This window comes from Aethalodelphis obliquidens, unplaced genomic scaffold (genome assembly GCF_003676395.1).
Source record: "Aethalodelphis obliquidens isolate GAN/ISIS:26980383/991018 unplaced genomic scaffold, ASM367639v1 scaffold83, whole genome shotgun sequence".
NCBI classification, from domain to species: domain Eukaryota; kingdom Metazoa; phylum Chordata; class Mammalia; order Artiodactyla; family Delphinidae; genus Aethalodelphis; species Aethalodelphis obliquidens.
Genome location: NW_020838027.1, coordinates 4,033,507 through 4,105,595, shown reverse-complemented (window position 1 = coordinate 4,105,595; position 72,089 = coordinate 4,033,507).

Sequence of the window (72,089 nt, the reverse complement as noted above, 5' to 3'; positions counted from 1 at the left end):
GCAGTCAGACCTGGTGCCTGGTGGTGACCTCGAGCCAGAAGAAGCCTCTCGCCAGGATCACCAAGAAGGAGGCATTTGTTTCTCCGTGCTGGCTAAGCTAGGAAAGCCTGGCTTTGAGAGGTTATTTGTAACAAGAATTGAAACCTAAAGGATTTTTTTTCAAATTATCCTTCAGGGGCTTCCCTGGTGGCGCAGTGGCTGGGAGTCCGCCTGCCGATGCAGGGGACACGGGTTCGTGCCCCGGTCCGGGAGGATCCCACATGCCGCGGAGCGGCTGGGCCCGTGAGCCACGGCCGCTGAGCCTGCGCGTCCGGAGCCTGTGCTTCGCAACGAGAGAGGCCACAGCAGTGAGAGGCCCGCGTATTGCAAAAAAAAAAAAAAAAATTATCCTTCAGCTGCCAGAAATGGAGTTTGGAAGAACTTCTCCAAACTCCGTGGGCTTTGGCCAATGGACCTTTTACTGTAACAAGTACATCAGAAGCCAATAAATTGGGGAAGAAGGTACACACTTTACCAAAAGATTTCTTGCTGAGCGAGACACTCTCCCACCGTGCATCTTTAAACAGAGCAATTCGGACACATTTTAAATGGCTTCATTCACTTGAAAGTGAGAGCTGTCTGTTGCATTCAGAAAATGTGGCGAAGTGTACTTGATTTTGAAATCCTCAAAAATCATATCACGTTCAAGCTAAAAAGGGCACTTGGGTCTTATCTCCTCCGCTTAAAGGAGATGCCACAGCGACCTGGAGAAATTAAGTGACGTGGTGGCGCCTCAAGGCTTTGTCTGCGGCAGGCCATCCGGTTTCCAGCTTTCTCCCGTGACTGGACGCCTTCTTTGCATCCCAGCTACCCGACCGTCCCTGGTTAGGACTCTCTACCTGGTCCTCAGCTGCTGTCATGGATGCGTAATCATCGATCCCCTTCTGGGTATTTTTGGTATTGCTTTTTCCTGTTTTCATGGAAAATTTTCAAACATAAAGGTAGAGAATATAATATAAATAACTCCCATGTGCTCTCACCCAGCTTCTACAATTATTAACATGCGGCCAATCTTCTTTTATGCATACCTCGCCCCAGACTCCCCTGCTGCACAGATGATTTTAAAGCAAATCCAAATATCACGCAATTTCATCTGTAAACACTCCAAGTGTACCCACAGAAGAACCCTCTCATACATACGTACATATGTACAATATAGTGATCACAACTAAAAAAAATGAACGATAATTCCTTAATATCCAATTTCCCCGATTGTCTGTCTGTCACTCTTTTGCAACTGATTTGTTAGAATAAGAATCCAGCGGAAGGTTGGGTTGCAGGTATCGGGCAGAATGATCAGCTGCTCATTCAAAGTTCTTGCATGAGGATGTTTGCTGAATGAGAGGGAATAAATTACATAAGAAAAATACTTTATGATAATTATAGATCACAGTTATCTATGCCTTTATACTTCCTAAGCTTCTTTGACCCATGACCTGCATGTCTGGAGATGTTATGGGATCCAATTAGGGGTCCAGCAGAGACCACCTGATTCCTGAAAACAGCAAAGCACCGTGATAACCTCCTGCTCATTAAAATTCTAGCCTCTCCTTTTAAAAGGAGAGGCTCAAGAGATTCTCACCCTCTTCGAGACACTTTTTTTTTAGAGAACCTCCTGTAGCCTTCACAGGAACCCTGTAAAGTAGGTGCCTTCGTTCTCATTCCACTGAGGAATGCCAGGCACAGAGGGGCTGAGACATTTCCTCAAGGTCACCCAGCACTTAAACTCTGTAGTATACTAATATATGACACCACCTGTAATATACTAGTATCGATTACAAGGCAACTGTAATTTTCAGGTTGAAAAGTCACCTTGACTAACTTTATCAGTTTTCCCTTTTAGAATATGGCTTTGATTTATGAAATAAAATGCCGTTTAAGGCAACTTCAACCCTTCAGACATTTCATCAGTGCGGATGTGATTTTTCTTTTGTCCGAATTCATGAAATTTTATACGACTTCCGACTAAATCATTAAGAGCTGAAAATAAATCCTAGACTCTGGACCTGTCCCACCTCCCCCGGCCAATGGCTAAGGTCACAGCGTCCCCGCCTTAGCCTGGTCCTGCTTACTCTGTCTTGGGCTTTCAGGAGCAATCAAAGCCCTTTTTAGAAAATATTTCCTGGTTGTCTGTGGCCTTGGATGGACAGAGTTTTCCACTAGGCTTTTTTTTTTTTTTTTTTTTTCCAGCCACACTGGCCCTTAAGAAGATGTTACTCAAGGCTCCACACCTACTTCAAACATTTTTAGGGGCCCTGGCTGGGTCCTTGGGTGCGACTGCCAGGAACCCTACGGGAGGTGGAGCCCCGACTTGGGACCCAGCCTCTGTCTCGGTGCTGAGAGCCCGGGGGCCCACTGTCGCTGGGGGCGACTTTCTCAAAGGTCCCCCCACAGCGTATCCTTGTCAGGCAGCCGCTGCTCCAGCTGCTTCTCCCATGTTTCTGTCCCTGATGGGATAACCCCCCCTTCTTGTTTTTTAAGGGTTTTCTCCCCAAGTCTGTCTGTCAGGGAACAGCTGTGCTCTGATATTAGATAGAATGTTTTCTGTGCTCACCACGAGCTTAGGAACAAAAGGGTTTTAAGAACCCTGATAAATGAACAGGGTCCTTGGAAAGATGAAATGTTACCAGCATTGCAGACAATCACGGTCCTTGTGCATCTCGAAGGCTTTGGCCTTTGCAAAGCAGAGGGCCGGGCGGGTATTTGGTGGTGGAGCCTTGGAGACTGGAGTTTTTTTCAGCCTCCGTCTGGACCCGACATGGGAAAGTTGGTTGGAAGGTGGCCTTTTCGCTGTCATCAAAGCCCTGAGCTGCTTTCCCACCGCTGCTTGTCCGGGGCCGAGGCCCCGTTGAAGGGGGTGGGTTTTGGGTATTCTGTCTGCATGGAGGCCATGACTGGGGTTTCTGGTTTCTATGATCTTCCAGGTGGAGGTGTTGAGGTTCCATCCTCCCCAAAGCGTGCCCAGCATCCTTGCTTACACGCTGCCCGCCTGCAGGGGCCAGGCTGAGCGCCGGACAGTGGCCTCTTCCATCTGCCAGTGATGTCTTGAGTCCCCACCCCTGACTTTCAAATGAGGAAAATGAACCTTGGGGAAGGTAACGGACTGGCCCAAGGTCCTAGCAAGCAAGGGGTGGAGCCGGCATTTAAACCCGGACTTGGGGGAGCCCAAAGCCTTGGCTTCTTTGGCAAAAGTGGCTTCCCTGGGTGTCTGGCCGGGGGCTCCTAGGCTGTTCTACGGAGGACCTCCTTCTCGCCAGAGCCTCTCTCCTTTCTCTAAACCCTTCTCCTCACCCCACCCTCCTCCATCCACACCCCTGAAGGATGTGCTGTGGTCCTTAATGCACCCTTTCAAGGTCATCCGACCCCAGCTTACTTGCTTTGGTTCACTTACTGCCCAGTCCGCGGCCCAACCCAGACATTCACTCCCCAGCCCAAGCTTCTTCCTGGTACCGCCCCGCATGAGAACAGAAAGGTCAGGGCGTGAAGTAAGATGACAGATGGAGAGAAAAGCCTCTCTCAGCCTGCGAGCTCTGTGAAATCCTTCATTATGGGATTTCCCTTGTCGGGGCTGCAAGGAGAAGCCCGAAGGCTCACAGCAAAAATCTATAACACATAAGGGAACTGTCCACACGGGAGCTGCTCATCACAGTGGAAACATATGACGAGCAGCCCCCAGGGTGAGGGTAGTGGGGGGATGGGCAAGGAGGAGGGGAGTGGAGAGGAAAGAAAAGAGGGAAATGACCAGCCTCATGATTTCATTTCCTGCCTGTTGCCACCCTGCCTGCTCTCTCCTCTGCAGAGATCCGAAGGTCTTTTAAAAATGCAGCAGGAAGGATTTAGGTTAGACTCTAAGTAGCGCCTAGAGACCTGGGAATTGATCAAGGTACCTCCTTCTCTGGAAACTTGTAAGAGCAGGGTTCAGACTCACCACTGGGGGAGTTTAGGGATGGGCTAGACCCACAACTTTGGTTCTGTGGATTCAGGAATGAGCCTCTTGCCTTTGGAGGGTTCTCTTCTCAAGCCAGGCGGGGTCAAGTTAGTAAGTCCACCACACGAGAAACTACCAAGAGGTGGGCACGTAGGGAGCAAAGCCCAGAAACTCCTGTCTGCAGCCACACGCGTGCACATCTCTTCCTCCTCTGCCCTCCTCCTTCCCAAGTTTTCTAATTTCCTTTACTCTCTGAAGCTTACATTACTCCTATGGAAAAACACAGACAAAGCATCTTTCTTTGGGGCTTTTCATGTCGATCAAAAGATTTGCCCAGGATACAGAACTGATCACAAAGCACATGTCTCCAGCAAGTTGGGGAGAAAACGGAGGGTGGGTTCTGGGGCCCAGACGTGGTGAGGCTGCCCAAGAGTGACGTCCTTTCCCACCGCTGCCCCGCAAGAGCTCCCTACACCTCCAGGTTCTTTTATGCAAAAGGGAGGCTGTGAAAAGTGCAAAGACATTTTCACTGTGACCTCTGGGAGTATGTCGTGCCACCTGGAAAGGGTGTGGCAGTGGCAATGTGGCCTGGGGAAGGCTCCACGGCTTCCATGCCAGCGAACCAGCCGTGAGACCTTGGGCAAGTCATTTCACCCTGCTCTGGTCTCTGCTTCTCCTTTGGCCAAAAGGGGTTTATCTGAATTATCCTGCTTACCTCCTGGGGAACTCATGGGGATCAAGTGGAATAAAATTTAGAAAGTCCTTGACGAGGTTGAAAGTGACCCTTAAGTGTGATGGTTGCTATTCTGGGTTTCAGAGAGCGACGGGTGAGGAATAGAAACAAACAACGGGCCACCCACCCTCTCCTGCCAGGATTTGCCAGGGCCCTGTCGTGGCAGTGACCATGCCCTGCCAGAAGCCGTGGGAGGAGTGGGGGTGCTGAAGCCAGCAGCATTTGGAACCGTGGCTGGTGAAAACACCCACCTCCCTGCTTGCCGGGCTGCTCCCAACCCCAGGAAAGGCAGAGCTTCTGTGGAAGCTTAAGCCGTGCCTGCTGGACCGGACTGGGGTGGGAGTTGGCCACACCTGCCAAATGGTGGGCTTGGAGGGGGAGCGACAGCTGGAGGGTAGAGAGCTGGGTGGGGTGGGGTCGGAGCCCTTCCTGTGCCAGGCCTGCCAGGCCTGGGCACTGCCGCCTGCTCCCAGCACGGCCAAATGGTAGCGGGGGGGCGGGGGCGCTCTGAGTGGGGGCAGGGTAGGGCTTGGAGAGCCTGCGTGTGGGATGCTGGAGAGGTCTGGGTACTCTCCAGGTGTGCACTGCCCATCGAGACCAGATGGGGGACTGAGTCCAGCCTGCCTGTCTGGGCTGCGTGTTCCTCCAGTGGAAGATGCTTGTTGCTTGGCTAGAATCTCCTGAAAAGACCACGGACTCACGTGCTGCTCCTGGTGTACAGAGATCCCCCCTAGACCATGCCCTCAATCCTACTTCCCCTTCCTCAACGCGCATCATAAGGTGACTCCTCATGAGACCTGGCCACAAACAAGTCTCAAGACAGACGACCCACGTGGAAATGTCTGAGCGGCTGTTCTCCAAGAAATCTTTTAAAAATCACAGGAATTGAGGAGAGTCTGAGTGCTGTGTGTGTTCGGTATTTTCTCTGCTTTGAAAACAAAACCAGAATCATAAATGAGTGTGGCTGGGAGGGTTCTTGAGACCACTGGCTCTGAGCCCCATCTGCGTGGGTCAGGAAGCCGGAACCCACAGGGTAGGTAGGGCCAGCACTGCAGGACAGCCCGGCTCCTCTTCCTCTTGAAAACTTTGATTCATACGCCCTTTTACGCAGAAACCAAGCCACTCACTGCGCTCCCCTCACCCCATAGCAGCTCAGCTCCACGCTCAGATTTCTGCCCAGTTGCTAGTTTTGTGTACCTGCTGGGTGTGTCCTTTTTGTAGGTGTCACTATGTACGTTTTAATGACTTATTTCCCCTATTAACCTATAAGCTAGAAAAAATTGAGTCCTTTGGGTTTCTTCTTGTAAACTCCACACTAATGCCTCATTACCTGGTGACCTCAGACTAAACGGCCCCCGGCACCCATCTCAGGGGTCCTCCGACCCTCCAACCAGGGTTCAAATCCTGACTCTGCTACTTCCCAGCCATGTGACCTTGGGCACACGGCCGATTCCCTCTAGAAGCGGCACCAAGGGAGGGCGTCAGTCCTCGTCATTGCCATACCCACCCCCAAACACACAATGTGTAAAGTGAAAACAATGCATGGCGAAACCCAGCTTCAGGACGAATCCCCCGGTACCTCCGCAACCATACATTTCCACGATTAAAATCTGACAGGTGCCACCGCTCCCTCACTTTCAATTTCCTCATCTGTAAAAGGGAGAAGATGATATCTTCTAGGGTCATTGGGAAAGTTCAGTAAGACAGTCCATGTAAAGCACTTAGCACTTGGAAAACTGTTCAGTATGTGTGAGCTCACGTACTCCCTGGGGCTAGGGGTCCAATGACAAACAAAACCTGGTCCCCACCCTCAAATGCTCACAGAGGCAGAGAGGAGGCTGACAGGTGGTTCAATGACGGCTGTGTGGGACTTCCCCGGAGGTCCAGTGGTTAGGACTCCACGTTTCCAATGCACGGGACGCGGGTTCGATCCCTGGTCGGGGAACTAAGATCTCCCGTGCCATGTGGAACGGACAAAAATTTTTTTTTAAATTAAAAAAAAGGGGCTTCCCTGGTGGCGCAGTGGTTGAGAGTCCGCCTGCCGATGCAGGGGACACGGGTTCGTGCCCCGGTCCGCGGTCTGGGAGGATCCCACATGCCGCGGAGCGGCTGGGCCCGTGAGCCATGGCGGCTGAGTCTGCGCGTCCGGAGCCTGCGCGTCCGGAGCCTGTGCTCCGTAGTGGGAGAGGCCGCGGCGGTGAGAGGCCCACGTGCCGCAAGGAAAAAAAAAATAAAATAAAGCGTTCTTTAAAAAAAAAAAATAATTAAAAAAAAAAAGATGACTGTGTGATGAAATGGATGGAGTAACAGAGGGATGAAAGGGACAGCATTAACCAGAGGAGGGGATGCTACGTCCGGAAAGAGGTCTGGGGAGATTTCACAGAGGATAACGTGCCTGAGCAAGAACGTGGAGCATAATAGGAGTTTCCTGGGCAGACGTGTGAGTATCGCACTAGCCCGAAGGAACATCCTGTAAGAGATGTTCATGGCGCCTCCAGGGAGTGTAAGTGACTGAGGGGAGTGAGAAGCGGCCAGCAAGGAAGGGGACAGCTTTGGAGCCAGCAAGAGTTGGCTTCCGCTCACGGCTGCACCCCTGACCAGCTGCACGTGCAACGGCCTTTACCTCTCGGAGCCTCAGTTTCCTCATCTGTAAAAAAGGCAGGATAACAGGACAATTACGCGCAATAATAAACGCCGGTGGCGCCTACCTGGCAGCCTGTGCGCAGGGCGTTCTAAGCTTCCCCAAAGGTCCGGGCTCTGTCTGGAAGCTGTGGGATTGCGGGCTGGGCGAACCGCAGCGGAGATGGGAAGTCTTCAGGAAAACGCCAGGAGGGGCTGAACCACTAACGGCAGGGGTGGGGATGCCAGTGTGGATGGGCTCGGGGGCAAAATCGACTGTTTGTGAAACTTAAATGAGGTGAGTGATGGGGAAGAGGCTTGAGGGTGAAGCCCTTTACCAGCTAGAGTTATACAGGCGTGTGTGTGTGTATTAAAGGAAAGAGATGGAGGGTACAGAGCAAGCACACGGTAGACCTAGCATCGTCATTCCTCTCATCATTACTGAGTTTTCCTTCTAGAGGGAAAACTGGCCCATCCTGCTCCTTTCCAGGATGAATAACCTGAGGCCCAGAGAAGCAAAGCCATCCCCCCAGGACCCCGGGGGGGAGTAGGGCTGGGGTGCAATTGGCCAGCTGAGGGACTGAAACAAGTACTGGGGACCCTTGGGCCAGTGACGCCAACGACCTTGGCTCAGTGGCCCCAGGTAGACACTACTGTACATTTTGGTTTTGAAAGCCATGTTATGTGCTATTTAAATCAGTCTTAAAATGTTGTGTCCTGCAGAAGGGACATGGACCTTTTTATGAGAGGCCCGTTGACGTCACAGGCTAGGATCTAACAACTGCTACCCAGTGTCTAGGAGGGTAAAACTGTGTCCGGAGGGCTGACCGTGGAAGCCCAGAGCCCTGAGGGGCACCGGTCACACCTCAGGCAAATGTTTCTGTGACCTCCATCTCATGGCCTGCTTTGTGACACTAGTCACTGGGACACTGGGACACTGGGACACGCTGGGGGGGGGGCGGTCAGATAGAGGTGATAGGGAGAGAGAGAGAGAGGGAGAGAGAGAGAGAGAGAGAGCACAGTTGTGTCCACGGAAAAAACTGGAAAGTCCCCTCCACGGGGTACCCCCCGGATGGTAGAGCTGAGCACCACACATTTTAATATTCAATAGATTCAGGAAAATCAGCTGCAAGGAAAGGATCACCTAGTTCTCCAAAGCCCAGCAGAAGGGGTTTGAGATTCTTCCTGACTTTGTGTTATTGCAGCCAGTTCTTCCTTAGCTTCCATAGGCTAGTGGGGGTGCTCTAGGGCTCCGATCTGACAGATGAGGGGTGATAGCAGGAAAGCTGGTGTCATCCACAGGCAGCGAGCTGGCCCTTCTCAGGGAAGCAGGGAGAGTCCAATCCCAGGCTGTTTCCTTGCTCTTGGTAGAGCCTTGCTTGGTGGGTGGGCGCTGGGTAGCCTGGGTGCTTCACGGAAGCCCGTCCACCCCACCCCCCTTGGAAGGATAAGAGGAAGGTGAATTTGATGATTCTGGTTCCACGTCCAAGGGTCATGGCTGCGTCGGGTGAAGATCACTGGCACTCGGGAGGTGAGGGGAGTAGCAGCTGCTTGCGGAACCCGTGGAGCTGCAAAGAACCTTCCATGTGAGGATCCCAACGGCATGTGTGGTGGGGAGGCACAGAGGAAGTGGGGGAGGGGTGGCATGAAGGATGCTGGGATAAAGCCACTGCTGGGAGCTAGCTGTGCCAATGCTCTGAGCCCCGTGACTTTCTGAGGGCCACGGGGTGCTTCTCTGGAGAGCCTCTGAGGAGGGAAGAGGTAGACGGGGGGTGAGGGGAGGTGGTGCCCCAAACCCTGCCTGACAGACAAGAAGCCTCATGACCTGCTGTGGGGAGACCCTTCCAAAGAGGAAGCAGTTTTAAACATTCATTTGACAAACCACGTGTTTGTGCCGGGTGGACACGTTTACAAAGGATGCTAACTCTCTATGCTTTGTTCCAGGTTAAAAATAAAATTTCGGGTGGGAGATTTGGAGCCCATCTTCACAAGGGTATTGAAGGAGATTCCAGAAAGGGGAGACCCTCTTGCCCAAGGTCTCTTCCTTAGGCTGTCACTCCTGCCCGTCTCTAGTGGCCAAGAGAGCAGAGCCATGGGATAGGAAGAGGGGCCGGGTGGGTTCGCAATGATCTCTGGCCTGGCTTCCGCTTCTCTTCTGGGTCCATTGAGCCTCCTGGGAAACCGTAACTCAGTCCCCCTGCCCATTTGGCAATATGGGTGATCTTTCCCAAGGGTGGGACTGGCCACTTCCTCTAGCCGGGTTCCAAGCAGGCTTCTCCCCCTGGGTCTGATCCTCCGGCCATGGGTCAGGACGATTCACATCATCTCTGCTTGATCTCATGGTCCCCAAGATCCAACATTGCCTCCTGCACACAGTAATGGCCTCTCCTAGCTTAAAGGGGAGATGGCCCGTTTGTGATGGTCTAATTCAGAGTGTGGACAAATAAGGAAGCTCTGCCTTTCCAACACAGAGAGGAGTCTGCTGGCCACTCTCCCCCACCCTCAGCATAGGATATACCAAGAGCATCTCCTGGGTTCGGTGTAAAGATGAGGGTGAAAGAGACAGGAAACCAAGGTCCCACATCCACACTCCCCACAGCTCAGAGTCTCTGGCTGGACGCACATATAAAACTAGCTGTAGCACTGGGGGATGAATGGGGCCCTGGGAACGTAGAGGATGGGGAGACTCCCCATCCCAGCAGGTGTGCAGGGAATCGGGAAAGCTGAGAGGAGGAGGGATTTGATTCAGAATTTGGAGGACAGTGGGATTTTGGTAGGGAGAGACGGGGGTGGCACTCCCAGACACAGCAGGATTTGAGCCACGGTCCGGGGACAAGAAACGCTGAGTGTGAGGAATGGCAAATATTAAATGACCGAGCCGTGGACGTTTGGGGAGGCGGGTGAGTAGAGTGAGGATTAGAGTGAGAGTGTGGGAGTCGGTATGGGAGAGACGGGGGCTCCATAAAAACTATGGAGGACACTAATTCTACCCTAAAGATTTTGGCTTTTATCCTCCGGGCACTATAGCCCCACTGAGTGTCAAGGGCTTAAGCAACACTGTCTGTCCCCATGTGCACCTTCCTTTCTCTAAGAAGGCCGCTAGAGCCAGGGGTTCAGCCTGGTTGAAGCTAACCAGCTGGCTGTGCAACGGCCCTGTGGCCACGGCGCTCTCTGTGAGCTCTGTAAGCACATCGGCCCGGGTGAAACACCAGAGGAGCAGGTGTGGTTGTACTTGGGGTGCAGGAGCACAGTGGCTGGCAGAACCAAAACGCAGCCAGACCAAGGTCCAGGAACAATTCGGTAACTTGGTGCGGTGAAAAGAATAATAGGACCCAAAGCTCAGGCTACCCAAGCCCCTGCTGGTTCTGCTGTGACCAAGATTAGTGTGTTTGCACGGACAACTCATTCAGCACACGCATTGCACACCGGACCCTGAGCTGGACGTGGAAATGCAGAAGGAAGGGACCCAGTCCCATCCTCAGGGCTGCGCACAGGCTAGAAAGAAGTCGTTTCAGTACCATATCGTGTGTCCTACGCTCCTTCCACCTGTGACTATCTGTGACCTTGTTCTGTGCCTGTTTCTATAACCCAGGCCTAGCTGAAGGCCAGGGTGCTGGGCCACCGGGCACAAGTCCATGGGCTCATTTCTCTCCAGATGCAGGGGACCGCAGGATCTCTGCTTCCTGACCTCCCCCAGTCCACAGGCCTCTTCCCTGCACAGTCACAGAAAACCTGGGAATCGGAATTTGAACAGAAGCCATCAGTAAGGGATGTGTGGTGTATGCCGCGGGTACATTCCTTATATATGTGCCAGAAAAGGCCTTGATTCGGCCAGTAGCTCTTCTCTCGTGGCCTGTCCTGAAAAGGGGGGTTTTGCTGTGATTTTTCTCCAAGATTGTGGCCGCCCTCCAGACACATGGACCCCCAAGGGTCAAGGAAAACCCCACTGTCTCAGTGGGGAACCAGGACACACAGAGTCCAGCAGGACAGACGGAGCCTTGGGTTCAAAACAATACAGACAGGCTCTTTTTTTTTTTCTTTATTGGAGTATAATTGCTTTACAATGGTATGTTAGTTTCAGCTTCACAACAAAATGAATCAGTTATATATATACATATATTCCCATATCTCTTCCCTCTTGCGTCTCCCTCCCTCCCACCCTCCCTATCCCACCCCTCCAGGCGGTCACAAAGCACCGAGCTGATCTCCCTGTGCTATGCGGCTGCTTCCCACTAGCCATCTACCTTACGTTTGGTAGTGTATATATGTCCACGCCTCTTTATCGCTTTGTCACCGTTTACCCTTCCCCCTCCCCATAGCCTCAAGTCCATTCTCTAGTAAGTCTGTGTCTTTATTCCTGTTTCACCCCTAGGTTTTTCATGACATTTTTTTTTTTCTTAAATTCCACATATATGTGTTAGCATACGGTATTTGTCTTTCTCTTTCTGACTTACTTCACTCTGTATGACAGACTCTAGGTCTATCCACCTCATTACAAATAGCTCAATTTCGTCTCTTTTTATGGCTGAGTAATATTCCATTGTATATATGTGCCACATCTTCTTTATCCATTCATCCGATGATGGACACTTAGGTTGTTTCCATCTCCGGGCTATTGTAAATAGAGCTGCAATGAACATTTTGGTACATGACTCTTTTTGAATTATGGTTTTCTCAGGGTATATGCTCAGTAGTGGGATTGCTGGCTCATATGGTAGTTCTATTTGTAGCTTTTTAAGGAATCTCCATACTGTTCTCCACAGTGGCTGTATCAATTTACATTCCCACCAACAGCGTAAGAGGGTTCCCTTTTCTCCACACCCTCTCCAGCATTTATTGTTTCTAGATTTTTTGATGATGGCCATTCTGACTGGTGAGAGATGATATCTCATTCAGACAGGCTCTTGGAGAAGGAAAGTACCCGAGACCCAGGGCAGGAGTCCATCACCCACCTCCCTGACTCAGCCCAGCTCTGCACTGCTGCCCAGGCCACGTTCCTTACGCAAACCAGATTCTACCTCACTACCACCCCCTCTGCCTCTGCTCCTGCCACCCCTGGGGTCAGTCTGCACTTGGGCTGGTCTCTGCTTTGGAAATGCCAGACCCTTCTCTCCATCAGTCCCTGTCACCCCCCGCCAAACCCAACTTCCAAGACGCTTTCTGGACTGATCCTTCGTGCCACTGATCGCTCCATGTTTCAGCAAGTGCTAGTTCTCACACTCTTGGCCTCCCTCCACCTGGTGTCCCCTCTCAGGGTCTTATTCCTGAGCTGTGTGACTAGTGAGGGGACTCAGAGGGGATGGCCTAAACAATGGTCCCCCTCCTGGGGCACCCAGACACAGGGGGTGTGCCAGATGTGTGGGTTAGGAAGAAAATGGTAAACTTCTATTTATTTTAAAAAATACTATTGTGGGACTTCCCTGGCGGTCCAGTGGTTAGGACTCCACACTTCCACTGCAGGTGGAGCGGGTTCAATCCCTGGTCGGGGAACTAAGATTCCGCATGCTACACGGTGTAACCAATAACAACAACAAAAAATACCATTGTAAAGCAAGGGCTTTAAAGTAATCGTGTATCAGTATTTGTTCATAAATCCCATTACTATGGAAGGTCTTAGTACTAGGAGAAGCTAACTAATAGGGGTATATGGGAACTCTGTGAAGTGTCTTTACAAATTTTCTGTAAGTCTAAACTTTTTCTAAAATAGAAAGTTCGGGACTTTCCTGGTGGCGCAGTGGTTAAGAATCCACCTGCCAATGCAGGAGACTCGGGTTCAAGCCCTGGTCCGGGAAGATGCCACATGCACCGTGTGCCACAACTTCTGAGCCTGTGCTCTAGGACCCGTGAGCCACAACTACTGAGCCCGCATGCCACAACTACTGAAGCCCGCGCGCCTAGAGCCTGTGCTCTGCAACAAGAGAAGCCACTGCAATGAGAAGCCCACGCACAGCAACGAGAAGCCCACGCACAGCAACGAGAAGCCCACGCACAGCAGCGAAGACCCAAAGCAGCCAATAATAATAATAATAAATAAAAATAAAAGTTAGTCAAAATTATCATCCTTCTCATAGTGTATATTTGTGTACGTAAAATGATGTACACAACGTTATTATAAAAGGACAACATAGTAGGTTCAGGTGCATGACAGCAGGACTCAGGTTAAGTGGAAGTGTCCAGAGGCAGATGGCCCAGGCTGGTAAGAAGAGGTCTGTGCTCCCTCAGGCTGTCCAGAGTTCCAGGCTCCTCCTCTGTTGCCTCGCCTTTGCTAGATCTTCTTCTCCACAAAGTCCAGGATGGCTTGTTACCAAGTCCGTGCTCCGGGGGCAGCCTGTGGGAAGTGGGGGGGAGGGGGGCAGGGTCCCGAATTTAGCCGTCCCCTCCCCTCCAGTTCCATTGGCCAGAACTTCATCCACATGGCTAAGCCTAACTTCTCGGGCATGGAAAGTACAGTCTTCAATGTGGATGGCTATGTGTCCAGCTAAAATTTAGGGGTTTCAATACCGTAGAAGAATGGAAAATGGTTCATGGGAGACCACTAGCGTTCTTTGCCACAATTGACGATTTCGTTTAATGTAGGACTTAGAAGTAGGTAGGTATGCATATATTGAAGGCACTGCTCAATTTAAAAAACTGACCGGGGCGCATAATCAAAGCCATTTAGGCCACCGTTTAAGACGCTAGCGAGGCCACAGTTCGCATGTCCGGCCCCGGCTTCCGGGACTCTGACCAGTGACTTTACTCCAAGGTCCAATCAGGTCTGATGAACACATGTAAGTTTCTGCCAGTTGGTTTCAGACCCCAAAGCCTCATGTCCTTTGGGTCTGTTTCCCAGCTCCTCTGGTGTGCCAGGAGCCGATCTGCTTTCCTTAAAGGATCCTCCTTTCAGTCTGGGAGGCCGAGGGAGTGAGGAAGAGGGGTGAGGAAGGACAAGGCCAGCGTCTGACAGAGGTGGGCAGAGAAAGAAACAATGCCAGATAAAGGAGAAAGAAGAGAAAGAGAAAGAGAGTGGCTAGACGTTGGGCCTGGCGCCCAGCAGAGAAGGCAGCTGAGGATGACAGAGGCCAAGCAGCAGGGAGGGCCACCGAGTGAGATGGCCCCAAAGAAAGTGGACATTTATCTGGGGGCCGGTGAGGTCACTTACCCTATGTAGGTGGGGAAGGCGAGGGGGGCACATCCTGCTTTTTCACGATCATTCTGCCCTGGAGGTCATCTGGGAAGGGAACGGGGAGGGGCGATTCTGTAGGTGGGTGGAGGGGGTGGGTCATTTCTGCACCTGCTGCACCCACCCTCTGCTCACACATGGGACAGACTGTGTGCAGGCCTTGCCTTTATTTGTACAAGTGAATTTCCTTCTGGGTCTGTGTTCTTGTCTCCCAGCAGACCACAGATGTCCCCAAATACTTCCCACCTCGGGCTTGAAAGGATAGAGGTTCAAGCCAAGTGCAATGGGAGCATTTACATGCCAGAGATAACTTCTACCTGGGGGAAAGCGGGAGGGCTTCCTGGAGGAGGCGGCAGTCTTGAAGGACAGGAAGAGACGCTTTAACAAGTAGAGATGGGATGGGGAGGAAGAACACCACGGTAGAGGGACCCCTGTGATCAAAGGCAGCAAGCACAGGAGCCAAGCGGGGAGGGAGGAGGGCACCGGGGAGCTGCCTGCGTGGTAACAAGAAAGCAACAAAGTGACTTCCCTGGAGTTACAGCTGATAGACACAGCTCTGTGTATCGTGTTCCGCCTACAGAAGATAGGTCAGGACCAGGTGGCAGGGCCCCGGTCTGACAATGGATAGCATTCTGTAAAGCCTCTGTCCTGGAGGCCCTGGACATGTGGCTTCCGTATCTGCAGAGGGACGCTTCTTTCTCATCTTGAGGGTCAAAGCTTCCCAAGTCTTGGACACTGGGGTCATCCCGGCCACCATGGGGTAGCTGTCAATCACACAGGTAGATAGTCAACCAACAAAGAGTGATTCCCTCCCACTCTTCCCATCGCCTTCTGCCTTCTTCTACTGTCATTGATTTCTGTATGCATTTCATTCCACGTCTGTGTATTTTTTCTGGAATCTTCCATTCCGTGAACTTGCAAGACACAGGGGCTGTAATTCTCTCCAGCCCCCAACAGTGCCCTTCCTCTGTCTCCTTGCTCTTACTTTCCCTCTCTTACTCCTTAACCATTGGCCTCCCCTTTGCTTTTTTCCTCCCTGCACACTTTGTTGGCTTTATTGTCGCCTTTGTCATGTAGCTATTTCTCTGCATAGATGGTGCATTGGTTGAAATACTTAGCACAGCAAGGAACGGAGACCTTGACTCAAGGGGCTTAAGTAAAGAGGACATATCATCACACAGCGAGGAGCCCTGCGCTTGTTTCTGGAGTTGGATAATTTGATAGTTCAGTATCATCAGAGACCCCCTTTCTTTCCATCATGCTGCTCTGCCACCCTTAGCACGTTGATTTTTGCCCTTAGGCTTTTCCCCTCATGGTCACAAAATGGCTGCAGAGCTTCAGGCCACGGCTCCTCACAGAGCCACATCTAGAGGCAGACGAAGGGAAGATTCTCTTTGCTCTCTTTTTGAAAAAAGAGGTGACTCCTAGAATTTTCCAGAATCATCCTTGCAGACATCCCCTTGCATCTCATTGTCCAGAATCATATTACATTCCCACTCTTAAACACAGATTAGGGGAATGGAATTCCCTAGGATTGTATTGGGCTAATCCAGGTTCACCCACGGCGCTGGGGTCCAGCCTCCTCTGCAAGCATGACCGCTCCACATGTGAAAAAAAGTGGGGTGCAGTTAGCTAAAAGGAAGGGGGACATTGTTGTTGGATAATCAACAGCGTCCGCTGCAGATGGTGACCAGATCTTCGTCTCCAACTCAGATGTTCCTCCTAAATCCAACTGTGTGTCTTCAACTTCCTTCTGATATTTCCATGTAGGTATCTTGAGACGGCTAGGATTTAACATGCCCCCAGCTGAGCACCTGCCTCAGAACAGCTCCCTCCCCTGATCCCTCTGTTCTCACGGTCTCCAAGGCTGGCCTCTTCCAGCTGGTCTTTTCCCTCTGCCCTTTCTTTGTCCTGATACCTGTCACTACTAAGAATACCAATGCCGTTGATTAAAGGGGAGATTTGGTCTTTGGGGTTGCCCAAGTCAACCAGAGATGGGAAATTGTTTTTCCCTTGCATACCTCCTTCAGTTAGGAACGGTTGCCTGGAGCCCTGTGTGAGACAGACTCTCAGGTGAGTCTGGGCTCTGGGAGAGAGTGTCCTGATGGACTAGCAAGTCTGTCTTGGACACTGGAGAATACACTAGTGAGAAACTTGCCATGTATTTGCCATCCCTGTGCTGGGGCTGGTTGAGGGAAGGTAGAAGGATCAACACTGGAGGAAAAATGACAGCCATGTAAGATTAGTCCTTGTTAACACCGACGGAGCACAAACTATATACCAGGTGCTGTGATGAGAACTTCACGTGGATGTCTCATTTGATAATCTCAATAACACTGAGCGGTAAGGACCGTCATTACTCCCCTCGGAATAACGGAGACTTAATTAAGTAACTGGCCAAAATGATGCAGCTAGCAAGTGGAAGAGGCAGGATTCAGTCTGGCCCTTGCTAACTAAGTAACCGGAGTGCTGGACCAACATCTTCTTTTCACCTCATTAAGACACTTCTCTAGAACCTGAAATGTGCACACAGACCACCCATGGCCCTTGTTAAAATGCACGTTCTGACTGAGTATTAATATATCCAGGTTGGGGTCTGAGATTCTTCGTTTCTGTTTTTTTTTTTTTTTTTTTTTTGGAATTAGCATTTAAAAAAATTAAAGTACATTTGATTTGCAATATCCTATTAGTTTCAGGTGTGGAGATTCTGCATTTCTATATTCCCAGGAAATGCTGATGGTCGTGTTCATGGACCACTTTGAGAAGTGTGGCCTTAGTAGGTGAGCCCCATCAGAGCAGGGGCTTTGCCTGCTTCCCGTGGCTCCTGGGAACACGGCTCATCTATTTCCCAGTCTACCTGGTGGTCAGATGTTTGTGCTGAATGCATCAGAGTGACATACACCAGTTACAGACCTGGTCCATAGATGCACCCCATGAATCCTCACTCCATCTTCTCTTCCCCTGTCTGGCAGCTGTGTGTCGAGAGCCAGGCATCCTTGGAAGCCATGTTGAGCCAGCCTGGGTCCCTGAATGATGTTGTGGAGTTGCTGCCCAGCCCCAGTTCCAAGTGGACTTTAAGTGAATGTGAAACTTCTCTTGCCTTAAGGAACTGAGAGTTGGTGCTATAGTAGCTAGCATTATCTTAACTGATACCATTCCCCATTTTTCAGATGAGGAAGCTGAGGTCAAGAACAGTACAGAGGGGGCTTCCCTGGTGGCGCAGTGGCCGCTGGTTCGTGCCCCGGTCCAGGAAGATCCCACATGCTGCGGAGCGGCTGGGCCCGTGAGCCATGGCCGCTGAGCCTGCGCGTCCGGAACCTGTGCTCCGCAGCGGGAGAGGCCACAGCAGTGAGAGGCCCACGTACCGCAAAAAAAAAAAGAGAAAGAACCAGAACCAGAGTTTCCAACTTCTGCCGCTGGCCTTCTCCTGGACCGCAGCGGGGACTCACCTCACATCCTCTGAAGGCTTTCTCACCCTGCCTATTCCCTGCTCTTCCCCTTGGCCTTCTAGCGCTGAGGCTGGAGCAGACAGAGGGTCAGCAGGACAGAGGCAGGCAGAATGGGGAGACCCAGCCGTAAGAAGGAGCAGCCCTGAGAACACTGACGATGGGGGCCAGGCTGCTCCCAGGCAAGGGTTCCTGTGACGGTCTTCTCTGTAGCTGCCAGGACTGGACTCTACGACGGGATTTCTGGCATTCAGATCCATGCTATGTCTTTCTCAGAAACAGGGTTTTTCAGCTCTGTTCTTAGGAGATCCTTGGAGCTCCCTCTCCCTCCTCAGGTTGAAGACCCCACACGAAACTCCTGCTGCCGTAGCCACCACTGCTCAGCGCAGGGGGTGGGGGCGGGGGTGTTTACCATCAACTCTTCATTGCCCTTGGGACAGAAAGGGGAACTCCACCAAAATTTAAAAATTTGAAAGTGAAAAGACAACCCACAGAATGGGAGCGGGTATTTGCCAATCCTACATCTGATAAGGGGTTAATATACAAATATATAAAGAACTCCTGAAACTCAACAACAAAATACCCCAAACAACCCAATTTAAAATTGGGCAAAGGGTTGGAACAGACATCTCTCTAAAGAAGTTATACAAATGGCCAATAAACACATCAAGAGAGGCTCAACATCATTAGTCATTAGGGAAATGTAAATCAAAACCACCATGAGATATTACTTCCTACCCATTAGGGTGGCTATTATAAAAAAAAAAAAAAGAAACTAGCAAATGATGGAGAGGATGTGGAGCTACTGGAACACTTGTGCGCTTCGCTGGCATCACGTGCACGTGTCTAGCTGCTACGGAAAACAATTTAGGGGTCCCTCAAAGAGCTAAACATAAAGTTACCATGAAATCTAGCAATTCCACTCCTAGGGATATATATATATACCCAAAGGAACTGAAAGCAAGGACTCAAACAGATACGGAGAGCAGCCTTATTCACAATAGCCAAAGAGGAAACAATTCAAGTCTACCTCAAGAGAGAATGGCTAAACAACATGTGTTCTATCCATAGGATTGGCTATTATCCAGCCATAAAAAACAGTGTAAATCGACTACACTTCAATAAAAAAAAAAAGAATGACGTTATGACAGCGCTACAACGTGGATGGGTTTTGAACGCATCGTGCTAAAGTAAATTCAGACATACAGAAAAGGGAAAACACTGCATGATTTCACTTATGTGAAGTACCGAGAGCAGTCAGATTCCTAACGACGGAAGGTAGATTAGAGGTAAGCAGGGGGCTAGGAGGGGTGGGCGGAGATTCACTGTCTGTCTGTGAATTTCTTATGGGCATCTGTTGCTTAATGGGGCGAGTTTCCATCTGAAGTAATGAAAAAGCTTCGGAGCTGGATAGTGGTGATGGTTACCCAACATGGTGAATGTAATTAATGCCATTGGACTATACACTTCAAATGGTTAAAATGGGGACTTCCCTGGTGGTCCAGCGGTTCGGACTCTGCAATTCCACTGCAGGGGGCACGGGTTCGATCCCTGGTTGGGGAACTAAGATCCTGCATGCTGCGTGGCACAGCCAAAAAAAAAAATACTTTTTTAATGGTTAAAATGTATATTTTCCACAATAGGAAAACATATGGAGGTGGGGGGAGAGAGAGAGATTGATTCAGTTATCAGTGATGAATGGCTAGAGGATCCCTGCCTCAGTGCTACTTCTTCCTTCATCCAGGCTTGCTTGGACCAGCCTACCCTCAGATGACTGGAGAGAAGTTCTCTGGCCATCACACCTGTGGGCAATAGGGAAGGAGGGAGAAAGAAAGCTCTCAGTCGACATCTGACTCCGGCTGGCCCCTGCTCAGAGCCGGGTCTGTGGTTTGGATATAGGAGCCCCTCGGGGATGGATTTTTGTCTTTCAACTCTGGGAAGTTAATCCTTCAGCTTCTGGGGTTGCCCACTTAGCCGTCTCTGCTCCTTCCACAAAGGAAGTGTGAAATGAGGGGCTCAGACCAGACTTAAAGAAGCCCCATAAGTTTTCAAGACCATCCCATCCCTGGCAGCCCCTCTGTCCGTGCATCACTAAGTGAATCCACATCCTCTGGTCTTTTTGCCTTAATATCCAAATAATACAGATAGAGCATCTATTCCAGGACAATGGGAAGCCCAGAGCCCTCACAGTATTTCCCAGGATTCTGCTTGGGGATTTATATTCTCATGGTCATATTCGCCTTCTAATTCTTGCCCTTATGAAATTCTTGATTCTCACTTACGTTTTGTTCCCCTTCCCCCCCCCCCCCACCCTGTGCTGGGGCAGCTGTTCTTCCTCATTCCTCTCTTGTCTGAAGTTCAGGCTACAGCCCATTCTCCTTCTCCCAAAGCAACATTAAAACAAAGCTATTGTGCTTAACAAACTTTCCCAAGGGTCGGGAATAGCTGGCTGGGTGGAACAGGGTGGGAAAAAGCTATGTATGGAAAGTCAGACACCGCTGTTTCTAGAAACTTCTTGGCCCTTCCCCGAGAAGGAATATTTTTCACTGGCCATGCCCCTACTTAGCTCCATGTTCCATCCAGGTGGCTGGGGATCCCTTCTCTGCATCTATCTCCTCTCTTACTGCGTCCCAATCCTGCATAACTTCAAAATGTCTGTTTATCAGCTCACAAAGCAATTTTGCATTTAACCTCGACATCACAGTGAGCTCTGAGATCTCCTTTGAACATCTGAAAATTCCTTTGAGGAGTTTCCCTAAGTCCCAGATATTCCACTGTTAGGTACCCAAAGAACAAAAAGAAACTCTGAAATTACAGTGTCTTTAATTCAGGCTGGATCAAATGTTAGGTAGCTGGACCCACCCATCCACGAAGCAGAGGCTGCGGAGTTTTCCTCTTGTCATCACACTTGTTTCCCTGGGTTTTAGCAAAGCTGGAGATGGGGGCTCTGCCTAGCTGGGATACCGCGAGGAGTTCCACAGGTGACAGGGGTTTTCGTGGTTGTCTAGACAGAGTTCACTGTAGGGTGAGCCAGACAAGAGTGCCCAGGAGTGATGCCCTGTGAGATCAAGGTCTTGACCTACCAACTCCTTCTGTGTATAGAGCTCTTCTGGTGTGGCGAGTCTTAGACTGTGGCTGAGTAGATTAGGGAGAAAAGGAAATTTGTCTGGACTGGAAGGTTCTAGAGAGAGATGCAGTCTTTGACAACATTAGGGAAAGCAGAGCCAGGAGAGGCCAATCTCACACTGCTTGAGTAATTGACATTGCGGTGGTACCACAAGGGTCGATACATTGACTCATGGGATAGAATAGAGAACATAGACACAGACTCTGCATCTTTGGGACTTTGACTGTGACAGAGGCAGTGTGGCTGATTGAGGGGAAAGGAGGAACTCTTCAGTAAATGAAGATGAAAAAATGTTTATCCATGTGGGAAAAGAGGAAATTTGATCCCTATCTCACACCACATGAAAAGAACAATTCCAGATTGACTTAACTGTCAAAAAGAAAACAAATGTTTTAAAGTTTAAAATTTAAACTTTAAATTTAGTAGAAAATATAGGTGAATATCTGTTAGGCTTTAGAGCAGGGAAAGGTTTCTCAACACACAGAATGTGCTAACCTCAGAGAGATTAAAGCAAAGAGCATCAAAAGATACCTTAAAGAAGCTGAAAATACAAGTTACCATTACTTAGCCATAAGAAGGAATGAAACTGTGCTATTTGCAGAGACGTGGATGGAACTAGAGACTGTCATACAGAGTGAAGTAAGTCAGAAAGAGAAAAACAAATATCGCATATTAACGCACATATGTGGAATCTAGAAAAATGGTACAGATGACCCTATTTGCAAAACAGAAATACAGACACAGACGTAGGGAAAAAACATATGGAAGTATGGGGAAAGGGAAGGGGTGGGGTGAATTGGGAGATTGGGATTGACCTATATACACTACTATATATAAAAGAGATAACTAATGAGAAACTACTGTATAGCAGAGGGAACTCTACTCGGTGCTCTGTGGTGACCTAAATGGGAAGGAAATCCAAAAACGAGGGGAAATATGTATACGTACAGCTGATTCACTTTGCTGTACAGCAGAAACTAACACAACATTGTAAAGCAACTATACTCCAATAAAAAAAAAATTTTTAAAGACAAGTTACCAAAAGATTTGCTTAAAGAATATATCAAGAAGTTCTGCAAGTCAGTAAGCAAAGCATAAACAACCCAGTGGAAAAATGGGCAAGACGCATGAACAGGCATTCAAAGAAGAGGAAGCACATACGGCCTGTAAACGAAGAGATAACCCAACCTCATTAGTGATCAGAGAAATGCAGACATTCAACTGGCAAATGAAAAAGTCTCACCAAATGTTGGTGAGGATGTAGGTCCGCACAGCTCTCATTGCTCACGGGTGTGTCCATTGTTACGACCGCTTTGGAAAACCTTCACGTGCTCTACGACACAGTGATTCCATTTCTAGTTACATAAACTTTTCACACACATCAAAAAACAATTCATGGCAGCATTGCCCATGGTAGCAGAGATAAGAGAATAGATTAAAGCATGAACATTTCACACAATGGGGTATTATACAATGTTCCAAATGAATGAACCTCTGTGACACCCAATGTGGATGGAGCTTAGTGGCATCATTTTTACTGCAAATGTAAATCCCAAAATACACCTACAACAATTATGCCCTTTTATAACAATAAAAATGATTTTAAAAAAAAACCACTTAGAGATACATCCAAATAAAATGAAATTATATAAAAAGGAAAGCTAGGAAATGATACATTCAGAATTTAGTATTTTGTTTGTATTATGTGGGGGAGGCAGGAGGAAGAGCCATATGTTGGGTAGTGTGTTTCTGGGAGTTTGTTACATTATTAAACATAATAATGAAACAAATAGGATTATGCATGAAACAATGTTAAGGATGCTTCGTGAAATAAGTATTATGATTAATACAGTTCAATGCACCTGAAACCCAACTGAGAAAATAAAAGAGAGTGGGACAAATAAGGCATGATTGTACTGGAAAAGTCCAGGGATTTGGAATCAGAAGATCCCTGCCTGTAACTGTGGGAATGTTATTTAATCACGCGGAGGCTCGATTTGCCGCTCTGAACAGTGGGTGAAAGTACAAAGAGCCCCATCAAGCAGGTTTGTTGCGGGGACTGAACAAGAACGTGTGTGTAAAAAGCATTTCGCACACACTGTCCAGCTTTGCATACACTTCCCCCCGCCACTCTAAATTCTTGTGCCCAAGTGACAGCCCTAGTGGTGATGTCCATCAGAAAATACCTTGTTTTATACCTTAGGTTTTAGAGTCAGCTGAGCCTGGTGGAATACAGATGAGCTCTTGGAGCAGATTCTAGGGCTTCCCCGTAGCTGCTCTTCTGTTTCCTGGACACAGAGAAGTCAGGGTGGGCATGCGAGTGACTCACTCATGGAACATTTGATCAGGGGATCTCCAGGCCTCGCTGTAAAGCTCCTGCAAACCTACAGTCCTGTCTTCTTCAGACAGGGGAATAGGGAGTTCGCATGCTGGAGTGTCAGAAACAAGATGGAAAGAGACAGGGCTGCTGAGTTGCCTTAAGGAGGGAGACAACCCTGGAGAAAAACTGAGATCTGCAGCAGCTCTTGCCTGGGTGAGAAATAGACATTTGTTATGTGTATTATACAGTAGGCGCCGACATGGCAGGGTCTGTTTGTTACACAGCAGAGTTTAGCCTAGCCTGACTAATACAGCTTTGTTTCAGATTGTCTTGCGTTCGAACACCGATTCCATCATTTATAGGCTGTAGGACCTGGAACAAGGCTGAACAAATCCCCTATCGAATCTGATGCTTAGTTCTTTGTCTTTAAGATGGTACCAATATTTAATTGCATGATTCTTATCAAGATAAAATAAGCTAATGCACTGTCTGGAACAGAGCAGATACTTGTAACTTGTTTCTGTTCTTATTACTACTACTTGCTAGGCTCTAGGCTAGGCAGGGTAGGAATAGGATAAAGTAGAAGATACCTTCTCCCTTCCTTAATGCAAATAGATTTTATTTCGGAAAATAACCCATGCACTGAGGAGAATGTAACAAAATCTTACAGGACATTGTTGAAAGTGCTGAGCACACAGTTAGTGCTGTTACACCGTGGAGGAGGGAGTGCCCTGAGGAGGCCAGGAAGAGGTAGGGAGCCCGACACACCCTGGGTCCTCTGAGCTGCCAAATCACCAGCTGAAGGTTCTAGCTGGCACAGGATGGTGAGAATCTTAGGCTCTGCCTGGTGGATATGATTCAAGGATTCACAAGGACTGCCCAGATGTGGACCCAAAAAAATGAGTGGCCAGGAACCCTGGGTGTGACTAACCCAGAGGCAGGGGGTGAATCTAAGGACTTACAAAACTCTTCCAGCTCTAAGAGGCTAAACCCTGAACCAGAGCAATAGAGAAGCCAGAGATCTTCGTGGCCCTTTGCTGAGTTGAGAAAACCTTTCCTTCGGAGCCTGGAGGGCATGTGTAGGGTATACTGGGCGAGAAAGGAGCCAGGGTGAGCTGCTAGGTCATTAGGGATCCGGTTCCTGTTTTCATTAAGGGTCTGATGGGTAAAGCTCCGAAGCTTGGACCAGGGCCAGCTGGCAGGGCTGAGCAGGGGTTGCTGGGTTGACGTTCAGAAGTTGAGATGCTGTCAGTGCCTTTACTGGTGATGGTAATTGCACACTTGTTAAGTATGCATTACCGCATGGGAGCAGAAGGGCAGATTTTCCTCACCTCGGGCAAAGGAAACAGAAAGCAGATTCTAGTCACATGGATGTGGCCCGAGGCTCAGCGACAGAGCATTTGCAACTTTGGGGCGTTGAACCTTGGCTTTCAGATCTAGAACAACTCGGTCAGGTGTCATCTGCCCACATCTCAGTCATCAGAATAATTTTCTTTACGGTCACAACTCTTCCAAAACCCAGACGGTTCCCAAGCGATGGTCCTGCGGACGAGCTTCTTAAAGGGGCGGGTCTTGGCTCCGGCAAGTACGTTAACTTCCCCGAGTCTCAGTTTCGTCATCTTTAAACTAGGATGATGTTGCTGCTTTCCCAGGATACTGTGGGGCTCCAGGGAGGTTACCACAGAAGGAAGGCTCCAGCTCAGAGCCTAGAGCATGGCAGTAGGTCTTCAAGACAAAGGGAATCTGAAATCTGAACTCGCAGGAAGGAGGCAGGACTTTGCCTTGTCTTCTAGAAACTCTTTATGTTCAGGGCCATCCCCTGCTAAGCCAAACAGAGAATAAATACAGTGAACTTCTGGGCTTTCCGGAGTTTCCCTCTCTAAAATGGGAATTGCTAGGACTGCCTCCCTCCCAGCCCTCAAGGATGAGAGAGACTTCAGTGAAATCATGGAGCTGAAAGACATTGAGAACCTCATTCCAGAGTTATCGGAGCATCTTTTGCCTCAGGCTCTTGAAACCTCTTAAAAGCACCACCACATTCTCATCACATAAAAATTGTCCAGGAGAGAGCTCCTCATTCCCAGTACTTGATGGGAATCTGGCATTCATCCTCACATTCCCCTGTGATCACAGAGTCTGGTTGGTCCAAAGAGACCACAGAGGGCATCTTTCTGCTGGTGTATCTGCAGAGCAGCCTGCGACACAAGGTGAAAGTACCGGAGTATCTTGCTCGTCTCCTCCCCTCTGCTGGGGCCCGGGCACTGGTTCACAAGTACAGTCCTCAGCACCCCTTTGGCATGCTTGCTCTGTTTGCCAAGCTAACTTTTATTTCATTCTACTTCCTACTGCAGACCCACTAAGAGAATTTTGCCCACTTTTTTTTTTTTTTTTTTTTTGAGGTACGCGGGCCTCTCACTGTTGTGGCCTCTCCCGTTGTGGAGCACAGGCTCCGGACGCATAGGCTCAGCGGCCATGGCTCACGGGCCCAGCCGCTCCGCGGCATGTGGGATCTTCCTGGACCAGGGCACGCACCCGCGTCCCCTGCATCGGCAGGCAGACTCTCAACCACTGCACCACCAGGGAAGCCCTTGCCCACTCTTGATGTCCTTGTGACTTGTATGTTTTGTGGACACAGCATGTCCAAGGGACTATGGGTACAGGGGAGTCAGGAGAAGCCAGTGAAAGCAGGAAGGGACCACTTTTCACGTCCTCATTGACAGGTGAGGCAGACACGATGAGCAGGTACCCAGCCAGGGCAGACGACTGAAGCATCCTGGCTCTGGCTTTTAAGATGTAGTGTGAGGTGGAAAGAACTGGGTTTTAGGGCTAATTGGATCTGGTTCTGTCACTTCCTGTCTGACCCTGGGCAAACAACTTCCTTCTAAGAGCCTTGGTTTTCTCAGCTATAAATTTGAGATCATAATTCCCACTGGATCGTAATAGACACTCACTACATGGTCATTGTTAGAATCATTAAACTTCCTGCTATAAATTCAACGAGTAGCTGTTGAACATGTGCTCTCCATTCCTTCATCTGTTCAAATATCCATTCATTCATAAAATATTTGTGAACTCAGGGTGGTGTCGGGTTCAATGGAAGATCCTGCCAAGAAATAGAAAGCTTGGATCTCTGAGGCCAAGAAACTCGGACTTGAGTTGAAAGCAAAGAACAAGAAGTGTTGAATTATAAAATGGAAACGTCACACCTTCTTGACTGTGTTGCGAGCGTTCAGTGGGGTAAGCCTCCATGCTCAGCCTCTGGTCCAAGGCGGACTCACCAAAGGGTAGCCAGACGGGAGCTGCATCTTACCCGGGTACAGCCTACCAAGAGGCTACGGAGCGTGAGCTTCAGTGCCCGCACTTACGTGGGCTTCTTCCAAGGCTCTGTAATTTTATTTTTCTTTCCTAGAGAGGACTCCCCAGACGACACAAGCTTCAAGGCAGATGAATGTTGGCTTATCCTTCATGAGAGATTGTTTTTTTTTTTTTTAGTTTTGGCCACACCACCTGGCCTGTGGGATCTTAGTTCCCCAACCAGGGATTGAACCCACGCCCCCTGCATTGGAAGTGCGGAGTCTTAATCACTGGACCGCCAGGGAAGTCTGGATTGGATTTTAACATCAGATGATGAAATAGAAATCTACAAGTGCACGCCTCACATCTCGTGCTCTCTGAGTGTCAGGAGCGTGTAGGAGAGGTGAAGAATCAGGATACCACGGATCTGAAAGGAAGGTACTGATCAAGGAAGGCTTAACAGTGGAGCAAGGATTTGAAAATTAGAAGCTGCGAGGACTGAGAGAAAAAATGCACGGGGCAGGTGGTGGTGAGGGATCTGAGGGTGGAGAAGTATGCTTTAAGCAAAATACTCATGCAATTTTCGCTTTGCACAAGAATAATGAATAATGTATAATTGGGGAATGGGTGTTTGGAGCACACCCATCTGGGTTCTTCTACTTACTTGAGTACCATGACTTTGGACAGGTCAAGTAGCATCTCAGAATTTCAGTTTCATTTGTAAATGATAACAGTAACACCTATTGCACAAAATTAGGGAGAGGTTTTTGTGAAAGTGCCGTGTAAAGAGCTCTGCGTATCAATATTGGTTCCAATTCATTTTCCTCATACTGCAGAAAGGATTTTCTCGTTCGCTAGCACGATAATAGTGAAAAGCACCCCACGAGGAAAACGAACAAACCCAGAACTCCTAGTAAAAGCTAGGAGTCTTCAGCAATCCCTTCACTTCTCTAAACCCCAGTTTCTCCACGTAAAGCTTTGCCCTTGGTGCAGTTTTTAAACACCAGTGAACTAACGTTTTGATCACTGATCTTTCAATTCCTTGGGAGGAAATAAATGAAAACGTTCCAATTCCCTCTCCTCATTCTGACCTTGACTACAATATGGAAAGGAGAGTTTCCTCAGACTTTTGAAAAGCAGGGAAGAACACTGAGGGCCACAGCCCCACATGGGCTGGGCTGTAAAGAGGACAGTGACAGAAGATGTCACAGGGGTGGCCCAGAAGTGTAGTTTCCTTTCATGAAGTACAGTGTCCGCTAGCTTTTACCAGAGTTTGCTTCAGTCTTATAATGGACCTGTAGGCTTAGTGTTAAGGTTTACACTCTCCAGATGAGGAAAATGGGGCTCAGAATATTCGAGTAACTTCTCAAGGGTCCCACCTCTAGGAAATGGAGGAGCTGAACTTCAATCCCCGGTCAGTGCTGGAGCCTGCTTTCCTGGGGTCCACAGCTGCTTTTCAGGAGGACTGCATCTAGGATCGACAGGAAGTCGAGAGACCTGGTCCACGTGAGACTGCGCGTGGGGGAGCCCGTCGCAAACTCCAGCACACGGTGAAATTGCTAGTCGTTATCTTTACGCCAGGGAGAACGTTCCCACCCTTGCTGTCACAAGGACGGAGTTGGCTTCAACGTCGCATGGTTTTTGCCACCCTTGCATGTCTAGGTAACAGCATCAAAAATAAGAGGCTCTATCTTCCGTATACGTTGTGGCTGTTTCTGTTAACCCGTCTCTTTAAGGGTCTAATGAATGAGGCCACCATGGCTCCTGCATGTCACAGAATACACCTGGGCTTACATCTCCATGACGCCAAGGACTGGTTTCAAAAGCCGAGACAACAGTCAGTTTTGGAGTCTTTTCCGCCTGTGATGTTCGGCAGCCTCCAGACAGTGACTGAGGAACCGATGGGACCACCTTCTGAGCATCATACTGTCGAGCAATGACACAGATGGGAGGACACTCCCCGGACCCCGACTTGCCGCCCTTAAGGCAGCATCTTCTGCATCCCACGCTCACACTGGTTGGTCCACCATTAGATGAGTAATAAGCCCGCCCTTCCGGCCAATCCCAGAGAAAAAGTAACATGCTCAAACACCCTATTATTACCAATGATAATAAGAGGACTAATGAGCAAGAATGCTTTTTATTAAATAAATCAGGAAAATGCACTTTACAACATGTTCCCAGGGCACGTCAAGAGGCTCTTAAGAGCTGGGACGCTGTTGTAGCTTGCACTGGTCTCCGTCAGGAGGGAGGTCCTCTCCGATTACTTGTCTCTCCACGGCAGGTCAGGACTCATCTTAAATATAAACTAGCATAAATGGACTTTCTGTTTATCAGCTACATTATAGGTGTGCGTCTCCCTCCTATAAACCTGCCTTTTTAATAGGCACATTTTGGGAATGGTACCATAATTGTAGCCATTTAAAGACCAAGATATTTAACCTTCATCTCTGGCTATTTTTCTCAATTTTGGAATTAATAGGGAAATCTTAGTTTCCTCAGCCCTACAACCTTCTCCAGGGTTAAGTGCAGTTCTCTGAACATACCAAAGTCACAATAAAAGTGCCCAATCAATGTTTTTTGAAAGAATGGATCAGGGCAGAGTTCTCATAGGTGATCTCTATCACCCCCTTGCTTCCCAGGGGCTGAAGCGATCCTAAAAGGGTAGCAATAATAATGCAGAAGGACACATAGCTTGAGAGGAAAATATGTCCGCCTTTGAAGTGCAGTATTTGGTTGAACGATACACACTCTGTGGTGTCCTTAGTGTATTTGACTCCTGGAATAGATTGTATTTTGCACACCTCCTCCCTCTATTCCTCAAAATTATTTTCCATAATCATCATGTAATAATCATGATTTTCTTGATTTGTTCCTTAGTTTTAAAATAACAATAAAAAGATAGACAATAATCCTAAAGACATTATCCAAATTTAGTAAAATGCTTCACGCATGAACGAAAATGAACCACTGACAAACAAAACATTACACTTTGCAGTTCACCCACTGTCCCACTGTTTTAGATTCTAAACACAAATAAAGTCCTCACATAAAACGGCAGAATTGAAGGAACCCAAATTCTGTTTCTTTGCCTTTACAATCTCTGTGCTGTGATTGTCCCCAATCCGTGTTTTTCTAACACCACCGAGCAATTCTCTGACTCACTGACCAGGTGTCCCACAAATTTAACTCAGTTCAACACTATCTACAAGGATGCAGCATCAGATCCCATAGATTAAGGGCTCAGCCCCACAAGACCCTCCCCCATCCCAGAATCCAGTGGAACATCCAGGTTGTTACCTGTGCTTCCCACTGACTGGCTATAAATCAGAGGTTCCTATGACCCCCTTCTTGGGATCAATTGATTTGCTAGAGCTACCCACAGAACTTGGGAAACAGTTTACTTACTAAATTCCTGGATTACTACAAAAGATATTAAAGGATACGGATGAACAGCCAGATAAAGAGATGATGTATGTGGGTGAGGTCCCGAACACAGGAACTTCTGTCCCAGTGGAGTTTGGGACGTGCCACCTTCCGGGGACATGGATACATTCTGGTTCTCCACCTTGGAAGCTCTTAGAACCTCCTCCTTTGGGTTTTTATGGAGGCTTCATTCCCTGGGCAGGATTGATTAAACCATAGGCCCTCTCTCCCCCTGGCTTTCCCAAAGTCACCTCATTATCATAAACCTAGTTGTGATGGAAAGGGACTCGCTATGAATAACAAGACACCCATTTCGCTTTCAAGGCTCTGAAGCTATTTCAGGAACTGAGGACAAAGACCAAATATTATAACAAAAGATGCTCCCATTGCTCTTACCGCTCAAGAAATTCCAATGGCTGGGGAGCTGTGAGCCTGGAACCGCGAATGAAGATCAACGTACGTATTTATTATAAGTTACAATATCACACCATTGATTTCAGATCAACTGTTTTAATGCAGGGAGATATGATAGCACAGGAGCTGAAGGTGGGGGCTGTGTCTGGAAGAGAGGACCAGTGATGGGGAACCACCCTGCCGTCAGGAAGGCACTCTGGGGGCAGTGGCCCTTCTCTGAGTCCATCCGGGTAGGGAGGTGGGGGGCTATGGGACTATAGAACCGGTTGGTTCTCCAAATTAACTGCCATATGAAATGCAATTTAGTAAAAATGATGAAACTGTGCTAATTTGAAGCGCGCGTGTGTGTGCGTGCGTGTGTAGTTAAACTCAGTAATCAGGGCAACTATTTAGAACTTAGACCAAATATAAGATTTGTGTTGAAGGGGCAGGGAGCATTTTATCACTGACTTTGTTTAGACCTGAAGCCATAAGAAAAGGGGGACTGACTTCAATTAATCACAAAAATAAATGAATTTTATGAAAAGTATCAGTCTGATAAGTTGTTTGTGTATTATAAATGCAAAAAAAAAGAAAAAGGGGAGAAAAAAAATCTTTAAATGGATCTCCTGTGTTGGGATCAGGGTCAGTGGTTGCTCCATTAATTTAAAAGAATTCTCTGCAGGGCTGGCTTCCCTGGTGGCGCAGTGGTTGAGAGTCCGCCTGCCGATGCAGGGGACACGGGTTCGTGCCCCGGTCCGGGAAGATCCCACATGCCGCGGAGCGGCTGGGCCCGTGAGCCATGGCCGCTGAGCCTGCGCGTCCGGAGCCTGTGCTCCGCAATGGGAGGGGCCACAACAGTGAGAGGCCCGCGTACCGCAAAAAAAAAAAAAAAAGGAAAAAATAGTTCTCTGCAAGAAAGTGCCCCCCCCCCATCATCCCTTGTCTCAGTGGAGCAGTGACCCCTGGGGAATCTCAGGGATGGGCATGCCTCCCCCTGCCCGGGATCTCATACCTGCATCGCGCAGGGCTGACGTGGTGATGAACAGAAAGGGCTGCTGATCAAACCTGCTGAGATTTTAGGGGATGATTCACTTAGTTTGGGGGTCCTTCCTAGCGTGGTGTTACCCCAAAGAAATAGGAGTCAGTTTGCTTCCCCTTCCTGTAGACTGTCACACACCTGAGGGAACTACTGTCCCTGGCAGAGGGTGACAGCATGAGAGCTAATAGCCACAGATGCCAGGGAGGAGCCCACCGCGCAGTGACCCTGCAGGGGCTCCCCAGCAGGAACCGGCTACGTCCCAAATTATTACGTTAAGTAAGTTATCCGTGGTCTTGTCTTCAACGAGAACTTTCCCAGACGTTATCTTGGGTCGGTCTTCCAAAATCCGGAAGGTGGATACCACGCCCGCTCAGCCCTGTTTCATAGCTTAGAAACTCCGATCCAGAGAGAATCATCCAATCTCCCCAGATCATAGAGCAGAGGCTTGAACCCTGTGCTTTTTTTTTTATTGGGGTATAGTTGCTTTACAATGTGTTAGTTTCTGCTGTACGATGAAGTGAATCTGCTATGTGTATACATATATCCCCTCCTTCTTGGACCTCCTTCCACACACAGTCCCACCGCCGCTGAGCTCCCTGTGCTACACAGCAGGTTCCAACTAGCTATCTGTTTTACACACCGTAGTGTACATATGTCAGTCTTAATCTCCCAATTCATCCCCCCATCCCCCTGCCCCTGGTGTCCACGTGCCCATTCTCTACGTCTGTGTCTCTACTCCTGCTCTGCAAATTGGTTCATCTGTATCATTTTTCTAGGTTCCGCATATATGCGTTAATATATGATATTTGTTTTTCTCTTTCTGACTTACTTCAGTCTGTATGACAGACTCTAGGTCCATCCGTGTCTCTACAAACGACCCAATTTCGTTCCTTTTTATGGCTGTGTAATATTCCACTGTATCTATGGACCACAGCTTCTTTACCCATCCCTCTGAAGCTGTCATTTTTCTGAGTGGCTCTCGAGCAGGGCTGGCAAAGGAGAAACCCTGAAACGTGCACTGAATATTCTGATGTCACACAGCTTTTAAAGATGTAACTTCAGATGCTGGGCTGAAAAACAAAGGCCCCCTTTTCTTTTTTAAATTTTAAACAATTGAGCTATTACTTCATGGAGCGAAGGACACAAGTCACAGGTGGACAGCAGGCAACTGCAAGCACTTCACCCCGACCCAGATCCAGACAGACACCCATGGCCAGCAGGCTCCCCCCCACCTCCTCCCAGCAGTGCCCACCTCTGCAGCGGCAACCACCGACCCTGGTTCCATCGCGGGAGGTCCATTTAAAGACTTTTTTTTCTCCTCTTTTTTTTTTTTTGCATTTACGATACACAAACAACTTACCAGTCTGATATTTTTCATAAAATTCATTTATTTGTGTGATGAACTGAGCGAAAGCGACACACTCCATCTCAGAAACTTTGTCCTTGTGATTCCCACCCGTGAAATGAGCTTCTCCCAGAAAACCACCCTGCTTTGCTGCCTCACCTCCACGTGCACCACAAACACCTCAGCAAAACCTCCTCTGAGCAGACGAGTTACAATTGCAGCCCGGACCCTGGCATTCCATGCTCTCGCCCTGATTTATTTCAGACCCCAGTGCTTCCTGGTACCTGACACAGCCTGGGCTTTCCTTGTTCCTTTATTCTCCATCTCCCACTAGAATGTTAGCTCCTTGAAGACAAGGCTGTTGGGCTGTTCTGTTTACTGCTTTCCTATAACACCAGTAGCATCTGGCGCTCAGTCTCTGCTTAGTAAATATTTGTTTCAAGAAACGAATATCATGAATGAGGAAGAGAAAATTCTCATACAAGTAAGGCTAAAATTAATTACTATATATATATACACCATTATTTTTGTCATTATATATTATAAAGAAAGAAAAAGACATGAGTATCAGTAGAGCCACCCCAAACACTAAGCAAATGACTCAACACTCAGTGTGAACCTTCACTTCTAAGTTGGGAAATTAAAAATATCAGCACATACGTTTTATTGGGAATTACAAGCTCATGCTTCAGTACGTTACTCTGCCTCACACACGTGAAGAAGGAAACTAAAGGGAACATCAAGATCTTCAGAATCAGGAGGAATCCTGGCTCTGCCATCTCCTAGCTATTTGAACTTGGGCAAGTTAGTTTATGTCTATGTGCTTTCTTTTTCTCCTCTTCTGAAAAATGAGAATAGTAATGTCTAATTTGGATTATGATACTAAGTGAAATAAGCCAGACAGAGAAAGACAAATATCGTATGATATCGCTGGAATCTAAAAAAGAGATACAAATGAACTTATTTACAAAACAGAAATAGACCCACAGACATAGAAAACAAACTTATGGTTACCAAAGGGGAAATCAGGCAGGGTGGGGGGGATAAACTAAGAGGCTGCGATTAACAGATACACACTACTGTGTATTATAAGATGGATAACCAACAAGGACCTATCATATAGCACAGGGAACTATATACTCAATATTTTGTAATAACCTGTAAAGGAAAAGAATCTGAAAAAGAATATAAATATATATACATATGTATGTATAACTGAATCACTGTGCTGTACACATGAAACTAACAAGATATTGTAAATCAACTATACTTCAATAAAATAAAGTAAAAAGTAATGCCTATTTCATAGTCCCTTATCAGCATCATGTAAAGCACTGTTTAACAAATACAAGCTATATCTGTTACATTGTTGTCAGAGTCAACACTGAACATGACATAGTTCAAACCTAAGCAAGGAAGCTGGTGCGAGCCTGGTCCCTGTACCTGAAGCTATAAGGAAGTGCCTTGTAAGTGAGTCATTATATTTCTTAAAGTTCCTTAAACCCACGCTCATTCTCTCTGATTCCAGTCCACATCAGGGGGTCAAGATGAGAGTTCTATATAACTGAATGTCTTTAAGATATACCTGCCAATGGAAATTTCCCACAGAAATGAGGGACATCAAGAACACACAGTCCTGGGGACTTTCCTGGTGGCGCAATGGTTAAGAATCCGCCTGCCAATGCAGGGTACACGGGTTCGATCCCTGGTCTGGGAAGATCCCATATGCCACAGAACAACAAATCCCGTGAGCCACAACTACTGAGCCCGCACGCCACAACTACTGAAGCCCGTGTGCCTAGAGCCCGTGCTCTGCAACAAGAGAAGCAACCTCAATGAGAAACCCACGCACCGCAACGAAGAGTAGCCCCCGCCCGCTGCAACTAGAGAAAAGCCCGTGTGCAGCAATGAAGATCCAATGCAGCCAAAATAAAAAATAAGTAATTAAATAAAAATTTAAAAAGTCAACCTTAGAAAAAGTCCTTTTAAGGACCTTAAAAAAAGTCAAGTCGGGCTTCCCTGGTGGCACAGTGGTTGAGAGTCCGCCTGCCGATGCAGGGGACGTGGGTTCGTGCCCCGGTCCGGGAAGATCCCACATGCGGCGGAGCGGCTGGGCGCGTGAGCCATGGCCGCTGAGCCTGCGCGTCCGGAGCCTGTGCTCCGCAACGGGAGAGGCCACAACAGTGAGAGGCCCGCGTACCGCAAAACAAAAAAAAGTCCAGTCATAGTCCTTGAAGATTCCCTCCAGACTGATCTGGCTGTGTGACGAGTTACTTGTCTTAACTTTGCAAAGAGGCTCTTTTACTCCCATAGATTCAGAGTCTGTGTGTTGAGCAGAGTGATTGGATGGCCTGTGAGGTCTTTTTCTTTCAAGACACTTAAGAGTTGGAATAAGAAGGAACAGGACAGCTGGAGGCCTAAAACTCCCTTATAGCCTCATTGCTTACCGTGGCTTTCTTCTCTTTCACTCTGCAGGTGTGCCTGGGAGGTTTTCAGTCATTTACACCTTAGTATGAATGAGTTTTGCAACTGCTTTCATTAGAGCAAGTGAGATGAGGGAAGAGGGAGAAATAAGGATGAGAAGTAACTGAGGAAAATAGGCCAGCCATGAGGGGAAAGACTGCGGAAAGAGGGGGCTCTAGAGCTAGAATCAAGCCAGCCTTGTTTCCTGTGGGTCTAGTTCTGAGCCTAGGGGTAGAAGTCTCAGCTCTGACACGCAGCCCCCTCTGTGACCTGTCTGTAATTTTTACTTCACGGTTGCTCAGAAGAGATTGCTGTCCACCGCCTTCAACTTATTGATACTGTTGCCAAGCCTGCAAGCTAAAGAAACTGTACATAACTTGATGCCATGTGTAAACAAACAAACAAAACAAAGGAAGAAGGGAGGCTTCTGATGGAAGTTTTGGATCTGATGACGGCTGCTGAAATGTTTTTCCTTAGAAGCAATTAGATTTCTGTGGAACTTATTCGATTGCAAGGCAAAGAAGGTTTTTCTTTTTTCTTCTGTAGCTTATAACAATGACCGCCTGGTAAACCCAGTGCAGTCGGATGCAACGGAGTAGATACTTTGCCTGGTAATTCATGATTTTATTCAAGAAATATGTACTGGGAGCTTTGCTATGTGTTAAACACAGGACAGGAGGCGCCTCTGGTGGGTTAGACAGACAAGGTCCCCACTCTCCTGGCATTCACATTCCTGGGGGGGGGGGGAGACCAGCAGCAAACAAGTAAAAATAAATAAGAAAATTTTAGGTAGTGGTAAGTTCCATGAAGAAAGTAAAGTGCACTGTGAGGGAGATGGCTGGCGTGTGTTGAGGGCGTGTGATAGGTCATACAGGAGAATCCCGTCCAGGATGTGACATTTGAGCCCAGACCTGAATTATGAGAAAGGTGCAGACCCGTGTGCACGGGGGAAATGGCTCGTACAAAGGCCCTGAGGTAGGCATGAGCTTGGCTGGTGTCATTAATGACTGAAAGGTCAGTGAACTTTGAATCTGGAAAGGAAGGTGGGAAGAAGCAGGGGACCAGCCAGAGAGATGGGCCAAATCATTAAGACCTTGTCGGCCGTGGTAAGACAATGAGATGACAGTGGCAAATTTAGTGCAGAAGCATGAATTATGTGAAGTTATGGTTTCACTGAAAATGTCCCAATCTTGCACCGTGATGGGAAAGAAAATATGCTCCCGTTTCCTGTTTCCTTTGTTTTGAAGATGCTTGCTAAATGCCTGTTAAATGAATGAACACACCGTGTTCTAGAGCCCGTGAGCCACAACTACTGAAGCCCGCGCGCCTAGAGCCCGTGCTCTGCAACAAGAGAAGCCACCGCAATGAGAAGCCCGCGCACCGCAACGAAGAGTAGCCCCCGCTCGCCGCAGCTAGAGAAAGCCCGCGCGCAGCCACGAAGACCCAACGCAGCCAAAACTAAATAAATAAATTTAAGAAAATGAATGAACACGTAAATGAATGAAGGAACAAAGCACACGAGTGAGCAAGGTTAACAGCAGGAAGGACATTGACCTCCAGCTAGAGTTAGAAGGGGCTGCTGTGCCGCTTGCTGGCTGTGTGGGCTTGACAACTCCTGTAGCTGCTCTGAGACTCCATTTCTTCATCTGGAAAATGGGGTAATACCTCCCTGAAATGCCCCATCAGGAGTGGTGAGGGTCGAACCAGGAATGTATCTACAGAGTGTTGAGGACGAGGAGTTCTTGGTTGGGTTAAAGCCACCGATGCATCTCTCTCTCTTTTTTTTTTTGCGGTGCGCGGGCCTCTCACCGCTGTGGCCTCTCCCGTTGCGGAGCACAGGCTCCGGACGCGCAGGCTCAGCGGCTGTGGCTCACGGGCCCAGCCGCTCCGCGGCATGTGGGATCTTCCCGGACCGGGGCACGAACCCACGTCCCCTGCATCGGCAGGTGGACTCTCAACCACTGCGCCACCAGGGAAGCCCCAACACAGACGCATCTCTTGATTTTAACTTCAAAGCTATGATAAACTCTACTGTCCCAGAGTTTTCTTTGGAGTCGATTTTACTTTTCAGCCTGTTTTCTTGTCCGTTGGGTGGTTTGCTTCCTTCTGCGTAAAGTAGCTCTGCTTTTATTTATCCTTAGAGCCTCAAGAGAGAACCCCCGGCTCCTGTACGCAATAAAAATCCTAAAAATCCGTTGTCCTTGCCTTGGCACCAAACAGCTGACAAAATGCTTTCAGAGATGTTATCTTATTTGAAGCTGGCCACTCCATGGAAGCAGGTCTGGTTTGCTCTCCTGGCTAGAACTCCGCACAAGATTCACATCTGTTCTCAGCTGTGTCTTTCCAGGCTAAAAAGCCCTCGAGGTTTGGGTTTGTCTTCCCAGGGAAGCGCTTCCTAGCTAGGGTGATGGGTGTATATTTCCCAGGAAAGAAATTCGAATTCCCGCCGTATTTAGTAATTTGTCAGGCAGCACCTCTCTCTAATCCAGATCCCTCTGGCTGTGATTGCAGCTGTGTCCTCTTGCTCTGTCTTCAGATGCCCTCTGGAGCAGCATGGTCCTCTGGCACCAACATGGTTGTATCGACTTACCCTGGCAGATTGTCAGATTAGGAAGGAGCCTTGGAGATCAGCATCTCCATCTTCTTGTTTTACGGGTGGGGACCCCGAGGCTTGCCATGACACAGCCACTGAGCAGCAGACACAGTTAGGGCTGGCCTCCTGGGGCCCGATAGGATGTTCACGGCACCGGTGTACGTGGTAAGTACACCAGTTACTCCCAAGCCTCTAGGATCAGTGGCTAAGGACGTGGCAAACTTTCAATACCAATAGCATAGTATAAATCGGAACTGCTTTGCTGGGGAACTGGAGATGATCCTTCCAGGTTCCTGCTGATGGGGTGCTTCAGAATGAGGAAACAGAGAAAGGAAGCCAAGGGAAGCATGAGCTATTGGCTGGCAATGCTGGGGCTGAGCAGCTCGCTTCCCAGGGATGTGGTGTGGTCCAGCGGGAAAGGCAGTCTCCGGTGTCAGGCAGATCCGATTCCTAGCTCTATTCTCTCACCGACAAACTGTAAGGCCCTACCTGAGTCTCAGTGTTCCCCTCTGTGAAATAGGCATAGTTATCGTGGAACATTTTGGAATTAGATACACTTCTACACCGTGCCTGGGCTCCACTCTCCTCTCTAACTTGGGTTGTGTCTCTCCAGCTTCCATCCAGGGTTGGGATTTGGAGTAGATGGGCCCAGAAGACCATGAGAGAGAAAAAAAAAAAAGGAATCTTAGCATCTTAGTCATCAAATAGCTCTCACAAACCAGACTTTGCTGAGCTATTTCCAATGAATCAGACACCCTCAAATTACATTACCCTTGAAATCCAGAAAGGTATGAAAATCAGAGAACATGCTGGGGGCAAAATACTTTCTGAGTTCTGCCAACTCAAGCTCTTGCAGAAAGTAAATCCGTGAGAGACGCTTCACTGAACCTGGAGCCCGGCCGGCAGCCCGGCAGCCCGTCTGGCCTCCCCGCCCACCGTAGGAGCTGGCTGGCCAGCGGGCAGCAGAAGGAGAGCCCAGGGCTGCCTCTGCCACCGCCTCCCAGGGCTCACACTCACGGCTGCTGGAGCCAAGGCGTGCAACGGGAGATGCGGATACCCTGCACGAGAAAGTTTACTGCTTAGTTCTTTTCAGTGCACACGTGTCAAATGCTCTAGCTTCCAACAGTTTACTGGTCAATTGAGACGCACTTGTGTCCCTGATCAGGGGATACAGGATACTAAAGCTTGGAATATTAAGAATCTTTTGTTTTCTCCTGGTGGAGGCAGGCGGTGGACCTACCTTCAGCTGCTTTAAGGTCGTATTTAAATGAATCTGAGCACACATTCATCGTGCGAGGGATGGGATGAGGATGGTTAGTGGACTAGAGGCCGGTGTTGAGGGCAGAGGGAACAACTTACCCTGTGGTGGAGTGAGATGCCCATCTTCTGACTTCGGGTTGACCAGTTGGCTTACTTGTGCCTTGGCCCCTTGGCGTGAACAGGAAGGATTTCGGGGAGAGGACGCCCCTCCTGCACTGGGGCTATTGGCCTTTGTTGCTATCCATTGCAGCTCCCCCGACCTTCCCTCACCCATGAATGAGCATATGGGATGAGAGACGTACATTTTCGCCTAAGAGGGTCTCTAACCCACCCTACGGGGATACAGATCTTTGCGAAATGACTTAGAATCTGCTTTTCTTGCCACCTTTAGTCCTTCATCACTTTGTATTTTGAACCAGAGGGCACTGAACCCAGTAAGTTCCTCAACACTCAGGTGGCCCCATTCATGCTTATGATAGATAAACTCACATAAACAGTGCAGCGGGAAAGAGGGAGATGGGGAGAGAGAATGTCTTCGGGGATATTTGGAGAAAGCAGCCACCCTTCGTGGGCGTTGAATTCACAGGCGAAGCAGCCCCATCTCCCCAGAACCAGCTCTGGGGCGTGTCCTGCCTGAGGACTCTGTCAAGGTTTTTGACTTTGCTCTAACAAAAGCAGCGCCTTCTTAAGGTTGGAGCAAAGGCTGTTTCAGGCAGCCCAGTACATACTAGGGTGAGGTTTTTGTAAACAACCCAGTCAGAAAGGACAGAGGTTGATGGATAACTGCATCAGGTTCGGGTGGAATCTTGCAGCCCTGCCTCCCCTCCCCCACCCCTCCCTCCTTTCTGTGCATCCCTGGAACCAATCTCTGTGTCCACCTCCAGAGATTCAAGCCACATGAGTTGGTGGGAGAGTCCTTATAGGAGATTTAACCCCAAGACCCTTTTCGCCAGAGAGGCGAGGTTGTCTAAACAATGTGTCACATGAAAGATCGGCCTCTGTTCTCTGTGTTGGAGAAGGCTAACAGATCACGGTCTGTAAAGACGATGAGAAATCCCTTTTATCTTGGCCTGTTTTTTTTTTTTTTTTTTTGCGGTACGCGGGCCTCTCACTGTTGTGGCCTCTCCTGTTGCGGAGCACAGGCTCCGGACGCGCAGGCTCAGCGGCCATGGCTCACAGGCCCAGCTGCTCCGCGGCATGTGGGATCCTCCCGGACCGAGGCACGAACCCGTGTCCCCTGCATTGGCAGGCGGACTCTCAACCACTGCGCCGCCAGGGAAGCCCCTGGCCTGTTTCTTTTAAGCGTTCTATCACTCTAAGGATACCTCCCTCGTGGAGATATTCCGAATGCCCACTGCCTGCTTCCTATCTGTTTGCAGAAAGCAGGATCCTCCCCACACCCTACTCTACCCCTACTAAGTGTTCACGCGTGCAAATTGCCGCTTGTCTACTGGTCCAGAAAATAGAGCAACATACGCTGGGCTGAGAAACAAAAATGCACCCTTCATGTGACTTCCAAAGTGGAAAAGACAGGGCTGACCACGTCTGTGCAGACAGATTTATTCTGCAAAGTTGGAAGGTAGCGGGTGTTGGAAGAACAAAGACTTTGTAGACTTTGTAGCCGGCAGAGCTGAGTTCAGATCCTGTCTCCCTGTGGCTTAGGTAGCTGCGTGCCTTTGGGCAAATGATTTCCTCTTTAAATACCTTCTTGGCATGTTTATTGAGAGGATTAAAGATACTGTATGTAAAGTGCTTGGAACTAGTAGGTACTAAATAAGTGATAATTACAGCAATCTGGGTTGAAGCTTTCTGCAAGAGTTCCTCACAGGTTGTATGACATGTGCTATTAATTAATCCATTCAGGCAGGCAGTCAAGAAATACTGACTTATAAAACTGTTTATTGGATAATAATGAGATTAGTAAGTATAGAATTACGTCAGGACCCCTAGACTTAGAATTTCAGAGGAAAACATTCAACAGCAATCATTTGATCCTCACCACGGGGGTCTCCCCTGCATCCTGCCCCAGAGTGGGGTGGGCTGAAGGGCTCCCTCTCTGGACACAGGTCAGGTCACCACTTCTACCCGCTGTCTCTTGTTTTGGTTCCGTGTCCTGTGCGCTGGAATAGAACCTAAGTTTCTTGAGATCAGGAGCTGGGAAGTCACTGCTTATAAGTCGGTGCCTGGAGAGACTGCTTCCCCGCTTCGTCTGTTGACATGTTGGCCGACCATCCCAGAGCCACAGATGCACTGTACTTGGGTCTGACGGTAGAATCATATCCCTTATTAGCGAGTTTATAGGGGTAAGAACGGAGGGTTGCCAGGGAACTGCTGGACCCTTCTGTCTTCTGGATTTTGGGTTTCTGTATTTTTTTAACATCCTTGAAAAGACGAGGACGAAGATGTGGGGCAGGAGTCCCAGCTCTCACAGCGGGCCCTCCACACCCCTGCTCCGAGGGTTCTGAGTGGTTTACTGTGAAGGCTGGGGTCCAGGCGTCGTACGCTGAGTCTAACTTGTGGGATGAAGCCCCTTGTCTTCCCAAGCCTCAACGTCCTTGTCTGTAAGACAAAACGACTGGCGAGGTCAGTGCTAAGGTTCTTACAGGACAAACAATCTATGATTTACTTCCCACGGTTTGTGGTTAGGAAGGGGGCCATTTTGGACAGTTACCATATTGACTTTTTTTTTCTGTAGATTCCCGTGTGCCAGAGGCTTCTGGAGAGTGTGTGCGTCTCAGGGGTAATAACCTGCCACTTTCAAGTCAAGCCTTGGATGGGAGTGATGTAACAAGGTCAGGAATTCATGGGCCTCTAGCCTCTTACATCAGACTACAAAATACCACACAGCGAGCCAACAGCTGAGGAGCCCTCCAGGGCCGACCAGGAAGGAGTTAGTCTGCTGCTCAAATGTATTATGACCTGGGGCAATCGATGTTCTATCTCCGCAGACAGCTTCTGGGGAGGCCATAACCCCCTTCCAGTCCCAGGCTTCTTTCCATTTGACTGTAGACCCCCGAATATGAAGGAATTAAAGCTCTTACCTTACCCTTATTCCTACAGAGTCACTGGGAGTCAACTTGCTATAGTTAAGCTAGAAATGCCTGGAGGAGGAAAATACCTCCATACTGTTTAATACATTCATTCGTTTCAAAAATATCTGTAGAGCACCTGCCAGGTGCCAGGGGCCATGCTGGTCACTGGCAATTCAACCATGAACAAAACCAAACACAGTCTCTGCTTCCATGGTGCTTACAGCCCAGTGGGGAGGCAGGTACTAATACAAGACACTAACACACCAACGAATGAGTGTGTAACTTTGAACTTGGGGAAGTGTTATAATGGAAAAGGGACAGTTCTGTGAAAGTGCGTGTAGCTGAGGCTGCTGATTGCCCCCTCAGTATCCAGCCTCCCCTCTCTACTCGCTGAATCCGTTTTGTTAGATGGACTAGTGGGCCCAGCTAGAACATGACTTTTCCTAGCCTCTCCTGAAGGTAAAGGTGGCTTTTTAGCTCATCTGGGGTCAGTAAGATACAGTAAACGTTCCTGGGTAGGATTTCTGGGAATTCTTTTTAATGGGGGATGGATGTTGTGATGGCTGGAGCTCAGGAAGCTCTTGAGTAAACATGAGGAAGGGGCTTTGTGCGGGATACACGGTAGGGTTGCCACCAGTCTTGGCCGCCTACCTCTGGGCGGCTCATTTCAAGAGAGAATAGAACCATGCCCCAAACTGGTGTCCCCAACCTATCTTGTTTAAGCCACTATTTGTGGCTTAGAGATGAATATAATTTCTAATTGATACAGCATTTAACTTAGAAACTTGACCCAGGCAGAGATATAAGGGGTGGGTGGCAGTTACCAAGGATGAGTGGGTGAAACTGGGATTGGTGCTGGAGAGGGGAATAGCTGTGTTTGTAGGAGGCATCCACCCAGGCAGGGGCTCCACAGGGAGAGGAAGCAGGGTGTGTTCCTGGAACTGGAAGAGGGCCAGTGTGGGTGGGATGCAGAATCCGAAGGGGCAGAGAGGTGTGGAATGAGACGGGGAGGTGGGCTGGACTGTAGAAAATGGGCCTTGGTCCATTTAGATACTTTGGACATTTTCCCTGGAGCATCAAAAAGCCACAGAAGAGTTTGAAGCAGAGGGGCGTGTGGTCACTTTGGAAGAATTGCTGGACACTCCTTTCCCAGCAGTTAAGGGAGGGGCTCTGGATCCAGATCTGGCCAATGACTTCGAGGGTATGATGCTTGCTGTGTATAGCTCCTATCAACCAGCACCCTCACTTTATTTTTTTATTTTTAATTTTTAAATTGAAGTATAGTTGATTTATGATATTATAATAGTTTCAGATATACAACATAATGATTCAAAATTTTTACAGGGTATATGCCATTAAAATTTTTTTTAATTGAAGTATAGTTGATTTACATTGTTGTGTTAATTTTTTCTGTACAGCAAAGTGACTCAGTTATACATACATATATATATTCTTTTTCATATGCTTTTCCAAGATTATACTCAATTTAAAGTTATTATAAAATCTTGGGTATGTTCTCTGAACTGTAAAATATATCCCTGTAGCTTATTTTTTTCTTTTATTAATTAATTTATTTATTTTTGACTGTGTTGCTGTGTGCAGGCTTTTCTCTAGTTGTGGCGAGCAGGGGCTACTCTTTGTTGTGGTGCGCAGGCTTCTCATTGCGGTGGCTTCTCTTGTGGTGGTGCACGGGCTTCAGTAGTTGTGGCATGCGGGCTCAGTAGTTGTGGCTCACTGTCTCTAGAGCGCAGACTCAGTAGTTGTGGTGCACAGGCTTAGTTGCTCCGTGGTATGTGGGATCTTCCTGGAACAGGGCTCGAACCCATGTCCCCTGCATTGGCAGGTGGTTTCTTAACCACTACACCACCAGGGAAGCCCTCCTGTAGCTTATTTATTTTATACATAGTAGTTTGTACCTCTTAATCCCCTACCCCTGTATTGCCCCTCTGCCCTTCCCTCTCCCCACCTATAATTACTAGTTTGTTCTCTATATCTGTGAGTCTGTTTCTTTTTTGTTATATTCACTAGTTTGTTTTATTTTCTGGATTCCATATATAAGTTATATCATACAGTTTTTGTCTCTGACTTATTTCACTAGATATAACACCCTCTAGGTCCATCCATGTTGTTGCAAATGACAAAATTTCATTCTTTTTTATGGCTGAGTAATATATCTATATCTATATCTATCTATCTATCTATCTATCTATATATATCTCCACATCTTTACCCTTTCATCTGTTGATGGACACTCAGGCTGCTTCCATATCTTGGCTATTGTAAATAATGCTGCTATGAACACTGGGATGCATATATCTTTCCAAATTAACATTCTCATTTTCTTTGGATATATACCCAGGACTGGAATTGCTGGATCATATGGTAGTTTTATTTTAGTTTTTTTTTGAGGCACTTTCATAGTGTTCTCCATAGTGGCTGTATCAATTTACATTCCCACCAACAGTGTATAAGGGTTCTCTTTTCTCCACACCCTCGCCAACATTTGTTATTTATGATTTTTTTTGATGATAGCCATTCTGACAGGTGTGGCGTGATATCTCACTGTGGTTTTGGTTTGCATTTCTCTGATGATTAGCGATGTTGAGCATCTTCTCATGTGCCTCTTTGCCATCTGTGTGTCTTCTTTGGAAAAAATGTCTATTTGGGTCTTCTGCCCATTTTTTAAATCAGGTTGTTTTGGATATTGAGTTGTATTAGCTGTTCATATATTTTTGATATTAACCCCTTATTGGTCACATCATTTGCAAATATTTTCTCCCATTTAGTAGGTTTTCTTTTCATTTTATTGATGGTTCCCTTTGCTGTGCAAAAGCTGTTAAGTTTAATTAGGTCCCATTTGTTTATTTTTGGTTTTGTTTCCTTTGCCTTGGGAAACACATCCAAAAAAGTAATTCTATGATTTATGACAAACAGGGCTCTGCTTAGGTTTTCTTCTAGGAGTTTTATGGTTTCTGTTCTTACATTTTGGTCTTTAATCCATTTTGAGTTTATTTTTGTATTTGGTGTAAGAAAATGTTCTCACTTCATTCTTTTACATGTAGCTGTCCAGTTTTCCCAGTTCCACTTATTGAAGAGACTGTCTTTTCTCCCTTGTATATTCTTGCCTCCTTTGTTGTACATTAATTGACCATAAGTGTGTGGGTTTATTTCTGGGCTCTCTATTCTGTTCCACTGATCTATGTATCTGTTTTTGTGCCAGTACCATGTTGTTTTGATTACTGTAGCTTTGTAGTATAGTCTGAAGTCAGGGAGCATTATACCTCGAGCTGTGTTCTTCTTTCTCAAGATTGTTTTGCCTACTGGAGGTCTTTCCTGTTTCCATACAAGTTTTAGAATTATTTGTTCTAGTTCTGTGAAAAATGCCATTGCTATTTAATATGGATTGCATTGAATCTGTAGATTACCTGGTTAGTATGGTCAGTTTAACAATATTAATTCTTCCAATTCAAGAACACAATACATCTTTCCATCTGTTTATGTTGTCTTCAATTTCTTCCATCATCATCTTATAGTTTTCCAAATACAGGTTTTTTACTTCCTTGGTTAGACTTACCCCTAGGCATTTTATTCTCGTTGATACAATTGTAAACACGATTGTTTTATTAATTTCTCTTTCTAATAGTTCATTGTTAGTGTGGGACTGCAACAGATTTCTATAAATTACTTTTGTATCCTGAAATTTACCAAATTCATTGACGAGCTCTAGTAGTTTTTTTGGTGGCATCTTTAAGATTTTCTTTGTATAGTATCATGTCATCTGCAAACAGGGACAGTTTTATTTCTTCCTTTCCAATTTGGATTCCTTTTATTTCTTTTTCTTATCTGATTGCTGTGGCTAAGACTTCCAATACTATGTTGAATAAAAATGGTGAGACTGAATATCTTTGTCTTGTTCTTGATCTTAAAGGAAACGCTTCCAGCTTTTCACCATTGATTACAATGTTAGCTGTGGGTTTATCATATACGGCCTTTATAAAGTTGAGGTATTTTCCCTCTGTAACCACTTTGTGGAGATTTATTATCATAAATAGATGTTGAATTTTGTCAACTGCTTTTTCTGCATCTATTGAGATGATCATGTGGTTTTTATCCTTCAGTTTGTTAGTGTGGTGTATCACACTGATTGCTTCATGGATACTGAACCATTCTTGCACCCCTGGGATAAATCCCACTTAATCATGGTTTATGATCCTTTTAATGTACCGTTGAATTGGCTTGTTAATATTTTGTTGAGAAGTTTTGCATGTATGTTCATCAGTGATATTGCCCTGTAATTTTGTTCTTTTGTGATATCTTTGGCTGGTTTTGTTATCAGGGTGATGCTGGCCTCATAGTTTGAGAAGGATAGGGGTTAGCTCTTCTATAAACGTTTGGTAGAATTCACCTGTGAAGCCATCTGGTCCTGGACTTTGGTTTGTTGGGAGTTTTTTAAAAAATTATTATTATTGATTCAATTTCATTACTAGTAATTGGTCTGTTCATATTTTCTTCTTCTTCTTAGTTCAGTCTTGGGAGATTGTACATTTCTAGGAATGTGTCCAGTTCTCCTAAGTTGTCCATTTTATTGGTGTATATTTGTTTACAGTAATCTATGATGAACCTTTGCATTTCTGTGGTATCAGTTGTAACTTCTCCTTTTCATTTTTGATTTCATTGATTTGGGTCCTCTCTCTTTTTTTCTTGATGAGTCTGGTGAAAGGTTTATCAATTTCCTTTATCTTTTCAAAGCACCAGCTCTTAGTTTCCTCGATCTTTTCTATTGTTTAGTCTCTATTGCATTTATTTCTGCTCTGATCTTTGTGATTTCTTTCCTTCTACTATGGGTTTTGTTTGTTCTTTTATCTTCACTTTGTTTGAAAGGTGAAACGAATTTAGGATTTGGTTTCAGATTGTCTTGGCTTTATCATTAAACATGTATGATCTTTAATATATCACTTAGGTTCAAATAATACCCAAGACTCAGATTTGCTATGGTTTAGTAAGATAACGTATGTAAAAGTACTTAAAGAAATAAAGCATTACAAATACAAATTATTATGCTTACTACTACTAACAATTAAAATAGGAAGAAATATTTAGAACATCTCAGCTCTTGGCAACACTAATTAATAATAGTAGTTATCTCTTACTGTTCCTATTGAATATCGGATCTTGCACCAAGTACTTCACAAATATTATCTATTTTTAAACTTCATCACAACCGTTAAGAGAGATATTACTCTCCCCATTTTTTAAGGAGGAAACTTAAAAAAGAAATGAAAAAAATTTTTTTGAAATTAAAAAAGATCAAGTAAATTTCCCAAAGTCACACAGTTAACAAATGACAGAAGCAGGAATTGAACCAGGACTGTCTGATGTCAAACTCTCAAACAGTAAAACCTATACTATGCCTGAGTCCCAGATCCTGTTCCTCGTGGTATTATTTTGTCTCTGTGGGATACCTTTAATTGTTCTGTGATTTGTATTTACAATTTCCCTTATTTTCAAACGACAGTGCTCTGCTTTTCAGAGGGAACTGATGATGCTGCCACACCTGTGAGACACGTACTCTATATATTGAATTATTTTAATGTAATGCTTTTTTTGCCTTTTAGCTTACCCTGCTTTCTTTTTCTTCCTAGTGCGTCAACGTCACTTGCTATCGTGTTATGTGCTTACTTCATTATCAATTTAGGATCTGGTGGCCTGATGGGAAGTTAAGCTCCTTGAAGGCAATAGTTCCATCTATCTTGCTTCCTTCCTATGCTCCCCAAGGGCTTAGAACAGTGCCAGGCACCCGATCTATATTTCTTGAATGGATAAATACATATGGGGAGGGGCGGATCTGTAGCAGCTCGTATACATTGCTCTATCCTGTCTTGTAAATCTAACTGCACATCTATGGAACAGCTGACTGGGTGAGTGGAACCTCTGGATTGCAGCTAGCAAAGTATGAAGAGTCTGTGAAGTGATTGTCAGTAGAGGGGAGGCAAACGCAAAACCTTGTGGAGTTTTTCCAAATACATCGCCTGTCCACTAGCCCCTAGCCCCGATTATCGCCTCTCTGTCCCACCCTTCTTTCCTGCTCCCCTAGTGCACTGGGAGCTTTCTGAGGACAGGGACCTCATTTTCATCAATTTGGTTTCCTAGATCCAGCACTCGATGAATGGGCAGGAACTAGTGAATTACACTCAGGGTCTTGGTCTCTTCCTCATGATCCAAACACCAGGCGCACTGTGCCTCTGTCTGTAGACCCATGAGGACCACAGGGGCCCCTATCAAGGTTGGCTCGAAGGCAGAGTCAAGTCGGGGAAGACGAGGATTTCTCCAGCCAGGGCTGCTGATGTTAGCTAGCTCTGCAGGACCAGGAGAGAGGCAGGTCCAGCAGGGAGGTGGAGAGGGGAGGAAGGTCTGGTTTGGCAGAGGGAAGGCTGCATGCACACCAGGTTCCATCCACGGCTGTCACCTAGGAGGGATAGAAATTTTACTATGTATAACTTCCGCTAATAGTTAGGGAGAAATAGATTAGAAAGGGAAGAGATTCAATAGGATTCAAACTAGGTTTGAATTCCACTTCTGTCCACACCAGCAAAGTATCTTAGCTCACCCAACCTCAAGCACTTCTTCTGCAAGAAGGGAAGACAATGATACTTACCTCATTGGGTTGCTATGAAAATAAAATGAGATAATGTATATAAAACACTCAGCACAGTACTGACACTCAGAAGTGCTGGGAAAACCATTATTAAATTGCCTTACATATGATAAAATACTGTGCTGATGAAAGGGATTATTAGAGAGATGGTGGGAGGCTACCCAAGGGTCGGGAAGGGACCCCTCCCCAAGCCTCCCTCCTCTGGCCCTACCCAGATGCTTGACATTCCAGCCTCCGGCCCTTGGGGAGGCCCTGTTTAAATGCAGATTTTATCTGGTACCCTTTAATGGCATTCATTCCAGTTATTAGCACCTTAACTCTAATCAGATTAACCTCAGTTTAAAAAGGAGTCTTGGGCCCGGAAATGTGGAGTGAGGGAAAAGGTAGTGTGTAGGGGTTCACAGCACCCGGAGGTTCTTAACGCTTGGGTGGCCTTGGAGGACCAAGGGGAGAGCCTTTTAGGAGACCCGTGAGGTTGGATGCACCGCATCACTGCGAGTGGACTGGAGGGAGGGCGGGACTGGCACCGGGTGGCACATTGTTCTCTTTAACAAGTGCAGAGGCTGCTGGGATGATCACTGGCCATCTATTTACAGGGCTTTAGGAATTTACAGTGGCCTGGGCCATTCTGTAATTTCTCAATCAAAAGAGCTTAAAGGTTCAACTACCCTCCTGCAGAAATGCGGGGAGACAGAGGCTGGGACTCAGGATGGGGAGTTGTCTTCCTTAATGAATAGATTTTACGTTTTAGAGCTATTTTCAGTTTACAAAAAATTTGAGCAGGAAGTTCAGAAAGTTTGCATATATTCCCTCTCCTCCTTTGTTCCCCTATTACAAATATCTTGCATTGGGGTGAAACATTTGCTATAACTGATAAACAAATGTGGATACATGATTACTAACTAAAGTCAATGGTTTACATTAGGGTTCGCTTATGCTGCACTGTTCTATGTGTTTTGCCTGTTTGGCACCTCGGGGGCTGGAGAGGGCGCTGGCTTAGCATCCCTGGGATGTGATCAACACTGTCTTCCCTCCCGTCTTCCTTTCTGTCATTAATACTTTTTCTTTTTCAGGTTTTGGTAGGTCTTTTAGAAAAGATTTAGAGGCACTTGGTGAATGGTTACTTACCTTACTGCCCATTTGAATCACCTATGGAAGTTGAAAAAAAAAAAAATCCTGGTGCCTGGGACCCAGCCTGATTCAGTTAAATACGATTTCCTGGGTGATGCGCAGACACAGGTGTTGATTCAGAATCTCCCCAGGTGTCCCTAAGTGCGGCCAGGGTGGCCAGCCAGTGTCCTAGGTTGTGTGCCTTGGGGCCACTCCGGACTCCCAGGGGTGCTCCTGGAGGGGTCCACGGTAGGGCAGAAGGAGATCACGTGGGTCTCTGGGGGTACAAGTAGCTGTGGAGAGAGCACGTCACATTGTCACACACGTGTGCAAAAAGGCACGTACGGGATGTTGGGGGCAACATTGTTTGAGATGCTGAAATACTGGGAAAACCTAAAGGCACACTAGTGGTACATGATTACATAAAAAAATGACAGCGCCATACCCTGGAATATTACACAGCAGTTCAGATGAATAAGACAAACCTGTATGTATTGATACTCAAGGTGATGCTCAGAAACTGCGGCCCCTGCTCGAACACGACAGCTGACTGGTCAGAACGGATGCTGACCGTTAGAGGCAGGAACCAGCCCTTGACAGACGGGTCCCCCAGGTGGAATACATAGGCAGAGGCTCCACTTTGCCGACACGTGAAGAACATCTCCAGGGTGTTGTTAAGTGGAAAACGCCAGCACCAGCACAGCGTGGAGAGTGAGATCCCCTTTATGCATGAAAAAGAAGCCCTAAAAATAGGCATAAATATACACATTGGGCGGTAAATTAGAGGAAAGAAATCCAGGAAGGAGATCTAAGTCTACAAGGACAGTTTCCTCCTGGGAGGGGACTGAGGATGGTGAAGGGGGCCTGGAACATTTTAGTTCATGTAGTTCTGTGTCATTTGAAAAAAATTTTTTAGGGTGAACACATGTTTGTATATTATATGTGTAATGAAAAAAAATAAGTAGATAATTTTTTTATGAGAAGAAAAAATGCCTCTGTGGCCAAATTTCTGGATTGTAGTCCTGGATCTCTCGCCTCTGCACAGGGCTTGCCACCTAACCCTTTGCACCTTCGTTTCTCCATCCCTGAAATGGGTATAATATTATTTTATATAGTGAAGATGAAATGAATTGAGATATATGATTTTGGGTGTGGATAAACATATACCTGAAGTGGGGTGGAGAGGTTGTCTTTCTCCAGCAGATAAAGGGAGATGATTCACTTTTCAGCAATTCCCTCTGGGAATGAATGAAAATTATCAACATGAAATTGCATGCATAGAAAACAAACATCGTTACCAAAGGGGGAAGGGGGGAGGGATAAATTAGGAGTTTGTGATTAACATATACACACTACTATATATAAAATAGATAACCAACAAGGAGCTATTGTATAACACAGGGAACTCTACTCACTATTTTGTAATAACCTAAAAGGGAAAAGAATCTGAAAAAGAGTCTATCTATCAATCTGTCTATCTAACTGAATCACTTTGCTGTACACCTGAGACTAACATGACATTGTAATTCAAATATACTTCAATTAAAAAATTATTACCAAAAAATAAAATACGATAAAATGTCTTTAATAAGCAAAATTTTTTAAAAAGAAATTGCATGTAAGTCAAAAGCTGTGGACAAATGGGAGGACCATTCACTGGCTACCCCTCCCATTTCTACCAGCCACCCCCTCCCTTTCATTTATTCATTCATCTCTTAACCATTCACCAAATGCTGACGAAGCAAGTTTAGACTGGTGCCTAAACTCCAGTCCCTCAGAAAGTGACCTTATATGGAAACAGGGTCACTGCAGGTGTAATTAGATAAGATGAGGTTGTCCTGGAGTAGGGCTAGCCATTAATCCAACATCACTGGTGTCCTTACAGGAAGAGGGGACAAAGCCTAGTGATGACAGAGACAAGACACTTGCTGCAGCTACGTGCGCACCCAGGACTCCCAGATCTCAGCCACCACAGAGGCTGAGAGGCCGTAAGGACTCTCCTCTACAGTTTTCAGGAGCTCGGCCCTGCCCACACCTTGACTTTGGACTTCAAGCCTCTAAACTATAAACAATAGATTTCTATTACCTTAAACCACTCAGTTTGCGCACTTTGCTGGGTCTGTCCTAGGAAACTAACACGGGGGCGGCGAAAGCACACGTTTGGGCTTTGGAATCAGACAGATCTAGGGTTAAATTCTGTCCCCATCATTCTAGTTGTGTGATCCCAGGTACCTTATTTAGTGTGTCTAACCCTAGTGCCCTTGTCTATAGAGACAGAGAGAACAATAGTGCCTGTGTCACAGGCTATCAATACTATGAAGTGAAGTAATATAAATAAAGCACGCAGCACAGTCCTTGTACATGAGACACCGAGTAAAATGTCAGATCCCCCCTTAAGCATTTCTTTTGTAAGCCCTGGGTTTTCTATATACGTATGTGTGTGTTACATATGTGTAATAAAATTTGAAGAAGCATGGTTACGACCCTTGAAAGAACTGCAGCTGGGGAAAACCCAAGTAAATTGGATTGATTGTCTCACCCTGAATTCTCCCCCAGGGTAAGGGTTTATCAGGAGGGGAAATGAACCTTTACCAACATTGACTCTGTTGCATCAGGCATCATATGAGGCAACCCTATGAAGTAGGGACTATTTCCATTTCCACTGAAGGTACATCATTGTCATTAAAATCTAACCTGGAAGGCTTCCCTGGTGGCGCAGTGGTTAAGAATCTGCCTGCCAATGCAGGGGATAGTGGTTCGAGCCCTGGTCCGGGAAGATCCCACATGCCGCAGAGCAACTAAGCCTGTGTGCCACAACTACTGAGCCTGCCCTCTATAGCCCGCGAGTCACAACTACTGAAGCCCGTGAGCCACAACTACTGAAGCCCACACACCTAGAGCCCATGCTCCGCAACAAGAGAAGCCACTGCAATGAGAAGCCCGCGCACTGCAACAAACAGTAGCCCCTGCTCACCGCAACTAGAGAAAGCCCGCGTGCAGCAACGAAGACCCAACACAGCCAAAAATAATAAATAAAATAAATAAATTTATTAAAAAAAAAAATCTAACCTGGGGACTTCCCTGGTGGTCCAGTGGTTAAGACTTCGCCTTCCAGTGCAGTGGGTGCAGGTTCGATCCCTGGTCCGGGAGCTAAGATCCCACATGCCTCAGGGCCAAAAAACCAAAACACAAAATAGAAACAATATTGTAACAAATTCAAAAAAGACTTAAAAAAAAGGGTCCACATCAAAAAAAAAAAATCTTAAAAAAAAAAAAAAAAGAATCTAACCTGGATTCAGGACTTGTCACAGTTTTTTTCCCAGCTCAGGTCTGTTTCAGCCTTCGGTGCCCCATGCTCCCTACAGATGCTGGATGAACCAGGCCTTAATGTGCTCTTGCCATCTCAGGCCTTGGCCCCTACTGCCTTTCCATGGTGTACGGAACCCTCCCCTTGCCATTTCAAAGCATCTTGGCCCTGCCCAAGTGCTCCCTCTGTGTAGCAACCAGGTAGGCACAAGCTCAGCCCAACTTTGCCCAGGTAGCCCTGCAGCGCGGCACTCAGCCGACCTCGCCTCCTGTTTCCTACCCCAGGACCTGGGCTCCCTGGAAGTATCCGCTCACACGAGCACCACTTGTGGGGCTACCCTCGAGAGAAGAGTTGATGAGCTGGAGGATAAGTCTTGTATCCTTTTGTTCTCCAGAAGCACAGCCCTGAGATGGATTTCATAAGCTCCTTGGAGGATTCTGGTAGGATCCAGCATCAGCTGTCCTTAGTGGCGGCCAATGGATAAAGCATTCTGCTAGAGACTTTCCCTTCTCTGGTTTCACTTCCTTGGGCCCTAGGATCACATTTCCAAATAAATATCTGAGACTCTACTTTGCGAAAACCCCTAGAAGCTTGGTGCAGTCGCCTTTCAAGGTGCAGATCAAACATCCAGGGACGTGGGACCTGCCTTCTCAGCCTCGTTGATGCCCCCGTGCTGTTAGGTCTTGCCGCGCTTCCAGCTGCCTCCCACCTTCTGCACAATTTTGTACCCTGTCACCACACTGCATTGTAATTGCTCCCACAGGGAGCTTTTCGACCAGACTAGAAACTCATTGGGGCAAGAGCCTGTGTCTTAATCATCTTTGATTTATCGTGTCTAGTAGATTATTTTCACTTAGCAGGTGCTCAAAAGTGTACATTAACTCTATTCCTTGGGTTATAAGGGCCCTCACGGTTAGCACATCTTTCCCTGGGACAAGGTGGAGAATTGGGGCACATTCTCAGTGGTGTTGTCTCTGGGTTCCCCCCAGGGGCCCAGGGGCCCTGCTGGGCCCCTGCCTCCCCCTAGCAGGGTCCTGGGAGGTTTGTACGCCTTTCTGGGTGATTGCTAATGTCTCCCTTCTGTTCTAACACTTGGTGCCTCCCACTAGGAAATATATGCTCACTCCTATTTCTCTCTCCCTGACAGATATTGTACCTTATAAGGAGCACTCCTGAGGTTCTCCAGCTCCTTTCTTCAATAAACAGGTCAGAAGATGCTGGGTGCTGGTAACCTATGTCACATGTAAAAGTATTTCTTTCTGAGAAGATGCTGCCTAGGTAACGTACAATAAAATGTAGGTATCAATATAATCTCAGTTCAGAACCAGTAAAAAGTTAGGAATCTGCATTAGAAGAATACATTTTGAAATGGAAGATGTTCATTATAGAATATTAAAGGAAAAAAATCAAAAGCAGATGTGGTATGATATTAACACACCCACCGCTAAAAACAGTTATATGCTCAAAAACCAAAAAGCGGCTGGAAAGTAATCACCAAAATGTTAAGGTATCTTTGGTGGTGAAATTATTATTTCTCTTCCTTAATGTTTTTGTTTTCTACAACGAATATATGTTACTTTGTTTATTAAATAGGTTCTGTATTTTCATGGTACACAAAAAATAGATATTTATTGAAAAGAAAGTCCTCCCATCCATTCCTGGCCCCCATCTACCTGGTTCCTTTCTTTAGAGGTACCCACAGTTACCAGCTTCCGACACATACACACACCCAACGCACAATATATTTTACACAAGTTGTAGCATATTATATACATTGTTCTGTATCTTGCTTTCTTTACTTGACAATGTATCTTAGTAATTTTTCTGCATCAGGATAAATAGTTGCCTCCCCCCTTTTTAATTGATGCATAGTATTACGTTACATGGATGTATCAAAATGTATACTGATGGTAAAGCATTTATGTTATTTCCAACTTAAAGTCACAGCATTGTTGTTACAAACAACGAATGTCCCTGACAGTCATTTTTCATATGTGCAGGTGTATTTGGAGGTTAGATGCCCAGAGATGAAATTAACTCAAAAGTACGTGAATCTGTAATTTTGACAGAAATCGGAAAACGTCACTGGGCAGAAGATGGATCAATTCGCACTACTATCAGCAATTTGTGAAGGTCTGTTTTCTCACACTCTCATGAGCAGTTATCAAACTTAAAAAAAATCTTTACCACCTTACAGGTGAAAAGATGGCATTACATTGCACCTTAAGTTTGCATTTCTCTTGTAATGAATGGGGTTAACATCTTTTCATATGTTTAAGAGTTACAGATCTTTGACTTATGATGGGGTTGCGTCCCCATAAACCCAGTGTAAGTTGAAAACTTCATGAGATTAAAATACATCTAGTACACTTCACCTAACAAACATCATTGCTTAGCCTTGCTTACCTTAAAAGTGTTCAGAGGGCTTCCCCGGTGGCGCAGTGGTTGAGAGTCCGCCAGCCGATGCAGGGGACACGGGTTCGTGCCTCAGTCCGGGAAGATCCCACATGCGTGAGCCATGGCCGCTGAGCCTGCGCGTCCGGAGCCTGTGCTCTGCAACCCGAGAGGCCACAACAGTGAGAGGTCCGCGTACCGCAAAAAAAAAAAAAAAAAAAAAAAAATGCTCAGAACACTTACATTAGCCTACAGATGGGCAAAATCGTCAGACACAAAGCCTATTTTATAATGAAGCGTTGAATATCTCATGTAATGTGTTGAATACTGTACTGAAAGTACACCATCATGAAGTCAAAAAAATCATAAGTCAAACCACCCTAAGTTGGGGACTATCAATATTTGGGTTTCTTTTTCTGTGAACTGTCCATATTCTTTGTCCATTTTCCATTAGATTGTTGGATTTTCTCTTATTTACTTTTAGTTCTTTACATATGAAGGAATGTAGCACTTGCCTCTCATATGAGTTACAAATATTTTTTCCAGTTTGTTGTTTATCTTTTGGGTTTTCTGAGGTATTATAATTATTATTGTTGTTATTTTGTTTTTGTTTCATAGAAGTTGTAAGAAGTTTTTCCAGGGTAAAATTCATCACTCTTTTCTTTTACGCTTCCGGATTTTGCATCATACTTTCTCTCACATGAGGTTATAAAATTCTTCTCATGTTTCCTTTTAGTAATTTGTGATTTCATTTAAATCTTTCATCCATCAGAATCTATTTTGGTGTTAGTTATGAGATAGGGATTCCCTTTATTTTTTTCTTCAGATGGATTTCCCATTGAGTCAACACCTTTAATATAATAGGCAAAATTCTCATATATCCTTAACTCTATTTCTGAATTTTGTATTTGGTGTTAGTGATCTTTGTTTCTATTCATGTTGTTTTGATTTTTGAGGACAAAATAGGTTTTTATATCTGGTAGTTTCAATCTTCTTGTTACTCTAATTTTTCCAGAATTTTCCTGGGTATTCTTGGTAATTTTTCCATATGAAATTTAGAACCAGCTAGCCTAGTTCCAAAAAAATACCCTATTGGTATTTTTATTGGGATGACATTAAATTTAGAGATGAACTATCTTGACAGGTTTATGGTCATGAGAATTCAGGGATGTGGTATGCCTTTGTATGGTTAAATCTTCTTTTGTGTCTTTTGGTAGCATTAACATTTAAAATTATAGAGACTGAATATTTCTTAAGTTTATTCTCAGGAATTTTTTTTTGATGCTATTCTAAATAGGGTCTTTTCTTTCTTTATGTTTTCTAAGCAGCTATTTTTGTATATGTGAATGCTATCTGATTTCCATATGTATAAATGGAATTTGTTAAATTCTGTTTGAGTTTGTAATGTTTCTATTTGATTCCCTTTTTTTCAGGTATACCAGGGATCTGCAAACTATGGACTCTGGGACTAATCTAGCCATGCACTGTTTTTGTACGGCTGAAGACTAAGAATGGTTTTTTTACATTTAACAGAACTGTTTTGTTTGTGGTGCTCGGGCCTCTCACTGTTGTGGCCTCTCCTATTGCAGACCACAGACTCCGGACGCGCAGACTCAGCGACCATGGCTCATGGGCCCAGCTGCTCCGCGGCATGTGGGATCTTCCCGGACCGGGGCACGAACCCGTGTCTCCTGCATCGACAGGCGGACTTTCAACCACTGCGCCACCAGGGAAGCCCACATACTACTTTTCAAAGTTGTGAACTGTAGAAAACAAACAGAGCAAGCATTTATACAATTTTGAGAAAAATAATAGAATAAACTCTTATGTACTCACCATCTAAGGCAAGAAATAAAATTTTATCATTGCACAGGTGTGCACCTACATGTCCTTCCCCAAAGGCTTCCCTTTCCTCACTCAGAGCTAATTTTGTGCTAATTATTTTCTTTCTTTTCTTTAGAGATTTCACTTCCTAAGTAGTTCTCTAAGTCACTTTAATCACGATCTATCATTTACTTGATATAAATAGAATCCTATTGTACGCCGTCTTTGAGTTGTTCCTTTTGCCCACTGTTATATTTTGAAGCTTTTTCCCATGCTGATGCACAGAGTATTTCTACGTGTGACTCTAGCTCAAGGGACTTATCTGTTCTACTGCTGATGGACATGTGGTTCGCTTGCATTTTTTTCTTCTACGGAGAATACCACTATAAACAACATTCTTGTGAAGGTCTCCTGGTGCACATGTGCGAAAGCCAAACTGTTTTCCCATAGTGATTATGACATTTCAAATTCCCATCAGCACTGGATGATAATTCCATTCCCACTAATCCTTGGAATTGGCAGAATTTTGAATATTTGCTCATCTGGTGAGTCTGAAAAGTATGTTGTGATTTTAATTTGCATTTCCCTGATTATTAATAGTTGACAGTTTTATATATGCGTGGAGCGTTCGTGCTTCATTTTCTGTGAAATTTTTGACAATTTTGTTTATTTGGGCGGGGGGAGGATGTTTGTCTTCTTTCTACTGATACGAGAGAATGTTTGTATTTTGGATACTAATCTTTTTGGTTCTATTATTCCCATGTCTTCGCCTCCTCTGTGGTTTTTGATAGTGTCTTTCGATGAATAGATGATCCTAATTTTAATAAATGATCTTAATTTTAAAAAGATGAGGACTTTCTTTATGGCATATTGAGCTCCTTTTCAAATGCTTATTGGCCCTTCGGGTATCATCTTTCATGAAGCTCCCGTTCAAGCCTTTTGTCAATTAAAAAAATTGTATTAAAAAATATGTCTTTTTCCTGTTATTTTGTAGGAGTTAAAAAATATATTTTGGATATCTGTCCTTTCTCAGATATACGTATTGTGAATATTTTCTCCCACTCTGTGGCTTGCCTTTTACTTTTTAGATGTCTTTTGATAGCACAAGTTTTGAATTTTGATAAAGTTTAATATAGCATTGAAAAAATTTTGTACTTCACAGTTTTTGCATCCTGTTTTTAAAAGATTTTCCTTCTCCAAGGTTATGAAGATATTTTCCTGTTCAGTCTTCTGGAAGCCTTCTGGTTTTAGCGATCATGCAGTTTTATGATTCATCTTAAATTAACTTCTGCGTATGGCATGAAATAGGGGTCCTATTTAATTTTTTTGTATAAGGGTATCCAGTTGTTCTAGCACCATTTATTGAAAAGTTCTTTTTTTCCCTGTTGAATCACATTGGCACCTTTGTCAAAAATCAAGCGATTGTGTTTGAATGATTTCACTTCTAGACTTCTCTATTCTATCCCGCTCTTTATTACAACAATACCATACTGTCTTATTTCTACAGCTTTATATTTTCCTGAAATATGACAGTGTAACTTCCCCAGTTTTTCTGCCGTCTTTAAGATCGTCTTGGCAATGCATATACAATTTAGAATGAGCATGTCAATTTCTTCAGAAAGGCTTCTGGGATTTTGTTTGGGACTGCATTGAATCTAGAGGTCTATAGATCAATTTGGGACAAGCTGAGGTCTTAACAACAGTAAGCATACTAATTCATGAACATAGCATATCTCTACAGTTATTTAGGTCTTATTTTATTTTTTTTCCTCAGAAATATTTAAAAATAATCAGTGTCAATCTCTTTCCCATACTTTGTTAGATTTGGAATTTGACTTTTTTTTAAAGCCATGGTAAATGAGACCGCTTTTTGTTTCAATTTCCAATTACTCACTGCTAGTATATAGAAAATGTAGAAATAGACTATATATAAATATAGCCTACATAAACACAATTGATTTGTAAATATTGACCAGTAACCTTGCTAAATTCACATATTAATTATAGCTGTTTGTTTTTAGATGTCTTTAGATTTTTTAAGTATGCTATCAGAGATAAAATGTTACTTTTTCTTTTGTAACATTTACACCTTTCATTTATTTTTCCTGCCTTATACACTTCCTATGACCTCCACTATAATACTAAATAGAAGTGGTGAGAGTGGACATCCTTGCTGTTCTTAGAGGAAAGTATTCAATATTTGACTATTAAGTGTGATGTCACTGTAGGTTTTTAGAAAATATTTTACTGAAATTCTAGGATTAAGAATTTTAAAATTAAAAAATGATAAAAATAATAAATAATCTTGTGGGTATCTGAACAAAAATTCTCATACGTATAAGGAGAATGCTATCAGGCTGGCTTGAGGCGTCAACAACATTCTAACGTTAGAAGAAAGTGAAGCAAACACCACAAGATGTCAAGGAAAAGGTGTCATAAGAATTTTACACACCAATAGCTGTCATTTTATGTAAAGGCACTGACAGATACTTTTAAGCATACAGAAGTTTTGGAACTATACCACCTAAGAAATCCTCCTTAGTATCTACTAGATTGAGCAGATTTAGCTGACATTTTTCTAGAGTAAAAATGGTCAATGATTGGCAATTTAGTGGTTTAGTTTAATAGAAACATGAAGGGAACAGCCATGTTGAAGGATTTAAATAGAGAAGGACAGTTTTTTAAATGTGTGTATCGTGGTTTCAGAAGAGAAAGTAAATGCTATCAAGTTGACAATGTAGAAATAATAATTATAAATAATAAAAATCTTGAGATGGAGAAGGGAGAGGAGATGAGAAGTTTAATGGCGCTTATCTCTTCATCCTTCACGTGGGAAGAGGGGAATGTGCAGCCAACAGGATATTATGAAGCTGGACAGAACGTGTGAAGTGTCTGCCCCCAATCCACTTGTAGCCCTGTTCTCTCTTCCGTTCTTTAATAGAAGTTGGAAAGCTAAAATTCTAGCTATCCCAGCACACTTTGCAAGTAGGGAGAGCTGGGTCACACCATTCCTAACCAATGAGATCTCAAATCTGCTTGGAGAGGATTTATGTCCAATACAAAGACACAGTTACAAAAGGAGAAGACGCTGGTCCTGTTTTTCCTGCCTGGATTACAAGTGAGAGCCCAGAGGAGTCATTAATTCACACTGTAGCTCGTGGAACTAAAAGATGGAAGGAACTTGGGACTACGATAAAATCGTGGAGCCACTCAAACAGGCTGCCCAGCCTAAGGACTTTTATTTAAGCCCTTCTTATTGAAACTCTGGTTTATTTGGTTCCTGGTTATTAAAGACAAACTCTTTCTTAACTGACTCAGATTTGGGGATCCAGAGGTGAAGCTCTGAGATCCAGACCTGGCTGGGTAGGGGAGGCACAGAGCTGGTGTTAACAGCACAGGTGTGGAAGCAGACAGGCTCTGTCTGTGTCCTGGCGCTGCTACTTACTGGCTTTGGGTCCCTGGACAAATTACTTAAACTAAAACTTAGTTCTTCATCTTAAATCTGCATAGTGAAAAGACTTAACTTGTAACATTGTTTTGCAAATCAGAAATGCATGTACACAGCTTAGCGTAGCGACTGGCACGTGGTCATGTCCATGAGTTGTGACTCTTTGAAAGCCAAATGTCAGCTCGAGCCACTCTGCCTTTCTCAGATATGATTAAACTTGGCTTGAATGCCCATTCCACAGCCCTGTGAAAATCCGGAGCCCATCTGCAGTAGGCAGACTTCTAAGGTGGCCCCGATGATCCCTGCCTCTTCGTATTCATGCCCTTGTATAACTCCCTCCCCTCGAGCCTGGGTTGGACCTGGTGACTTGCTTTTAATGGACAGAATACGGCAAAATGGAAGGGATGTTGCTTCTGTGATTAGATTATAGAAGATTGTGACTTCTGTCTTGCTAACAGACTCCACCGCCTTCCTGGTTTGTGTGCATTGGTGACCGTGCTGGAGAGATCCACTGTAGCAAGGACCTGAGGGCAGCCTCTGGTCCACAGTCAGAGAGGAGGTGAACAGCAGCCCCAATCATGTGAGTTCAGAGGAGTATCTTTCTCCCGACAACCTTGCAGATGAGACCCCAGCATGGACGACACCCCCTACGAGACCTTGGCTGTGGCCTTGTGAGAGACCCTGAGGCAGACGACTCAACCATGCATAGATCCTGACCCACAGGAATGATGAGATCATAAATATGTTGTTTAAAGCCACTAGGTTTTAAGGTAATTTCTTATGCAATAGAGGGGTCATACACTTTAAAAAAATCGTGATATTGGTCATATTTCTGTTTGCCTTAACAATCTAGTGTCTGTGCCCCTTCACTGTTTTCCACAAAAATATCCCATCAGATCTAAATATTTTTGGAGTCGGGTATATTTAATGAGGATTGTGGGCTAGGGGAAATTTCATCCCTTCTCTCCTCCTTTTTCTTCATGAACAACAGCAAATCCTTCCTCAAGATGAAGAAATGAACAATAGCAGATCCTTCCTTTGACCTGAGCCAAATAGTTCTGCCCAAGCCCTTGCCAAAAGATACAGTTTCTTTTTTAAGAGAAATTCTGGAAAATCCAAGTTTTCTCATCTTCTTCCATAATAGTCTTGTTGCTGTTAGTGGGGAAAAGAAAAAAAAAAAAGGAACCATGGTCATATCATCAGGAGAAGAGAAGGCTGAGGTATGAGACAAACCTTCAAAGCCAGGGTAGATTCCAAGAGTTCAAAGAGAGGGTCAAAGAGAAACATCTCTGTACACCGCGAAAGGATGAAGGGAAACGGGTTTGACTTCCACGAGAGCTAGAGCGGCCAAGATCTCTTTCTTGAAAGGCAGCGAGCCACAGGTTAAGTCAGTAATTTGTCTGGAACCTTTCAGGTGTTGCCCTCTTGGAGGCCGGAGAATGACGTGACCTTCGCAGCAGATTCCCACCAGCCCTCTCAATTCAAATGTGAAAGGTCGGAGAGGAGAAGGATCTTCCCTAGGGTCACTCAGCATAATGTAGCATCATGGGTCCGAATGTTGCCTGATTCTTGTGCTATTCCCTAGACCTGCTGCCAGACCAGGTTAGAAGGGGGAGGTCGGAGGAGAATGTCTCCACATTCTTGTTCTAATGTTAGCAAGAGGGGGCGAGTAGCAGAATGGAGCCCAATCCTGAAAGAAAGGGGGCGTGAAAGATTTGGGCAGTGAAAATAGAGAACTGGGTGTGTGGGAATGGTAGCGTCCTGGAGATTGAATACAAGAGTTCAGGGCAGAATGTTGACGATTGGAACTAAGAAGAAGGATGGGGACCAAGTACTAAGGTAAAGCATTCATACTGGAGATGGCTGGAAGTGGGGAGTCAGGAGCGTGTGCCCGGGTACATAAGTATCCAAACACAGATCTCGCTTTTGATTTGGCATCAACCTCATCACTGGCCACTCGTGCCCTGGTGTTTTTACCTTATGTCAGGGTTAGTGAGTGGTAGGGATGGGATTCTACGGAGGCCCCTGGACTCCAGTCCGGAGCATTTTCTACAAGGTGTAGGAAGTGCTGCATCTCCTGTGGACCATCAGTTAGAAATCCAATTGCCCTTTGAAGGAGGCAAGGAGCATCACCAGAACACATGGAAAATCCCAAGTTTACCAAGTGTGGGAACCAGGGCAAGTCATTCGCTTTCTCTGCAGATGTGTTCAGTAGTGATTATTCACTTCCCCCCAACCCCCAGAATCCCCCACTTGCACCGTTCCGCTCTCCTGATGCTATCAATTCTAATTTCAGAGGGAAGAAGAGAAGCCCTCAAACGGGACTCGCTATAGACACCCAGCTCACCACCAGCTTATACTCACACCCCCTCCCGTCTGGGGGTCTCCCCGTTTGTTGGGGAGCCTGTCTCCTGCCTTCTCAGCCTTTGTGGGGCCACTGATGATTATTCTTCTCTCATGTCTTCAACTTCTTTCTCTTTCTCTAAAGGCTTCTCAGAAAGATTATGTGTTCAACCCTCTCCTACATATAAAAACTTCCCCTTGATCCCCCGCCCTCCTCTGGACTTACCTTTCTCTCTCTCTCTCTCTCTCTCTCTCTCTCTCTCCAGAGCCAGCATCTTGGAAAGAGCTGTCTAAGTCCATCGAGTCCTTTTTCTGAAGCCCTACTGGGTCCTCAGTGCCCTGCAAGCTGGGTTTCATCCCAACCACTTCAATGAAACTGTGGTCCCCAAGGTGACTATTGGGCTCCCTGTCCCTAATTCAATGGACACTCTCCTGTCCTTGTTTGGTATCTCTGCAGCTTCTGCCGCAGGTGTCCACTTGATCCTGAAAGCACATCTCTCCCTGCACCCCATGAAACCACACTCCAGTACTTTACTGGTTTTCTTCCTTCTTTTCTGACTTTTCTTTGATGGTCTTACAACTTCCTCACTTCCACACACCCCTAAAATGGGCTCTGTCCTGGACCCTTTTCTACATATTCCCCCTTGGGGATCTTAATCTCCCTCATGGCTTTACCGTGACCTGCCGGTGACTCCAAAACCTAGATGTTTAACACAAATTTCTTTCCTTGACATCGCCCACTGGAAGTTTCTTTTTGGAAGTGTCAGAACCTTAGATTCAACACGGTCAAAGTAAAACTCAACTCTCCCCACAGCTGTTCCTCCTCTTGTGTTTTCTCTCTTGGTAAATGACACCAAAAACCACTCAGGTGTCTAAGTCAGAAACTCAGACATCATTCGTTTTTTCCCATTCTTTTTTCAGTTATACATATACATGTGTCTATTCTTTTTCAAATTCTTTTCCCCTTTGGGTTATAACAGAATAGTGAGCAGAGTTCCCTGTGCTCTACAGTAGGTCGTTGCTGGTTATCTATTTTAAATGTAGTAGTGTGGACACTTCAGACATCATTCTTGACTATTCTTTTATTTTTTTCACAGACAACAGAAAATCCTGTGGGTCTAAATCCAGACTCTCTCTCCAGCGCACCCGTTTCTACCCTTCTCCTGTGCCACCACCTGAGACCAGGCCAGTACGTTTCTCACCTGTGTTATCACAGTAATTAGTTCGTAGCTGACCCTCTTCCTTACACTCTGATTCCTTCCCATTGAGTCTCCATATTGCAACCAGATTGGGCCTCCTGAAATACAAACCCGCTCATATTAAGATCATTCAGAGAGGGATAAATTAGGAGTTTGGGATTAACACATACACACTACTATAGATACAATAAATAAGCAACAAGGACCTACTGTATAGCACAGAGGACTATACTCAATATCTTGGAATAACCTATAAGGGAAAAGAACCTGAAAAAGACTAGATATATACATATATGTATAACTGAATCATTTTGCTGTACACCTGAAACTAACATGACATTGTAAATCAACTATACTTCAATTAAAAAAGAAATAAGACGAGTTACATGGGAAAAAAAAGACAGAAGAGCAGAGATAAGAAGAAAAGAAAAGAAAAAGTAAAGACAAGATAAGGTGGGAAAAAAAAGATCCTTCAGTAGCCTTTCATTGCCACGTGGTCTTTTCTGATGCTGCAGCCTCTGCCTTTGCTCATGGTGGCCCCTTTGTATACGTTCTAACCCAGTGCCCCCAAATTGGCTACCATCGGCCCATTAAACCCACAGGTGCGTTTTATTTGGCATGCATAGTATTTTTTCTAAGCTGAGCTGACATTTAAAACTAGAGAATTTCTCATAAAAGTCCAGGTTTCCAGATTCCTTTAAAAATTGGAATATACATTCATACCCTCCTCCCCCCATGCTTGTGTGTTCACAGTCTGTTGTCCCTTTAGATGGGGCGTGAGTTGTCTAGTGCCTATGGTCTCCCGCGCCCCAGGGCCTCCACTACGGTAAGTGACCACCGCTGTCATATTTGTACTGCCTCCTCTGGCTGCAATGCCCTCACCCCCTTCTCTTTGCTAGGTCACCTTCCGCTTTTCCTTGGGTCTCATCTTAATCATCACTTCCCCACGGAAAGCTTCCTTGAACCCTAGGGCCCTATTTATGTGCTCCCACAACATGAAAGCCAAGAGTTTCTCCTGTGTTGGGGGAACCTAGTGTTGCCCAGGAGAGGAGGGGAGGTGGGCTGGGAGGCAGTGACCAGGGGGGACTCATGGTGAGCATGGGACTCTCCACCAACATTTGTGACCACACCATGTCCCTGAGCAGGGGCTGATATATCCAGCCTTCCCCATGGGATGTGCTTTCCTAGGTCACATTGCAAATGGCTTTCCAGCCCTCGGTTTGTCCTGTATTTCTGGGTGCCGTCCATATGCACCTTATGACATGGAGAAGCAAGTTAGTTAGCTGTCGGCTGACGTATGCCTAAAAGTTCAAGGGTACACAGTGCTGCGCTAGGAACAGGAGATGCGTAAGTAAATAATACATACCTTTACCTTGAGAAGAGTATCCAATCCAGTGGGGAAGACACACAAATGCAAATAAGTAGCGAAAGTGTTAAGAGCTTTGATAAAGGTGTGCAGGTGGGTGCAGTAGGGGTGCCGTTGCAGCAGTGACAGTTTCTGCTCAAGGAATCAGGAAAAGCTATTCAGAGGAAGGGAGGTATGAACTGAATCTTGTGGGATAGATGAATGAGAACAATACAAAGCTTGGAAGAAAAGCCATGAGGGGAGGTCCTTCCGAATTCTATAGGTTCAAAGGACTTATGGAAACAGAATTTCCAAATACATCAAGCAAAAATCTGATACAACTGAAGGAAGAAATAGGCAGTTCAGTCATTGCTGGAGATTTCAATGCACCTTTCTTACCGATTCTTGCCCTGGAGAAACTACTCAACCTTTTGGGCACTTATTTTGCTCATCTGTACGGTGGGGATAATGCCGTTCTACGCCGATTTTTAGAATTATGGGGACGAAGCAGACGTGGAAGAACTTAACAGTCTTTCAAGAACTGAACAAGGTGTATCACTCTCCTCCTAGCTGAAATAAAATGTTTTGCTCATCAACACATGGCAAACAAACAAAGTCGAGAATATTTACTTTGTATCAGGCACTGGGCTGGATGCTGAGGGGTAGAGAGAGCTCAGACAACGTAACGTCCTCGAGCTGCTCAGAGTCTGGTACGGAAGACAGACACTGATAATTTTATGATACATAATTACATATTATACGTACATATAATTATATAATGTATCTAATATATGTTCTATGTTAATATCTATGTTTATACATTATAAATAATAATTTAATTTGAAAGTCCTTTACATAGAAAGACACAGAGGTTACCAGGCATCACCAACACTTAGTATTTTTTCCTTCCTTCATTTATTCAACAAATAATGGGTGCTGGGCCCATCCTACTGGGTGCTGGGCCCATCCTGGGGCTGCACAAATGGTGAGTGAGACCAGCAAGGTCTCTTCATCCGCGGAGCTCACAATCTTGGAGACTCCGTAGGGAGCGGTGATGGCGCTGCTCAGATAATAAACAAATAAGTAAACAAGATCAAGCCAGATAATGACAGATGCTTGGAAGGAAATAAACAGGGCAATTTAGTAGTCCCTGGGGAGGGCAACTTTTGCCGGCGTGTTTGCGGGAGGCCCCTTCGATAGAGACCCAAAGGGTGGGGAGTCCGCTGGGTGAATGGTGGCAGCGGTGGGTGTGTGTGTGCAGGGCAGAGGGGTGAAGGGCGCTTGAGGTGGGGTGACAGATGTGACCAGGTGACACAAAGCACACCTAGAACCGAGCAAAGCCATCTCTGCAAACTTCTTAGAGGGAGAGACCCGGAGGGCAGGGGTTTCTGTCTGCAGCCCAGGTAGGGGCTACCTTCGGGAAGTTCCAGGTACGCGCAGGCAGGGAGCAGCACACCCCCGCCACTACTGCAAATGGTGCTTAAGGGCTGGCACCCCACCTGAGGTTACCAACCAACTGGGTTGGGCGCCGCGGACTGGGAGACGATTGGGAAAGGGAAAGGGACTTCCCCTCCGCCCTTCCTGAGCCTCACCCCTTCCTCCATCTGCTCCTGTCCCCTTCCCCCAGAAGTGTATGTGACTGTGTCACCCTTGCACGAGGTACTTGTATTATATTTAAGCCAAGAATCCTGGAAGGTTGGAAACGTTGAGGACACCAAAGGAAGTGCAGGAAAGTCAGGCACCACGTGAAGTGGAGACCACGTTTTCTCTGGGGGCAGGAGGAAAGAAAGGCGTACAGCCACCAGCCGCCATGCAGCCAGCTGGGAGCTTCGAAGGTGGGCCTCCTGGGCCTGTTGGTCCCGTCCATTCTCCCACTGCACCTCGGGGTTCAGAAGGGTTGTGCTGTTCTCTTAGCTAGTGTTATATGAGGAGGAAATGAAAGAGAAAACTAAGGGCTTTCGCCTTAATTCATGTCTTCTGATTAGGTTGGGGCTGGACTGAGTTAGGGTGTGAGTGTGCGTGTGTGTGTGTGTGTGTGCACGCACGCACACACACAGCAGCAGCGCCCGTGCAGTGGATGTGTGTAGCTCAGTGCGTGGGATTCCAGTTGGGGGAATGTTTTACACAAAGTGCATATCTAGCCAAGTCCATTTCCTTTCTTGTCTGCCCTTTTCTCAGAAACGCAGCATCCCTCCCTTCAAAGCCGAGGCCCCTAGTTGTCCGTGGCGTGGCGCGCGGATGGAGAGAGGGGCGCGCGGATGGAGAGAGGGACGCGCTGGGCAGGTCTGGGTGGGAGCCCTGGGGCACCCCTGGGCTCGGATGCCTTGCAGATGAGGTCACATCCTCTCCCTCCCGCCTCCTCCGCGGGTTGAAAGGCGGATGAAAGGCCGGGGAGACTGAAATGTCCGTGAAGAGGGCCGGGCCGGGCCGGGCCGGGCCGGGCTGGGATTACCGATATGCGCTCCGGCCCACCTTCCGCTCTCCCGGCAGGACGGGAGGCCGGGCCCAGGCGCCTGGAAGGAGATGCAGAGCTGGAGGCCGCTGGGCTGGAGGGAGAGGGAGGCCTCCAGGGAGGGCTTGCAGGGCGGGTGGGGATTGCGGGGAAGTCGGGGACCCGGGAGGGGAGGCGGTGGGGGAGGGAGCGAAAAGCCGAGGGGCGCGCTCCCCTCTGCATCCACTCAGCGCACTGCCTGCAGAAGGCAGCTGCAATCAGGGTACCCGGCCAGGAAAAAGGATGACAAATTGGATGGCTGTGACGTGGCAGAGGAAATCGCTCTCCAGAAAAGGGTGTGAAAGTGAAGGAAAGAGAGAAACTCAGGAGGGGAATAGAGAGCGCTGTTCGGTGTCACACCCTGGGAACCAACGTGGGAGTTGAAGCCAGGATCCAGGCAGGCGCCCAGCTCCACAGCGAAGACGGCTCTGGGGAGGCGCTGCCCCGGAGGAACCGAGGCATGGCCTTTGCGTCCCTCTAAAGTCATTTGGGACATAATTTTGAAAATGACCCGTTAAGAATCTAGAACCCGTGGATACAGAGGGCTGACTGTATACACATTTTTATAATAATTTTTTTTTTTTTACAATTAAAAAAAATTGAAGTATCGTTGGTAGAAAAGGTACAATTTTATTGGAAATGCATTCTAAATTGAGCCCATGTGTCCCTGATGAATATTACCTATGTGATTCGACATCAATTCCATTCTGATTTTTCATTTTCACGGGCATTTGTTCACATAAAAAGTAAAGGATGGGAAGTTTTATGTGACAGTGTCACTCAATTCTTTGAACGACTCCCAAGTTATTTGCTAAAATATCACATAGTGATGCATCATCAAAACTACCTTTTGTCATTCGATGATTTATCAGCTGATAATTTATGTCCTCCCTCAGTTTGTTAAAAACAAAGCCGTTTGATTTTGAAATAAAAGCCATTTGATTGAAGAATGGATTTGTTACCCAGACAATAGTGTCATTCCTTTCAATTTCTGGAAATGCAACTAAGAAGGCATGACCCAGACATAGTCAATGACTGTTAAGTATACGTCTTACTCTTTCCGTTGTTGAACCAGATGGACTCAGAAAGCTTCAGGAAGTAGAAATATGTGTTAATTTCAGTATATCTTTGCCGATACATCTTTGCATTGAAATGCTTTTATTTTGTCACTCGCTTTGTATCTATTTTCATCAGAACCTTCCTGGTGCAGATTTATCTCACTCAATTTGTGGAAAATATTTCATGGATAACTAACCAGCCAAATCAGACAGCTTCTGTCAGAAAGAACCTGCCTTCATTTTTCAAATCAAGGAGCTGTGTTAATAGGAATCCTTTTAATAACTTTGTCACTTTTGAGTTCTAATTTTTAGATGGAGAGAGATAGGAAGAAATGCCAAGGACACTTGCCATGAGTTTGTCACCTGGGTGAAATATGGACGCAGCATCCTTCACATTCTCTGCTGCGGCTCTCTGGGCTTTGCTGTCACAGGACCGTCCCTTGGAAGCCATGTAGCCTTTGGCAACAATGGGATCAAGAGATCACTCAATAACATTGCTATCCTTCTAGTTTCATGCTATGGTCTACCTGAATTGAGAGCATCCCAGCATTATCCAAAACACACCATTTTTAACGCAGAGTTTTGCTCTTAACAGAAATATGTGTATATCAGAAAGTGGGGGGGGGTCACATCCTGGTGCCTTGATTAAAGATCTCACTGACCTCAACTTTTCAAACTGTTCCCCCTTTTGGATGCCCCTGAGATTTGTTGTTGCTCTTGTCGCTGTTTGGCCGCACCAAGCCGCGCACAGAACTTCCCCCAACCAGGGATTGAACCTGTGCCCCCTGCAGCGGAAGCACGGGGTCTTAACCACTGGACCACCAGGGAAGTCCACGGATGCCCCCAAGATTTTAATGCCCAGGAGCAACATGCTGTCATGAGATGCCAGGATGGGTGAGAGGTGCGCCTTTATCTGTAAAATGGGAGCAGAGTAATGGAGGAAGGAACGGTGGGAAAAGAGACCCAACCTGACACTTCGATGGATGGCAGGTGCCGCCACCCTCAATGGATCGGTTTTAGCAAAGCTTGAGGAAGTTGAGGATCTGGAGATGGACACCTTTCAGATGATCCACGCTCACGTGCCCCGTGAAAAGCCTGCATGTACCCTAAAGGACCAAAGCACTAGAACTTCATCAATAGAAATGGTTGAATTCCACACTGATGCCTGCCTTTGCCTGAGACCTTGCTCTGCCCTGTCTTCTCTGTGCTTGGTTTCCTCTGTATGAGCAGTGGTGTGTGTGAGGCTCCAGGTCTCTCCACCTGCATCCCACCAGTCGCCTGGGGCTGCTGGTATCAGAGCTGCTCATCTCTCACATGGACCACGTCACAATGTCCCAACTGAGCCCACCGGCTCCATCACATCCATTCTCCACACTGCAGTGCAGTGATTTGGCTAAAATGTGAATCTTACCATGTTGTTTCCTTGGGTAAAGCCCTTCAGAGCTCCCTACCGCCCATAGGATAGAGTGTAAGTTCCTTACTACAGTGTGCTGGAACCCTGCCTGCCTTTCTAGTCTAATTTCATTTTTTTTTTTTTTTTTTTTTTGCGGTACGCGGGCCTCTCACCGTTGTGGCCTCTCCCATTGCGGAGCACAGGTTCCGGACGCGCAGGCTCAGCGGCTATGGCTCACGGGCCCAGCCGCTCCGCGGCGTGTGGGATCTTCCCGGACCGGGGCACGAACCCGCGTCCCCTGCATCGGCAGGCGGACTCTCAACCACTGCGCCACCAGGGAAGCCCCTAATTTCTTATCTTTCCTATATTTTCCAGCGTGTGTCTCTGTGATGGAAAGTGGAACTTCCGATGGTGACTTCCGCATCTTACGGTGACGAGTGCACTGAGTAGCCCCAGTTTTAGGCATGCAGAGTTAGTACTCAGCCTGGGGGGTGTTACTGGAGGCGTGTAAGGAAATCTTTCTGCTCACTCAAGCTGGCTAAAATTGCAGCATTAGACTTTCTTTCCTTAGATTTCAGGCCTTACTGTCATCAGTTGCCTTCTTCTAAAATGCATGTATCCCTGAGACAGTGAATGCATGTCTTCACTAACATAGTACCTCAGAGGGGATTAGTTGAACTATTGCCCAGACATCTTCTACCCAGACAATTAGCTGAAAGAAGAAGGGATGCAGTAAAGAGAGGAAAAAATGACTTAGGAATATGGCTGGCTCTCTAGAATGGGTGGCCCAGGATGGGGTCACATGCGTGGCAGCAAGAACACCCACTGGGAAGGGTGATAGACCCCCTCCCTAAGAGGGGTTTGGCCAAAGGTGGCCTTTATTTGTCACCTCTATTTTCGGGATCTGGTTACTTCGACAGCATTAGAAATGGTAACTGTTGTCACAGTAAGCGTTCCAGACACTGAAGGTTATGCCCAGCCTGTTTTCTGTCCTCCAGATTGACAGTTAGATTGTATAACCTTGAAGAGAATATCTCTCCACTGATTTCCATAGCAGAGCAGGATTGGGGGCAGTTCAGGCAAAGAGCTGTCAGGGACAGCACTCTGTGAGAGGTATTGAAACATCAATGACATCGAAGAAAACAATTTCCTTTTTGTCAGTAATAACACCTCTTAGCGGCAGCAGTATGTGTGGTTAGAATCCTTTGATAAGCCACTTGGTGGATATTTGCATAGGTAAAGCCCCAGGGAGGTACTCATAATAAGCTGCTTTCAAAGAGCGCAGATGTTACGACTCCTC